The 65,332-nt window shown below is 65.7% G+C and overlaps 5 protein-coding genes and 1 non-coding gene across 12 annotated transcripts in view; 5 read left to right on the plus strand and 1 right to left on the minus strand.

The window, feature by feature from the left end:
- Positions 1–1,118: 1,118 nt before the first annotated feature.
- WDR18 (WD repeat domain 18) lies at positions 1,119–10,786 on the plus strand. Of its 5 annotated transcripts, none has more exons than XM_042927741.1 (11): positions 1,123–2,131; positions 3,177–3,287; positions 4,737–4,870; positions 5,027–5,168; positions 5,622–5,765; positions 5,910–5,974; positions 6,069–6,193; positions 6,448–6,614; positions 7,494–7,562; positions 7,654–7,781; positions 9,871–10,786. In XM_042927741.1, exons 1-11 carry the CDS (start codon positions 1,922–1,924, stop codon positions 9,932–9,934), a joined length of 1,359 nt encoding a protein of 452 aa, XP_042783675.1. In that variant the 5' UTR covers positions 1,123–1,921; the 3' UTR covers positions 9,935–10,786. The 5 variants fall into 5 exon arrangements, with proteins under 5 accessions (XP_042783676.1, XP_042783675.1, XP_042783678.1 ...); XM_042927744.1 differs by lacking the exon at positions 1,123–2,131 and adding an exon at positions 2,340–2,597 and having other exon boundaries at positions 9,871–10,785; XM_042927743.1 differs by lacking the exon at positions 1,123–2,131 and adding an exon at positions 2,635–2,963 and having other exon boundaries at positions 9,871–10,785.
- A 1,736-nt stretch (positions 10,787–12,522) lies between these two features.
- On the plus strand, positions 12,523–20,390 carry GRIN3B (glutamate ionotropic receptor NMDA type subunit 3B). The gene is made up of 9 exons (XM_042927746.1): positions 12,523–12,960; positions 14,504–15,096; positions 15,434–16,466; positions 18,180–18,325; positions 18,707–18,822; positions 18,913–19,064; positions 19,295–19,459; positions 19,551–19,609; positions 19,797–20,390. Exons 1-9 carry the CDS (start codon positions 12,523–12,525, stop codon positions 20,296–20,298), a joined length of 3,204 nt encoding a protein of 1,067 aa, XP_042783680.1. The 3' UTR covers positions 20,299–20,390.
- On the minus strand, positions 20,321–28,441 carry TMEM259 (transmembrane protein 259). Of its 2 annotated transcripts, none has more exons than XM_042927749.1 (11): positions 28,077–28,441; positions 24,307–24,582; positions 23,521–23,620; positions 22,951–23,061; positions 22,632–22,754; positions 22,443–22,543; positions 22,295–22,310; positions 22,089–22,172; positions 21,836–21,968; positions 21,667–21,766; positions 20,321–21,574 (listed from the first exon to the last, which is right to left on the minus strand). In XM_042927749.1, the coding sequence occupies exons 1-11, from the start codon at positions 28,296–28,298 to the stop codon at positions 21,029–21,031; spliced, it is 1,812 nt and encodes a 603-aa protein (XP_042783683.1). In that variant the 5' UTR covers positions 28,299–28,441; the 3' UTR covers positions 20,321–21,028. The 2 variants fall into 2 exon arrangements, with proteins under 2 accessions (XP_042783683.1, XP_042783682.1); XM_042927748.1 differs by having other exon boundaries at positions 22,295–22,352.
- A 391-nt stretch (positions 28,442–28,832) lies between these two features.
- Positions 28,833–28,939, plus strand: LOC122214612. The gene has a single exon (XR_006199993.1). It is a non-coding gene; the product is annotated as a U6 spliceosomal RNA (small nuclear RNA).
- A 4,978-nt stretch (positions 28,940–33,917) lies between these two features.
- CNN2 (calponin 2) lies at positions 33,918–41,685 on the plus strand. Its single transcript, XM_042927750.1, has 7 exons — positions 33,918–34,029; positions 38,166–38,287; positions 38,760–38,826; positions 38,931–39,068; positions 39,745–39,861; positions 40,016–40,162; positions 40,674–41,685. Exons 1-7 carry the CDS (start codon positions 33,967–33,969, stop codon positions 40,941–40,943), a joined length of 924 nt encoding a protein of 307 aa, XP_042783684.1. The 5' UTR covers positions 33,918–33,966; the 3' UTR covers positions 40,944–41,685.
- Positions 41,686–59,732: 18,047 nt separating this feature from the next.
- ARHGAP45 (Rho GTPase activating protein 45) overlaps positions 59,733–65,332 on the plus strand; it is an 11,849-nt gene continuing 6,249 nt past the window's right edge. Inside the window, exons 1-8 of one of the 2 annotated variants that reach the window (XM_042927752.1) lie at positions 59,733–60,164; positions 61,058–61,385; positions 64,141–64,284; positions 64,497–64,581; positions 64,685–64,757; positions 64,860–64,923; positions 65,014–65,151; positions 65,230–65,294. In XM_042927752.1, coding sequence (XP_042783686.1) covers positions 60,075–60,164; positions 61,058–61,385; positions 64,141–64,284; positions 64,497–64,581; positions 64,685–64,757; positions 64,860–64,923; positions 65,014–65,151; positions 65,230–65,294 — 987 coding nt within the window. In that variant the 5' untranslated portion in view covers positions 59,733–60,074. Of the gene's footprint in view, positions 60,165–60,213; positions 60,371–61,057; positions 61,386–64,140; positions 64,285–64,496; positions 64,582–64,684; positions 64,758–64,859; positions 64,924–65,013; positions 65,152–65,229; positions 65,295–65,332 lie in introns of those variants that run through there. The other variant, XM_042927751.1, reaches the window with a different exon arrangement.

Genomic DNA, 65,332 nt, shown 5'->3' on the forward strand with positions numbered 1-65,332 from the left:
AGGCCACCAGGGTCCACTCGTGGGAGCCACACAGTGGCATTCTCAAACACATTCTCAAACCAGATTCCACGGAGCGCCAGGGACTCGGGATTCAAAGATTTGATTTTGGGAAACCAATGTCTGAAAAGCGTAAATTAGCATTCCAGGCATTTTGTTTTTCTTATTCACACTTTTTTTTTTTTAAATGTTTATTTATTTTTGAGAGAGACAGTGTGAGCGGGGGAGGGGCAGAGAGAGAGGGAGACACAGAGCCCGACGCAGGGCTTGAACTCATGAACCGGAGATCATGACCTGAACAGAAGACAGACGCTTAACCGACTGAGCCACCCAGTGTTTAAAATAATATCTGAGGGGGCGCGTGGGTGGCTCAGCTGAGCACCGACATCAGCTCAGGTCATGATCTCTCAGTTTGCAAGTTCGAGCCCTGCATCGGCTCTCCTGTCAGCGCAGAGTCTGCTTCTGATCCTGTGTCACCCTTTCTCTCTGCCCTTCTCCCGCTTGCACAAGCTCTCTCTCAAAAATAAACATTAAAATTTTTTCTTAAATTAAAAAAAAAAACATTTGAGGAACCTAGGAGCATCAACTCGTTGTGAGGGTGGAAATCAAGGAGACCTGGTTCCACTTGCAACCTGTCTGAACTAGGAGGTCCCTGCACACTCAGCTCTCCTCACGTCAATTTACAAGAGTCCTTAAGTTCCCAATGGATCCTCGCCCTCCAGGATAAAGTAAAATCCAGGCTACCCACTGGCTGAAAGGCCCTGCACTGCCCAGCTCTATCCTCCATGGTCAGCCTCGGGGCCTTTGCACGTTCCTCTGCCCACCTTTCCCTCCAAGTTGTTAATTCCCTGCTCAAGTGACACCTGCTCTCGGAAGCCCCTCTTCCAGACCCCCAAACTAGGCAGGTCCCCCGTGGCAGCCCTATCCCCGTAACTGCTTCTTGCTGTGGCCCCAGAGCTGGGAGCAGCCGCCGTGGGCAAAAGCCCTTTCCGGGTCCGGCCTCCCGGTCCGAGGCTCGCGCCTGCCACCTGGCGGTCGGGGCTGGAGCCGCGGATACCCCACGCCCCGAGCTCCCGTTCCTCGCTCAGGCGGTTCCCTCCCTCCGTCCACCCATCGCCTCCTGGATATGAAGCGGGGTTGGGGGCGCACGGTCTCCGCCCTGCTCTAGGACACCTGCTCCCATAACGCCCTCGGCAGCTTGGGGCGGGCGCTTCCGGCACTGTTGCAGACCCCGGGCATCCGGCACCCTCCAGTGTCGCTGGGAATAGACGCCAAGGCCTCACCGGCTAAGTGGATTGACTTCACAGGTTTCCAACTAATTCCACGTTTTTGAAAGGCGCTGTTTGGAGACCCGGCCTGGGGCCGGCAGCTGTAGTGGAGGGTAGGCGCCCCTCAGACTGAGATCGCGACTTGTTTGGCCTGCACCACGTTCCTGAAATGTACAGGTGCACTTCGTGGCCCCAGAGAAGAGGGGTCTGGGGGCAGCGGACGGTGGACCCGGGGGCGTTCAGCTAGACAGGTTAGGTACGCAGTGCGCGTTTTTCGTGCAAATGATTATCGAGGCCTGCGAGCTCGGGACTTTACTATTCGCACATTAAAAAAAAGAAAAGGAACCCGAGAGACCGCGTCACTTGGTCAAAGGAGCCCAGCGGAGACGGCCAGGAGACCTCCGGGCTCTGAAGTTCTCTGCAGGAGACCCTGCGCCCCGACTTCCCCACCTATCTGGGGGCGAGGTCCCCTCCCACGGTCACCAACTCCACGGCACGCGCCCCCACCGCCGCGGGGCGGGGATCTAGCCCCCTCTGGAGCACGTGGTCACGCGCCAGCCCGGGCGAGGAGACGTGGGCGCCGCTCTAGCCGCCGCGGCGCAGGTGCCGGAGTCTCGCTGGCGTGACGTACTTCCGGGGCGGTGGGGGGAGGCAAGATGGCGGCTCCCATGGAAGTGGCCGTGTGTACGGACTCGGCGGCCCAGCTGTGGAGCTGCATCGTGTGGGAGCTGCATTCGGGCGCCAATTTGCTCACGTACCGCGGCGGCCAGGCCGGACCCCGCGGCCTGGCGCTGCTCAATGGCGAGTACCTGCTGGCGGCGCAGCTGGGCAAGAACTACATCAGCGCCTGGGAGCTGCAGCGGAAGGTGCGGCGGCGCGCGCCCCGGCCCGGGCTTCGTCGGAGAGTGCGCGGGGTGCCCCAGAGTGGGGTCGGGGGAAGGGTCGGTGGGGCCCGCGGGGTCCCTGAACCGGGGCGGGGGTGGTCTCGGTTAGGGTGCGCTGCGCATGCGCGGGTCTGGGGGCGGTTGGCGAGGAGGGAGGCTCGCTCTGGGTTGGGTGGGATCGTTGGCGCTGGGCTGAGGGTGGGCCACTGGGGACAGTGAGGAGCGTCTGTGCGGCAGGCACCCTTGATGGGGTGGGGAAGTAGGAGGGAGCTTGGGGAGCGAAGTTTAAGTAAAGGACTTTCAGAGTGTTCGCTCGTGAATGCTCCCTTTCTGTAAAGAGAGCTTTCTGATCTTAACACCCTAATAAACTTGTTTGCTGCTCATTTAAGGAGAAGGGGGGAAAAAAGGATTTTCTGTGGGGGTTCCACGGGTCTGTTGTTCTTGGAAGGTGAATATCAGAGGCCCAGGAGAGTCATGCATTTATTCCCCCCCCCCCCCCAAAGAGATACTACCCTTCATCCCAAGGGCCCATTGGACTTTTCTTATAAACACCCAACGTGCAGCCACTGAAGTTTCCTTTTGTCCGGCTCTGACAGCTGAAGTTTCTCGGGACAAGCTCTGTGTTCTGGCTTTACCTGGTGTGGTCCGCTCATACTCAGGAAGTTTTCCCTTTAAAGAGATGAGAAAACTGACCGTCAGGATCACAGGCTGGATGTTAGGGAAGGCGGGGTTGTGGCACAAGCCGCCTGGCCATTGGGCTCTCCAACTCCTTCCTGGACCTTCTGTGGCTTGCCCACCCCTACCCCCACCCAGAGTGAGCACCGTTCTGCTTTGATCCAGCAATCTGCAGGCCTCCCCCTCCAGCCTGCAAAGCCTGGGCTGGATCGGGTGCCTTCTTGATGACCCTTGATTAGTTCAAATCACCCCTGTTCCTGCCCTTCTTTCTAGCTCTCTCGGACTTTTCTCCCCACTGTCTCCTAGCTTCCGAGTTCCACGCGAAGCTCAGAGGCTTCTTATGTCTCTCTAGGACCAGCTCCAGCAGAAGATCATGTGTCCTGGACCTGTCACCTGTCTGACCACATCGCCCAATGGCCTGTATGTCCTGGCAGGGATTGCAGAGAGCATATACCTGTGGGAGGTAAGAGCAGGCGTAAAACCAAGGTAGTGGGATTTGGTCTCAGGGCGCTGGGTTAATTAGACCGTGTTGTCACCAACAGTTGCTTATGTTTGGGCGGGGGACACCCGCGTCACCTCCTGCACAGACAGCACAGGGTTTGGAGCCAGAAGATGGACACATAATCACGCTCTGCCTTTCTTGACCTTGTCCACACCTGTAAAACGGCCTTTGTACTTCCCCCAGAGGTCTGAGGGCCACAGAGATACGAGGGGGCTTAGTTATTTCACCCCAGAGGCTTTTAATGATTTTAACGATTTTTAATGATTCTAAAACGAGGAAGCGGTTGCTCTGGTGCAGGGAGGGAAACTGGGGCGGGGGGGGGGGTTCTTCAAAGGTTGCCCATCATGGTAGAAATCCTTGCCCTGGTGCAGGGAACGTGGGCAGAAATCCATGTCCCCTTTCCCTCTCTAATGAGGGACGTCTTGAGTCTTGGCTGGTGGGCTCTGTGGTCTGACCCTGGCTCCCTCACCCTCCGGGAGAATTCTTGACCGGTGCGGGCCATGGACACAAGGGGGCGCCCCCCACAGCCAACCCAAGGCAGCAACTCCGCCTGAGGACCTGACTCCGGTTATCTGCCACTGTCCACCTTTCCCCCCCTCCGTCTGTGTGGATGAGGGGGAAGGAAAGCTGGAAATGCTCAGAGCAGGGGCCTCAGGGGGAGGCTGTGTGTTTCTCCGGCTTTTCCTTATGTAAGGACACCAATGGTTAGATTCAGGGCCACTCTCTGGTGTGTGGTTAGACTTGTAAAGACCCCGTGTTCAAGGAAGGCCTCAGGTCTCGGGAGTTAGAACGGGAATCTGGGTATTAGGGGAACACCGGTCAACTCGCAACACAGTCTTGGCCCCCCAGCCCACCCCACCTTCCCAGGCTCACCTGTCCGTGCCGCCAGGGGCCTCCCCCTTGCCCCCGGCCACCGGCCCATCCCCCTGTGGTGGCGTCTGAAGACGGGCACTTCCCGCTCCTGGGTCCCAGGTCTGGCTGGTTCTGGAGGGAAGGGCCCACGGCCTCACCAGCCTCTTCTGTGGCCTTGTCACTCTCCTCCATGGAGACAAGCCCCTGCCCTCCCCGGACGCCATGGTTACGTGACGGCCTTGTCCCGCACTGGACAGGGGTCCTCGGGCCAGCTGACGCACAGGGCTCAGAGGTCAGGGTGACTGTGGACGAGGGGGTGGGAGCTCCAACAAGATCATCATCCATTTGGGGATGTCCTAGGCAGGACAGCCGGGAAGAGGCATGGCCTCCCACCAGGCCTCAGTATTCCTCCCAGACACCCTGGCCGTGAACCCCTGACCCGAGCGCTGGGACAGTCAGTGTGGACAGGCTCTCCCCCCAGCGCCCCCGTGTGACCTGGCAGCCGGGGGGCGGGGGCAGCGCCCGTTTCCTGCCCTGACCTGTGTGCACCCTCCACAGGTCTCCACGGGGAACCTTCTGGTCATCCTGAGCCGCCACTATCAGGATGTGTCGTGCTTGCGGTTCACTGGGGACAGCAGCCACTTCCTCTCGGGGGGCAAAGACTGCCTGGTGCTGGTGTGGAGCCTGTGCAGGTGGGGCCTTGGGCCCTCTCGGGTCGGGTCTGGCCCCAGCGCACGTGGAAAGAGCCGTGCCGGGGCCCCAGGGTGGGAGGGGGCTGAGAGCCAGGCGGGGGCATCAGGGGGTGGGCCCCCGCCCCCCCCTCGCCGAGGTCTGTTTCTTGCACACAGCGTGCTGCAGGTGGACCCCTCCAGGACCCCAGCCCCCCGGCATGTCTGGTCTCGTCACACCCTCCCCATCACAGACCTGCACTGTGGCTTTGGGGGGCCCCTGGCCCGGGTGGCCACCTCTTCGCTGGACCAGACGGTGAAGGTAGGGACCCCCCTCCCCCAAGTGGATCTGTGAGTCATGTCCTGGCAGCTGGCAGGCTCTTGGCCAGCGTGAGCCAGTGAGTCGCCTCCTTTCCCCAGGCTGGCAGCTCCAGACAGCTCCTAATCCCCCTGATGCCTCCCGCCTCAAGGACGGCCAGAGGGTGGACGGTCCAGGCCTGCGTCGGCTTGGAAATTCCCAGTTGGCTGCCTGTGCCTGGCGGCTCCCTGGCCAGACCTCAGGGGATTTGAGGGCACGCTGGCCCTTCGGGCTTTGCGGTGGGCGGGGGCCAGCGGCGGCTAAAGCAGGTGGGGGGAGGGGTCATGGGCCTGAGAGGCGAGTTTTGCCCCCGGGGAGGCTGGGTCTCTCCGCACCCCCGCCCCCCGGGCCACGGCTGCGGCCCCGGTTCCCGGGGGTCCAGAGCGGCCAGAGCTCCTATCGCACCCACACCCCCAGCTGTGGGAAGTCTCGTCGGGCGAGCTCCTGCTCTCTGTGCTGTTCGACGTGGCCATCGTGGCCGTGACCATGGACCTGGCCGAGCACCACCTGTTCTGTGGCGGCAGCGACGGTTCCATTTTCCAGGTCGACCTTTGCACCTGGGTGAGTGGACAGGTGGGGGAAGGGGGTGCCTGGGCCCGGGCCGGGGTGCTCGGTGGGCCGTGGGACCCCAGGTTCCCCCCCACCGCCCCGCTGCCTGGGGCCCCCGGGCTGAGGTGCGGCCCCGGGCCCTCTCGGCCTCCACAGCCTGGGCAGAGAGAGAAGACCTTCCAGCCGGAGCAGGACAGCGGGAAGGCGTTCAGAGGGCACAGGTGCGGGGCGGGGCCAGGAGCGGGAGGGGCCCCGTGCTCGGGCTCTCGGCTTGGGGTCACCTGTGCCGCCCTCTGTGGGGCTCGTCGTCCCCAGGAACCAGGTGACCTGCCTGTCCGTGTCTACTGACGGCAGCGTGCTGCTCTCCGGCTCCCACGATGAGACCGTGCGCCTGTGGGACGTCCAGAGCAAGCAGTGCATCAGGACGGTGACCCTCAAAGGTGAGGCGCCCTGGGTGCGGGGGCACGGGGCAGCCAGCTCCTCCGGGGGCTCTCGAAGGCGCGCGGCTTCGCCGGTTTGTCCACACCGCGGTTTTTCCCCGGCGAGTTGGCCGCCCCGGGGCCTGTGCTGTGAGGAGAGGCCCGGGGTCCGGGCGGTGCCGCTCCTGGACAGCTGGGGGGGTGAGGACTGGGGGCCCGTGGGAGCCGCCTGCGTGGCCCGGGGCGGCTTCGGACCGCGGCCTGCCCTGCCACAGGCCCTGTGACCAACGCCTCCATCATGCTGGCGCCGCTCAGCATGCTGAGCTCGGACTTCAGGCCGGGCCTGCCCCTGCCCCACTTCAACAAGCACCTGCTGGGCGCCGAGCACGGGGATGAGCCCCACCGAGGGGGCTTCACGCTGCGCCTGGGCCTCCACCAGCAGGTACGTCCCCGTCCCCACACAGGCGTCCCCTCCCTGGGCCTCGGGAGGACCTTCCTCTGCCCAGCTCTGCACGTTCCGTCGGGTTCAGGGTGGTGACCTGCCTCGGGCACCGGCGCTCCCGGTGAGGGGGCATCTCTGACCTGGCGACTGAGCCCAGGCGGGGGTTTGGCAGGTGAGCTCAGGAAACCCAGGGCGTTCGGAACGAGGGCGCGTTGCGGAGCAGAGCTTGGCCTGAAAGTACCGTGTGTCCGGCCGCTTCTCCACGGGGGGGCCGCGGGGGTGGGGAGGGGAGCCCCCAGGGATGGCCCGTCTGCCGCCCCAGGCCCGGGGGCACCCGCCTGCTCTGCAGGTCCTTGCCTGGCACGCTCGGGCCGTGCTCCGCCCACCGTTCTGTGCCGTGAACGGCAAAAGCCCCTTGGGGTGTCCGGAGCCCTCCTGCAGACAGCTGGCCTCTGGCTGTGCCGACGAGGGCCGCGTGCCCGGACGCTGTCCAGCAGGAGACAGATGGCCTCCCCGCAGCAGTCGCGGCGTCCAGCCCACGGTGTGCCGGGGCTGGAGGCCTCGGCTGACGGGCCGGCCCGTCTCCTGGGCCTCCTTGACCTTGGTCTCTGCACGACCGTCAGGGCCCAGCGCTGTGCCCACGGCGTGGCCTCGGGTGTCCCTGCCCCCCGGGCCGCGTTGGGAGTACATTACACGCGTCCAGCCGGGGGGTTGGAGCCCGTGACCTCAGTAGAGACGTCGCGCGCCCCGGCCCGGCGTCTGGCGCTCCTTTCCGCAAGCCTCAGCGTCCCCTCGGCCAGCGGGTGTCAGGAAGGCACCTCCCCGGCAGGGCCGCTGCCCCTGCTGACTGGGCGCCACGCGGCCCCTTCTGTGTTGCAGGGCTCGGAGCCCAGCCACCTGGAGCGGGCAGACCAGCTGCACGCGGTGATGAGCGGCACGATGGAGAAGGTGGGCCGGGTCACGGGGCGGGCAGGGGACGCCCCCGAGCCCCCTCCCCGCCCGGGACCCGCAGGCGACCCGGCTCCCTGTCCTCCCCCAGAGCGTCCTGGGCGGCCAGGACCAGCTGCGGATCCGCGTGGCCGAGCTGGAGGACGAGGTGCGGAACCTGCGGAAGGTCAACCGCGACCTGTTCGACTTCTCCACGCGCATCATCACGCGGCCAGCCAAGTGAGCGCCCCGCCCGCCGGGCGGCCCCTGGACGCGTTGCCCCCTCGAGGAGCCTTGTGTACCACGTGTTGGCCACCGGTGCCTCCGTGTGGCTTCTGGTGCCGCTCCGTCTTTAACGAAAGGACTAAAAGCCTCTTCTCTTCAACCCTCTGTGTGCCCTGGCGGTGGCGGGGGGTGGCCCCAGGTCCCGCGGGGTGGCCCCGGGACTCCTAGCGGGACCTGTTTCAGCAGAGCCCCCTGAGTCCGGTTTTTAAAACTCCGTGTCAAGAAGTCACGGTTCTTTTCAGAGACTGGTCGGCTGCCCCAGGGCTTTCGCTCGACCGTGAGGACCAGGCCACACTCGGTGGGAGGGTGTGCTGGGGCAGGGGTGGCTTCTGAGGTGCGGGTGGGGGTTACCCGGGGCAGGAACGGTTCAGAGAGCGCAGTGTGGTCCCGCTGGTCCCGTCCCTTTGATGGCCTCCCAGCAAGGGTGCCCCCAGCCTGGCTCACGTGGTGGCGGTTCTGGGCCAGAGTCCTCCAGAAGGACGTGTGCCCACACGGCCCGATGAGAACGTCCCTTGGCCTAAAAGGGCCCGAGAGAGGCCAGGGACACCTGCCCTGGGGATGTGGCCAGTGGTCAGCCGGCACCCGGGGCCCGGCTCAGACACGTGGGCCCCATAGCCTCGGAACTTCCCGGAAGGCTGCCCACCTCTGACAGCTCAGCTTCGTGACCTAGAAAATCCACGTGATTGAGCGGGTGCTGGAGAACCTGGAGCCGGAACCAGCAGTCCCGGCTCGGATCCCGCTCCTGGGCTCAGGGATGGCCCCTTGCTCTGGCTGTGCGCCCTGGCCACGGGTCTCGCCACACGGCGGCTGATAGGGCATGAGATGGGGTCCTGCTGGCCAACTGGGGACACCACGTTGTGAGCCCCCCACCCCCACAGCTTTCAGTTGGGCTCCGTCAGCCCCTTGAGGCCAGAATGGGGTTACAGCAGGCCTTGGGCCTCTGGGGTTCCCATCGGCAGCGGAGGGCAGGGAGGGGCTTGGCCAGGGTCCCAAGGGTGCCAGCCCCCTCCCCAGAGTGCCGGGGTCTCTGTTTTCCCATCTGTAGGCTGGGCCCAGGCTGTCCTCACCCTCGGGTCTCCAGAAAGTCTGGAAGATCTGGTTTGACTGAGGCTCTGGTGCCCAGACCCAAGCGAGGGTCACTCGGAGCCCCTGGTGCCTGTGCCCTTGTGCCTCCATGCCCTTGGCTGCCTGTACGTGTTCCAGGAGTAAATGTTTCAGAAGGAGATGTGTTGCTGGTTCTGGGGGCCGGGTGCTGGGAAGGGAGCTGGCAGGTGGCCACGAGATGGGCTGAGCGTTTCGACCTTCATCTGGAGGCCGCCCTTCCTGGCTCTGGATTCTTGCCTCGGGGGTGCTGTTCCCCCTGCCCTGACCTCCCAAGGATTCACAGGGTCAGAGGCCCCCCCCGCCCGCCCCCCCGCCCAGCACCACTCTGGACCCTCAGCTGCTGACTCCGTGGGTCCTGGGGTTTCCTCCTGCCGTTTCACTCCTCCCGCCCTCTGGCCCGGGGCAGAGGCAGCTGACCTTCCTGGTTCCTGCAGGGCTGAGGGGTGGGGGGGGGGCTGTGATGTGACTCAGGCCCGAGAGCATCAGGGGACACTTGGTCCCCGCTGGCCTCTCCATCTGGTCACTGCAGCCTCGGAGAAGCTGCACTCGGGCCCAGACTCAGTTTCCATATCCGTAAAGCGGGACATGGCCCTTCTGGGTCCGCAGGGAGGCCTCAGAGCTTGTGCACAGCTGGCGTGCGGCAGGTGCCTGGCACGGGGCGAAGCATCAGGCCCGGGCTGAGGTTCACATGCACGTTCTGTAGCACAAGCTGACCCCAAATCCTGCGCAGTCACTGCCGAGGGGAAGAGGCCGGCGACACCCGGTGCCTGCCGGCAGTGTTCCAGGAGGGAACCGCGGGTGCACTGGTGGGGACGTGGGGCGGGTGCTGGCGTAGCAAACGGTCTGGAGGGTCCTTGGAAATCGGGCCTCCCCGTGCTCCGGCAGGCCTGTGTCCCGGCTCTCACCACACTCCCGTGTCCGGGCCCCCTCTCACCCGCAGGAGATGCACGTCGGGGCGCAAAGAGGTACCTGCACACCCACGTTCACAGCAGCACGGTCCTTAGTCGCCAGACACCCCCGGTGCCCGTCCGCGCGCGAAGGGTAGACACTCCGTGGTCCGTCCACACGCCCGAATGTGATCCAGCCTTAGAAAGTGCCACCTGCCACCACAGGGATGGACCCCGAGGACGCTGCGCGGTGACAGAAGCCAGACACAGAAGGACACGTCCTGCGTGACCCCACGCACGGGGGGGTCCCCTGAGGAGTCGCGTCCACAGAGCCAGGGAGCAGACTGGGGGAGCCAGGGGTGGGCAGGGGGTGGGGAGTCCGTGCTGCTCGGGGACAGAGTCTCAGTCTGGGGAGATGGAAAGTTCTGGAGACGGGTGGTGGGGGCGGCTGCACGACAGCGTGAGTGCGCCTGATGTCCCTGAGCTGTGCACTTGAAAGTGGTCGCGACGAGGGGCGCCTGGGTGGCTCGGTCGGTTAAACGTGGACTTGATTTTTGGCTTAGGTCGCGATCTCGTGGTTCCCGGGGTCCAGCCCCGCGTCAGGCTCCATGGAGCGTGCTTGAGGTTCTCACTCCTCTCTGCCCTTCCCAGTTTGTCTTCTGTCTCTCAAAAAACAAAACAAAACCAAAAAAAAATGGTTAAAGTGTTAAATTTTATTACGCGTTTTACCACAATTGGGAAAAACACCTCCCGTGTGTTCACTTGTTGAATCTGCACGGCAGCCGGGAGGTGGGAACTAGTATCGCCTTGTAAGTATGGGGAAACTGAGGCACGGTGGTCAGGGAGCTGATGCTGGGTCACACAGGTGGGACGTGGCAGTTCTAGATTCCCACGGAGTCTGGGCTCTTTGTCCCGGCCCCTGACCGGGGGGACGTGATGCAGAAAAGGCAGAAGCGTAGTGGACACGGGCAGCTTCAGAGGGCGCCCGTGTGTGTGAGCCCTCAGAGGGCCAGGGGCGGCCGGCTGGCATCCGCTGAGCTGGCTTGGGGTGAGGGACCGTCCCCTACCCAGGACGGGCCCCTCGTCCTGAGGAGTCGTGCTGTCAGAGGGACCTCACCACAGGGTGGGCAGAGCCCGGGCGGTCCCTGCGGGCTCTTCACCTCCTGGTGCCTCAGCCAGGACCAGGGCAGGTGGGTGGGCTCCCCGGCGCCAGGGGCCCCTGGCAGGACAGCGGTGACTCAGGTCAGGGCGCGAGCCTGCAACCTGGGACCTTCCCTGTCCTCGGGTGGCTGGCCAAGTGGCTGGACACGGTGGCCTTGTCGGCCGGAACCCAGGCACGCAGCTCTGGACGCTCATCTCCAAATTGGATCCACACTGTTGGCTGCCGTTTGGCATTTTTATTTATCTGATGGAGTTTTATTCCTGCCTCTGTAACACTGGCTCCAAAAGGAGATGGTTTTGTGTGTGAAGAATCAGCCAAGTATAGATTCGCTCATTAGCACGGGAATGTTCTGTGCCCTGAGGGGTGTTGGGACACTTCCCCCCCCCCCCCGCCCCCCCACCTTGGGGAGGACGGGCTGGGAGGATTCCGTGCAGGGCGCTGGTGGGCCTGGGTCAGCCAGTGTTTATTGAGCACCTGCTGCTTGCCAGGGTCACGGGAAGAACCTGGTCAGCACGGGAGAAGGCTGGGGGGATGGTAGAGGGCAGGGAGCTATGGAAGCTTCTGGAGCAGTGGAGGGTGAGGTAACTGTCCCGTCTGAGCTCAAGCATCAATTATAGAGTGCCCACTGTGTGCGAGCATCAGAGACCACATTAGCAAGCCAGACCCACTCTTGCCCTCCCACTGCTGAGCAGGGAAGGTGGCCACTAAATAAAGCAGATAAACCAACAAAAGTCTGACGGCATATGATCACGTAGACGCGGGGGGGGGGGGGGGGCTTCACTGGGGGTGGGGAGGAAGTTCTGTATCTTTCTGGGTGACCAGCAAGAAATGTTTTTCAGAACAGGGGCGTTTGGTACTGGGTCTTGAAGGGTGAGGAGTTTTCTGCTCCAAGTTACCTGCCTGCCCACAACTGGAAGGCAGGAGATCTACCCTGCAGGTTCCTATCAGACGTGATCTGCCTCAGTTTCCCCAGGGTGCACACAACGTCAGAGCGCACTCGAATGGGCTGCTCTAGGTAGAGCTGGAGGTGGGCAGTATTGCTGTGTGACCCCTCCTGGGCCTCAGCTCCCCTGACATCAACGGGCAGCGTTCCCAGGCTGGGGCATGAGCGATTCTGCGGTGGAACGGGGATGAGTGTGGGGACAGATTTGGACACAAATGCCCTTCCCGGTGCCAAGCCTCGGTTTCCTCGTCTGTAGAATGGGGAAATAACTCACCTGGCACGGAGCTGGGAAGAGCGGTGGTTGGGGACCACACCCCACCCCCACCCCCACCCCCGCGCGGCGTGGCCATCTGAGCCTCAGTTTCCCGCCCTGGGTCGTGGGTCCCGCTCCTCCCTAGAGGCTTGCCGACCCTGGGGCGCCGGACGGAGCGAGGGCGGGCGCAGGTCGGCCGGCGGCGTGGGGGGCGGGGGCGCGCGGGGGAGGGATGCCCCTGCCCCGCGGGGGGCGGGGCAGCGAGCGGCGGGGGCCGGGCCCCAGACCCCGCCTCCTGCGCGGTGGCCCCGGCGGCTCAGCCCCGCGGCGCGGCCGGCAACTTTGGGATGGAGTTTGTGCGGACGCTGTGGCTCGGCCTGGCGCTGGCGCTGGCGCTGGGGCCGGGGCCGGGGCCCGCGGGGGGCCACCCGCAGCCGTGCGGCGTCCTGGAGCGCCTGGGGGGCTCGGTGCGCCTGGGCGCCCTCCTGCCCCGCGCGCCCGCCGCCCGCGCCCGCGTCCGCGCCGCCCTGGCCCGGGCCGCCCGGGCGCCGCGGCTGCCGCACAACCTGAGCCTGGAGCTGGTGGCCGCCGCGCCCCCTGCCCGCGACCCCGCCTCACTGGCCCGCGGCCTGTGCCAGGCGCTGGCGGCGCCGGGCGTGCGGGCCGTGCTCGCATTCCCGGGGGCGCGGCCCGAGCTGCGGCAGCTGCACTTCCTGGCGGCCGCCGCCGAGACCCCCGTGCTCAGCGTGCTGCGGCGGGAGGCGCGCGCGCCCCTCGGAGACCCGGTACGCGGGGACGCCCGGGGGCCGGACGAGGGAGGCCCCGGGACGCCCTGGGGGGCGGGGGCCGGGGGTCCGACGCCAGAGGCGCCGGGGGGCGCTGGCACAGGAGCCCCCGGGGCTCGCGGGACGTGGACTCCTGACCCCGGATGCCCCCTAGGGCGCGGGGACCCAGAAACGGCGGCCGACCCGGTGCGATGCTTCTGGACCCAGGATGGCCAAAGCCACTCGAGGCCCGCCTGGAGGGGGGCGGTGGGGCGCGGTGGGGCGCGGTGGGGCGCGGCGGGGCCGCAACTCCTGCGCAGACCCCCTTCCTGGGCCTTGGTGATGGGGTCTCCCCACCGTGGCTGCTGCCCTTGTGGGCCCCAGAAGCCCTCCCCGGTCCGAGGGCGCCCCCCAGCCCCACCGAGCAGGGCCCCGGGCTGGGAGGGGAAGCGGGTCTTTCTGCCCGTTTCTGGGGTGCAGTTCCGGGGTCTGCTGGTCTCCCCAGCCTCCTCCCCGCGACGGGCCACCCTCCCTGTCAGTCAGACCCCTCCCTCCGCATCTCTGGAGTTTATTCTCTCCTTGATTCCGCCTCTGGGCCTGGATCTGGGCCCGAAGAAGCAGAAAGCGGGATACGGATGAGGGGTGACTGAGAGGGCTCTGGGGACCCCCGTGGTGCCTCTGGGAAAGGCCCCCTTACAAGGACAGCAGGGAGGGGCCCAACCTAGAGATATGGGGACTGGTAGGGGCCTCCCGCCTTCCGAACGCAGCTTGAAGCCCCTCCAGGCCGTCCTTCTCCTCGGGGAGGGGAGACCTCGACTGTAGAGGAAGCCTGGGGTCTCCTCAACCCCGCTGTCCCTGCCTCGAGGCGGTCCCCCTGCGCCGACCTTGTGGGAAAGATACAGAACTCAAAGCCAGGCCTGTGGCGCCCTCTGCTGCCGCCTCCAGGACCGGAGCCCCTGCTATTTACGTCGGTCTTTTGGGAGGACTCGCTTGGACCCCCAGGGACTGAACAGCAGCCTCAGCCCTGGGCATCCTGTCCTCACCCGGGCAACACCCTGCTCGCCTTAGGTGTCTGGCATTGCCCTCTCTCTCATCCTTCACAGGCTAAGAGCAAGTCCCGGAGAACTTTCTGGGTGCCACAGGGCATAGAGGAGTCCCTCGGCCCCTGGCTCGCCAGGGAAGTCTGAATAGGGGATGGGTGATGGACCTGGGTTTTGAAGGATGTGTAGGAGTTGGGTGCCGGGGAGAGAGAGAGAGAGAGAGAGAGAGAGAGAGAAGAGGTGTTCCAGCTGGGAAATGCGAAAAGCCCCAAAGTGGGGTGCGACCAGGGTAGCCAGAGCCAAGCGAGTAGGCCCTGAGTGTCAGGCCAAGGAGGCTGGGCTTTGTGCTGATGGTAGTGGGGAGACAGAGAGGGTTTAGAGCAGGGGTGGGCTGGCGGAGGCAGGCATGCCATGCCGCCCGGCCTTAAAGAGGACGTCTATTTATCGAGCACCTACCCGTGGGGCTGGGGAGGGTGCGGTGGGTCACAGGTCGCCAGCCCTAACTGTGCCCACCCCCTTTCCAGAATCCGTTCCACCTGCAGCTGGACTGGGCCAGCCCCCTGGAGACGCTGCTCGACGTGCTGGTGTCTGTGCTGCGGGCCCATGCCTGGGAGGACGTCGGCCTGGTGCTCTGCCGCGTGCGGGACCCTGCTGGGCTGGTGGCCCTCTGGACCGCCCGGGCCGGCGGGGCCCCAAAGCTTGTGCTGGACCTGGGTCGGCCGGAGCCGGGTGCCGCGGGGCTGCAGGCACGCCTGGCCCCCCTGGGGGCCCCGACGGGGGGCTCGGCCCCAGTGCCCGTGGCTGCACTCCTTGGCTGTGACGCGGCCCGCGCCCTCCGGGTGCTGCAGGCCGCGCCCCCGGGGCCCCGCTGGCTGCTGGGCACACCACTGTCCCCTGAGGTACTGCCCACGGACGGCCTGCCCCTCGGGCTGCTGGCGCTGGGCGAGGTGGCCCGGCCCCCGCTGGAGGCCGCCATTCATGACGCCGTGGAGCTGGTGGCTCGCGCCCTGGGTAGCGCGGCCCGCGCGGAACCGGAGCGCGCCCTGCCCCCCGCCACGGTCGACTGCCACGACCCACGCCCGCCCGGGTCCCTGTCCTCGGGCCGCTTGCTGGCACGGTGAGTGAGGGGTGTGCGGGTCCCGTCTGTGAGTCTGCAAAGACACCATTGTTGGGTCCGTGCTGTATACCGGCCATCGTATCCTCCCGAGAAAGCGGGTGTTGACCCTAAGGTGGAAGCAGGGCAGGGGGAGGGGCAGGCGGGGGCTTGGGGCGCTCTGGGGGCCGCGTGCAGGGCAGGGGAAGTGAACCAGCCAGGCGGCCTCGCCGGGCCTGAGAAGCGGGGAAGTCGTCGCTTTCGGGCCGGGGCACCGTCCCCGCCCCCGTGGCGCGCGGGTGCCACGCTGGCAAGGGGTCCGGCCCCCGCTGCCTGACGGTGCCCCCCCCCCCCCCGCCAGGTTCCTGGCCAACACGTCCTTCCAGGGCCGCACGGGGCCCGTGTGGGTGACCGGCTCCTCCCAGGTGCACGTGTCGCGGCACTTCCGAGTGTGGAGCCTGCGCCAGGACCCGCGGGGCGCCCCGGCCTGGGCCACGGTGGGCGGCTGGCGGGCCGGGCGGCTGGAGTCGGAGCCGGGCGGCGCGGCCGCGCGGCCCCCGCCGGCGCCGGGAGCCGGAGGCCGGCCCCGGCTGCGCGTGGTGACGCTGGTGGAGCACCCGTTCGTGTTCGCCCGCGAGCCGGACGAGGACGGGCAGTGCCCCGCGGGGCGGCTGTGTCTGGCCCCCGGCACCAACGGCTCGGCCGCGCTGGACGCGCTGTTCGCCGCCCTGGCCAACGGCTCGGCGCCGCGGGCGCTGCGCAAGTGTTGCTACGGCTACTGCATCGACCTGCTGGAGCGCCTGGCGGGGGACGCGCCCTTCGACTTCGAGCTGTACATCGTGGCCGACGGCAAGTACGGCGCCCCGCGGGACGGCCGCTGGACCGGCCTGGTGGGCGACCTGCTGGCCGGCAGGGCGCACATGGCCGTCACCAGCTTCAGCATCAACTCGGCGCGCTCCCAGGTGCTGGACTTCAGCAGCCCCTTCTTCTCCACCAGCCTGGGCATCATGGTGCGCGCCCGGGACACGGCCTCGCCCATCGGCGCCTTCACGTGGCCGCTGCACTGGTCCATGTGGCTGGGCGTCTTCGCGGCCCTGCACCTCACCGCGCTCTTCCTCACGCTGTACGAGTGGCGCAGCCCCTACGGCCTCACGCCCCGCGGCCGCAACCGGGCCACCGTGTTCTCCTACTCCTCGGCGCTCAACCTCTGCTACGCCATCCTGTTCGGACGCACGGTCTCCAGCAAGACGCCCAAGTGCCCCACGGGCCGCTTCCTCATGAACCTGTGGGCCATCTTCTGCCTGCTCGTGCTGTCCAGCTACACGGCCAACCTGGCCGCCGTCATGGTCGGGGACAAGACTTTCGAGGAGCTGTCGGGGATCCATGACCCCAAGGTGGGCAGCCGTGGGGCCGGGAGGTGTCCCTCTCCCCCCGGTTCCCGCCCCGAGACCCAGCCGCCGGCGGCCACCTGCTCCCGAAAACATGCGTCGAGCGCTCGGTGTGTGCGCCAGGCGTCGGGGACCCGGCCGGGACCAAACAGGCGAAGGTCTCCGTGCCCCAGGGAGAGGTGTCGCGGTCAAGAGAAGCACGCCGGATTGGTGTGTGAGATGGCTATGAAGTGTCAGGAAGGAAAATGAGGCAGAGTGGGAACACAGGGAGTCCCGGGAGGGGCGTTTTCTGAAACGAGGGTGACGAAATAACTCTGGGAGGGGGTGCCATTCGAGAGACTTTTATGTAGAGATCAGGGAGGAATGATGGGAGAGAAGGCAGAGCAGGTGCAAAGGCCCCGGGGCAGGTCCTGCAGGGTGTCTAAAGCAGTTCTTTCTGAGACAGAACTTTCTCTCGGAGCCCTGGCGGCTTGCGGGCAGGGCAGAGGTGTGCCCCGGTCTACATATTTCTCTGTTTTTAATGAAAAACAGGGAGCAGTGAGCAGCACAGATGAACCCATTGTCCAGCTCCTAAGTCAACTCCCAGCCACCCAGGCCAGTCCCAGCCACTGGACTGTCATTTCACCAGTTTTCTGGAAGCTTTCACACACCTCGGGGTCCCCTTTTCCCAGTTGTCTTTTCTCCCCCCCTGGCTTGTTTGAATCTGGTCCTAAACACGCAGGCACTGTGGGTACATTTCCTCTCCACTTATTTCTTGTCCAAAAATGTGTTTGCTGGAGAAATTGTTTTTGTCCCGTGGCAGCTCCCACTGTTCGGATGCGGCTGTGTCCTGAGGGGTGCCGCACCCTAAGCCCCGTATCTTTGTAAATTGGTACGACAGCCTAGGCCCAGCGCTGTGTGATGTGCTAGCCGCTCACACGCGGCCACGTTCAACATCTAATTAACTGTAAGCGCCCAACAGCCACCGAGAACAGCACAGGTACAGGGTCTCCTCGTCGGAAGGTTCCAGACAGGACTGCTCTAGACGCTCCACAGGACAAGGGTCCGGCTTTTCCGGAGGGCTGTGGCCACATCAGGACGCGCGGGTCAGTGTCACCACTCGCTCATCCCTTAGGAGTTTGCAGACTGTGGGCGGCGCTGGGGAGCCAGGACAGGGAGGAGCGGCCAGCGGGGCTGCGGGGTCCCGGGTGGTTCTGAAAGTGGAGCCACGGGATTTGCAGACCCACGTGGCGTGGAGACCAGAGAAACAGGGCGAGAAGAGGCAGTACAGGGCCGACTGGGGCGGGAAGGGCCGGGAGGACAGGTGTGGGGGGCCTGATCCCAAGGGATTCCCGCGGCCCCCCCCCCCCCCAGGGCAGCCACGGAGGAGGTGGTGAGAAGAGGAGGAGGAGGAGGAGGTCTGGGGTTGGGGCTCGGGCTCGGGGCCAGGTCTGCGTGGAGATGGACAGTGGGCACTGAGGAGAGCGGCCCTCACCCTGGCGATCCTGCCCCCCAGGGACAGAGAGAGGGCCATGTCGCGGAACAGCACGACTGGGGAGCTCCTGGCACCGAGTGGGTGGGGCAGGGGTGCCGCTGACCCCCTCTCGGCGCCCAGAGGGGCCCCAGTCGGGGCGGCGGCGGCGGCGGCGGCGGCGGGAGGAGCTGGGCGAGAGCCCTGGGGACGCGGGGCAGCCGGAGGCCGGGGCGACAGCGGCCCGGGCTGACGAGCTGCCCCCGCAGCTGCACCACCCGTCCCAGGGCTTCCGCGTGGGCACCGTGTGGGAGAGCAGCGCCGAGGCCTACATCAAAAAGAGCTTCCCCGACATGTACGCGCACATGCGGCGCCACAGCGCGCCCACCACGCCCCACGGCGTCTCCATGCTCACGTGAGGCCGCGGGGGGGCGGGCCCGACCCTGCAGGGGCGGGGCATGCGGGGGTTGGGTCGAGCCGAGGGGGCGGGACCTGACGGGGCGAGGCGGAGCACCGGGGACCGTGAGGGGGGCGGGCGCGAGGCGGGGGCGACGGGGCAGGACGGTGGTGGGGGGGGGGGCCCGGAGCGGGACTCCGGGGTGGGCGGGGCCCGAGGGGCGAGGCGGAGCACCGGGGGCGGGGCCGGCGACTACGGGGACGAACCATCGGGGTGGGGCGGGCGCGAGCCGTGACCCCGGGGTGGGCGGGGCCTGCGGGGGGGGGGGAACGGAGCAGGACCGGGGTGGGCGGAGCCCGCGGGGGCGGGGCCTCTCACCCCACTGCCCCCACCCCGCAGGAGCGACCCCCCCAAGCTCAACGCCTTCATCATGGACAAGTCGCTCCTGGACTACGAGGTCTCCATCGACGCCGACTGCAAACTACTGACCGTGGGCAAGCCTTTCGCCATGGAGGGTGAGGGGCCGCGGGGAACGGTGGCCCCAGGGACGGCTCCTCTGGGGCTGCGTCCAGCCTGGCCCGAACCCCACCCCTGGCCTCCCCTAGGCTACGGCATCGGACTCCCTCAGAACTCGCCGCTCACTTCCAACCTGTCCGAGTTCATCAGCCGCTACAAGTCCTCCGGCTTCATCGACTTGCTGCACGATAAGTGGTACAAGATGGTGCCTTGTGGGAAGCGCGTCTTCGCCGTTACCGAGGTGCGGCAGGGCCCGGGGACACGGGGTGGGGGCAGGCGGGGGCGCACCCTGAGCCTGCACGGCCCCCGCCCCGGTGGTTGCCAAGGGGTGTGCGCTCCTACGTGTCCTACCAAAGCCCAGCTCCGGTGTCCTCTCCACGAACGTGGAAGCCTCGGCCAGGGCTCCCCTTCCGGCCTCGCCCGCGAGGGTTTGTGCCTGTGTCGTCCCCCCGCCCCCCCCCCCCCCCCCAGACGCTGCAGGTGGGCATCTACCACTTCTCGGGACTGTTCGTGCTGTTCTGCCTGGGCCTCGGCAGCGCCCTGCTCAGCTCTCTGGGGGAGCACGTCTTCTACCACCTGGTGCTCCCGCGCATGCGAAGAGGCAACAGGCTGCAGTACTGGCTGCACACCAGCCAGGTGAGGGGCGGGTTGCGCGGACGCGCGGGCTGCGCGGGCGGGCGACGGCGGCCTCCCGTGACCCCGACAAAGCGCCTGTCCGGACTTGCAGAGAATCCACCGCGCGCTCAACACAGAGCCTCCGGAAGGTCACGAGGAGCCAGAGCCAAGGTAAGGGGCCCCGAAGCCCCCCGCCCCCCGCCCCCCGGCCAGCTCTGACCCCCACCCTCAAGCTGACCGCTTCTCGCCTCGGCCCTCCCCGGAAGGACAAGGAAGCCCCACACCGACGGGGACCCTGACCCCAGGGGCAGAGCGCCAGGACACTGGCGCAGCCCACCCCCCCCCCCCATGTCCCCAGGGCTCCCGAGCAGCAGCGGGACACGCCCACGGCCTCTGCAGGTAAGGGGGGCTGGACGCACGTGCGCCGGGCCGCGGCGGGGGAGCGTCGTGTGCGCTTCCTGCTGGAGCCCGGTGTGGCCGCCGCAGCGCCGGACTCGGAGGCCGGGCCCCCGGAGGGCCCCGTCTGGCTCTGCTCCGACGGCCGCCGGTCCTCGGGCGCCCCAGGCCCCGGTGAGCTGGAGCAGCTGGAGCAGCGCATCAGGAGCGCGCAGAAGCGGCTCCAGCAGGCCCTGGCGCGGCGCCGAGCGCTCCTGGCCCAGCTCGGGGATGGCCCCGGCGACCGGCCTCTGCACCTGCCCGAAGCCTGCCCCGAGGCAGCCGAAGCACCTGAAGCCACGGGTGACCCATCCCGGGGAACGCCCCCCCCACCCCTGCCGGCCTGGACGGGGCGGCCCCCGCTCCGGAGCCTGCACACAAGCCGTCCTAGCGCGACGGGAGGAAGCACGGAGGCCCCTCCCTGACCGCGCACACAGACGCCGCCAGGCCGCCGCCAACAGTTTATTCTATATACAAACACGATTTTGTACACTGCAATTAAATAGGATGGAACGAGCGCCTTTGTGCATTCCTCACCGAGGGACTCAGTTTGGCCACCAGCCCTGTCCCACTCCCACCCAAGCAGGGCTGGACGCCTGTGCCCGGCCGCTGCCTTCCAGGTGGGCGCCCGTGTCTGCGTCCCCAACCCCAAGGTGCCAACTCTGCCCTCCTGGGACCCCAGCCCTGGTACGCACACCCGGGGTCAGGTGCCGTGGAGAAGGCACTGAGCATGATGCAGCACCAGCCAAGCGGGCCGGGACAGCGAGGGTGGCCCCCGCCGGCATTCACCTGATCGGAGACTTGCCCAGCTCTGCTACTGAGGGACAGCTCACTCCACACGTTTCACCAGCCCCTTCCAGAACCTTCCACGGAGCCCCCACCCCACTCTCATCGGCCTGCCTCCATCTGCCGGCTGAGGGGGCCCACCACTAACGTAGCAGGGACAGGCCTCCGGCAGGCCCCACCCTGGGGAAGAGACGGCCACCTCTGGGCGAACCCAATGGACCCTGACACCACCCCGAGGCAGGCTGGGCAGTCCCAAGAACCACCGGGACATCCTCCCCGACACCCGAGGGCTCCGGCCAGGTCATGCCCAGTGGGCCTGCATGGCCAGGGACGGGAGGGGGGGGGGGGGTGCGGTCAGCTGCCCAAGGCTCAGGAGCCGACCTCCGGGGGCGGGTCCACTGGGGCTGTGGGTGCAGGGCTGGGCCCACTCACCCCGACGGCCGGGGGCGCCTCGTCACGCGCCAGGGAGTTGCTGGAGGGGGCACTGTCCTGGGGGACTCGGGGGGGCCCTCCACCAGGGCTCAGTGGGCCAGCGGGCCGTCGCTCCAGGAGGGAGGCACTCAGGCCAGACAAGAAGGAGGCGTCTGTGATCATGGCGGCCGTCTCTGCCATCCAGCCCAGGTCACCGCTGGCCGCCGCCGCCACCGAGGCCGCCGCGGCCACCAGGGAGCTGGGCGCCTCAGGCACGGGCCCGGGACCCCCACTGGCACCCGGCGAGCCAGGGCCCAGGGCAGGGGCCGGGCCGGCAGGGTCAGGCGCGGCGGCCGGGGCACCTCCGTTGTTGTTGAGGTCGTCCGGAAGGGCCGTGGGGGCGCCGGGGCCCAGGGGCGGGGTCTGCAGCAGCATTTCCTGGATGCGAATCTGCTGCAGGATGGCGGGCAGCTCGTAGTGGTGGAAGAAGTAGATCATGGAATGCTGGAGGGCGGAGGGCGGGCTCGGAGTCAGGCGGGCCCCCCCGCGGGAGCCAGGGCCCCGCAGAGGCCGGCGCCTCGGACGCGAGTCCTCACCTGGATGAAGAGCCAGGACGTGACCAGGGCCAGGCTGCTGTACTGGCCGTTGAAGCGGTAGTGGTAGGCGTAGAAGGCGAAGTGGTACAGGTAGAAGAACCTGGAGGGAGGAGAGTGAGGCGCCGCCCGCCGAGCCCACCCCGGACCCCCACCGACCCGCCGTGCTCACCGCAGCCAGTGTCTCTTGCTGGTGTTGGTGTGGCAGCAGATGGCGTCGTACTGGTCGGCCAGCCAGACGATGAGGATGATGTAGAAGGCCGTGGTGGTGTCGTTGAAGAACTCGGACATGATGGCTTCCATCCCTGCGGGAAGGCCCGGCGGCTGGGCTGGGGGCGGGGCGCCGGGGGCGGGGCACCCCGGGAGTGGGGGGCGGGGCGGGGCGGGGCGGGGCGGGGGCGGGGCCGGGAGGGCGGAGTCCTCACCTACGAGGGCCAGGATGACGGTCAGCAGGGGCGCGGCGGGGAAGGCGATGGCCATATTCATCTCCAGCATCTGCAGCAGGTCCACTGCGGGCAGAGAGCGGCGGGCGGGCAGACCGGGTGAGGTGCCCGGGGGCGGGGAGGGTGGGCAGGGGGCCACGGGGCTGAGCCCACCCCTCCCGCCCGGCTGGCCCAGCAGGGAGACTCACCAATGAAGACAAAAATCTGGTGGTGGGAGTATCGGAGCAGCATGGAGACGCTGAGGGTCTGCAAGCGAGGGCCACGCGATGCCTCAGGGGGGGGCGGCCCGCACGCCCGCCCCGCCCCCACCCCGCCCGCCGCCCCCGAGGCACTCACGAAGATGACCATGATGACGAAGGCGGCCAGGTAGGACGTGCGAGCCATCCACATGCTCACGAAACGGTAGTGCTCACCGGACACCACGTTCCGCAGGAAGCCTGCGTGGAGGGGGGGGGGCGGGGAGCCGTGAGCGCGCACCCGCCCACCGCCCCGCACCCGGCCCCCACCTGCTGCCGCCCGCCGCACCCTTGTTCTCCTCGTTCTCGGCCAGGCCTTTGACGCTGGACATGAGGATGTCGTCGTAGCCCAGGAACTCGGCCAACAGCAGGCGGCTGAAGCGGTCCCCGAAGCACTGGTCTCGCGAGGGGTCTGCGGGCGGGCACAGGGCGGGGCGCGCGTCTGGCCAGGGCCCCGCCCCAGGCAGCACCGTGACCCTCCCGCCCCAGGATGCCGTGGAGGAAGGAGACTTCTTGTTGCCAGAGGGTGGAGACAGCCCCCCCGACCCGGGTCCCAAGGGCTTCGGGCTGCCCCAAATCCCCTCTGCCTCACCCTGGGGGACACTCACCCAGAGTGACCACCATGACAGGGATGCTGAGTCGCTGTCGTGTGGCCTGGGACAGCCGGAGGAAGCCATACTCCAGCGAGTACTCCACGACATATTCATCCTGTGGCCATGCTGCCGGGGCAAGCTCAGTGAGCCTCCGGGGGGGCGCCCCTGGAGGGCTGGGGGGGTGGGGCAAGGGGGAGGGGCAGGCCAGCCTCCAGGGAGGAGGTCGCCGGTAGAGCTGCTTTGCACCACACCCCCCACGGGTCCTTCGGGGCCCCCAGAGAAGGAGTCCCACACGCTGCCGACAGAGGGAGAAACTGAGGCACAGAGTGGCCATTCTCCAGTACCCATCTGGCTGCTCAGACCCCCAGCCCCTCTGCGCAGGGGTGCAGCCCTAGACGGTGACCTGCTGTCCTGAGGCGCCAAGCACACCTCGGCAGCCCACGCGGGGTGTACTTTTTTGTACTTTTTTTAAGGTTTTATTTCTTAAGTCATCTCTACACCCAACGTGGGGCCGGAACTCACAACCCTGAGATGGAGAGAGATGCGCTCTCGGGACTGAGCCGGCCGGGCGCCCCGGGCATGTACCTTTAGAGGGCGTCTCTGGGAAGGGGGACTCCTGGCTGTCATTCAGGAGCTCGGCACCACCCGGTGGCTTCAACACTTTGGGCTCAATGTCCAACTCGAACTGTGGAGCGCCAAGACAGGGGTCAGCGGCCCGGCCCAGAGGCCCCTTTCCCCTGCTGACTGAAAGACGGAGACTCCACCCCGGCTGCCGTGACCGCCAGCCTCTGCCCTGTAACCCACCAAAGACCCCCAACACCGAGCCCCCCCCCCCCCCCCCCCCCCGAGCGGCCACCTCGGGTGAGGGTCTGCACTCTGAAGCCGGGGACAGGGGCAGGATCGGCGGGATGGGGCCGCCTGGCAAGGTTGGCACCCACGCCCCACGGGCGCCAGCCCCTCAACTGTGGGACTCTGGCCTCGAACTTGCTTGAGCGTGTCCTTCCTTCCAGGCTGTGGGCCCCACACATCCACCCCACCCCCGCAGGTGCCGGGGGCCCCTGCACGTCTCCAGTGACGGTGCTCACCACCCCACAGACGGCCACTCCACCTAGGACAGCCGGGACCGGCTTTGAGCACTGGGCCCAGCGTTTCCAGGGGGCTCCTTGTCAGCTGTGTCTGTCTGCCCTTGGTGCCCCCAGAATCAGACCAATCCTTTCCAAGTAAGGGCTGGGAAACGGCCCAGGGCCCCGAACCTCCCAGCACAGTCCCTGCCCCGAAGGCCGCACCTACAGGAGCGCACCAGGTCAAGCGCTGGGCCTGCCACCAGACGAATCACTGGTTCGCCGTGCAGGCCCCTCCCGGCCAGCTCACCTTGACGGAGGTGTTCCCAAACATCTCCACGGCCAGCTCCTCCTCCTCCTCCTCCAGCTCCAAGCTGCCCGGCTCCACGGCCAGGCCAGGGAAGCTGCCGCGGCGGCCACCATCACAAAACTGCAGGAAGACGGGTGCGCGGCTCGAGTTGTGCTGGACCTCCACGCGCAAGATGCCCTCCCGAGGCCACTTGTCCCGCACGTGCTCCAGGCAGTTGATGGGCGAGCGGGAGAAGACGATGTGGATGTAGGCCAGGACAAAGAGCACAAACAGGGCCTGTGGGAGGGAGGGCGGTCAGTGCGGGAGCCCCCGGCACTCGGGGGCCCCTCCCGGGCAGGGGCTGTGCTGAGCTGGCTCCAGGGGAAGAAGAAGTCCCAGGGACGTGGGCAAGTCCCGTGACGGCCCAGGGAAGCAGGGATGCCCTCTCAGACACTGCAGGACCCTCCCCCGGGGACAGGGCACACTGGGCCTGGGCCCACCTGACAGAGGACCCCGCAGAGCACATGGTGACACCGGTGACCGCCCCCGCCTGGAGGCCCGCAGGGCAGCCCCGCGCTCTGCCTTGTCCTCAGGGCACCCCTGACCTCACCGGCCGCGCCCTCCGCACCGCTCCTGGGCTGGCAGGGCCAGCTCGTGGGGACGGTGCAGCCTCTCCCAGGGCGATCTTGCCCGCGGAGAACACTGGGCAGCGTCTGGGACTGGCTAAGGTGGGCACTCCTGGCATGGCCGGGTGGGGAAAGGGGGCTGCTCCACCCCCACAGCACCCAGAACGGCCTCCACCACAGAAAACGACCTGCCCCTTGCCGCCAGGGTGAGAGGGGACTCTGCCCCACGGCACCTCACCAGCAGCACCTTTTACCCAGCTTAGAGGAGCGTCAAGAGGGCCGCCCCCCTCCCCGAGAGCCCATCTCACTGTCTGACGGCCGAGTTTCTCAGGGGCCTTTGGCCACGGGTCACCCCCAGACTGGGCGCTGCGTCTGGGGCTTCACTCCCGTGTATCACCCACTGCCCCCGCCCCCAGAGAAAGGGTCCAGCTGGCCCGATGGGACGCCCAGCGCTGTTCCGGAAAAAGAGGCCGTCCAGGAGCCGGCGAGCCCAGGGGCCGCTCGGCCAAAGACAAGGTGTTTCCTCGGAGGAGCCGGTGCGCACTTTACACGCCCGCTACCCGTGGCTACAGGGCCACGGGCAGGGCCACCAGGACCTCGTCCCTCCCACGCTCTCCGCGAGCCCCGCACACGCTGCCAGTGCCAGCCACGGACCGCCTGACCTCCCCGCCGGAGCCAGCCCTGCGGATGGGCAGAGGGGCACACACTCCCATCCCCGCCGGGCCACGGGGGCCGTGACCTGAGGGCGCGCAGAGCCAGGGGATGGGAGGAGCCCAGCGTCCGAGCGTGCTGCTGCGACCCGGGCCCAGGTACGCGTGAAGCCGGGAGCCCGCCCAGACCCCTCAGACGTGTTATCCGCGCCACCCCTGTTGGGCCAACGCGGACCGTGCCTCCTTGGCCTGCAGTGCCCCTGGGAGACGGTGACGCGGGCGGCGTTGACACGGATGCAGAGCCCCCGTGTCCAGGTCACCGCAGACAGACGTGGAAGCTACGAGCGGAGCCGGGGCCTCTGCCGGGGGCAGCAGGCCTGAGTCTGCCTAACGCCACACAGACCCTGCTGGGCCACCGCTGCACCCCATGTCCTGGTCTCCCCCTCCCTCCCGCTCCGCCCTCTTCGTTGCTGGGTCCCCGAACCAGGCAGGAGGCGGCACAGAGGCGTGTTCAGGGACTCCCATTCACAGCAAGGACCCCGGCGGCACTCCACACTATCGCACGTCACAACGACCCCGGAGGTCACCTCCGTTTTTCAGAGGGAAAGACCGGCAGAAACACCGAATGCCAGAGCCCTGCCTACCCTGCCAGCATCGCTCGGTGGCTGCACGGTCAGGCTGCCCCAGGTTCAGAGACAGGCTGGGGCACCTAGTGCCCACCGCTCCAGGACTCGGAGGTCCCAGTCTGGCCTCGATGCCAGGAAAACCGGCAGAGGTGGGAGCCAAGGCTGCCGGAACGCGGGCCCGGCCACTGCCTCTCATCCCCCAAAGGCTGGCCCGGTGGGGAATCAGGTGGTCTGGGCTGGCTCCTGGCTGTGAGCCACAGAAAGACGCAGCTCTGAGGAAGTCACTAAGGGACCTCCGTATCTGCAGCCAGAGTGCCGGAAGCTGGGCAGGCAGGAAGTAAAGGCACGGAGCTTTCTGGAACTTGCAGCAGCCGCACAAACCAGCCAGTCCCAGCCCTCACTGAGCAGATGAGGGAAACAAAAGGAACCAGGGGTCGGGCAGATTCGAGAGGTCCGTGGGGCCTCCAGGCTTTGGCCCAGAGATCTCTCGGCCCAGCAGCACGACCCAGAGAGGAGAACTCAGGAGTCAGAACCCCCCGGGACACCTGACCACCTACTCCAGGGACACCTGTATGCCGGGCTGTCCTGCTCCCGTGTCAGGAAGTGGCGGGACAGAACTGACGCGACCAGGACCTGCTCCGGGAAGGCTGAGCTCCGACTGACCACCTGGGGCAAGCAGCACTTCCTCCCCGCAGGGAAATCACACCCACACACACTCAGGAGCCCAATAAAGGAACCCCGATTCAGGAATCCTCCACAGGGGACCCGTGATGTTCTGGGGGGGCTCTGGGGAGAGAGGAGGAGGAAGACCGCCTCCTCGCGCCATCAGGCACTCCCAAAGACAAGGGACAGGGGGACTCTGGTGGGGGGGGGGGGGGACTCCCCGGAGACACTGGCAGGCCAGAACCAGCACCCGGGTCTGTTGGGCAGCTATGACTGCACTCCTCCCACCAAACCCCAAAGTGCTGTCAGCTCCTGACCCACCTGGTCTGGTCTGCACCCCAAGAGCCTCGAATGCTAGCACCAGCCCCCTCTCTGCAGACAAGGAGCCCAGAGCTCACTTGGGGATGCTACACACCCCGCCCCAGTGGGCAGCATGCTGATGGGAAACGAAATGGCCATCTGCCCAACCGGGACCACCACGCTGCGCAGGAACCCGGAACCTTCTCTGAAGGGCTGCCAGCTGTCATCGGAGATCCTGTCGTAGAAGGACCTAGGCCAGTGCCAGTCCCCACTGAGCTGTGCCCATGGCTGAAACCTCTGTGCCACCCGAGGGAGGAGGGGAAGGGGGTTCGCGCATGGCCCCTTCCTAAGTCATAACTTTGCCACTAACCCCGGGGACATGTCCTGGGCTATGTCCTGGGCTAGGTCACATTCCCCGGAGAGGCTCAGAGGGAGATGGAAATGGGGTGTGGCTTCCAGTGCAGGAAGATGGGCATGGGCTGTGTCCTGTCCTGGGAGAGGGAGGCCCGGAACCTCCCGGTTTGGGGAAGCCCAAGACTGGGGGTTTGGTCAGGGCCAGGACAGGTCTGGAAGCCTCCTCCAGAGCGGAGGAGGCCAGGCAGCACGGTCAGGGTCACAGGGCTGGGCTCCCGGGCTCCTGCCTCCCGAGGTGAGGGTCCTGGGAAAGGGAAGGGCCAGGGGTGGGGGGCAGTCTGGACAGAGCTGGCAGTGAGTTTCCGGAGTCGGGATCAGGGGCCGCTAACGGGGCGAGTGAGACTCGGGCCTCCCGGGTAGAAGTCGCACGGGCACGGGGGCTGGGATCGCAAGATTAAGAGGCCCGGAGGCAGGGGGTTCGCCGCCCCGCTGGGGTCGCGGTCAGAGGTCGCAGACCTGGGTGGAGGGTCCGGCCGCTAGGGTCAAGGGTCAGGGGTCGGGACCTCGGTCACCTTGAGCAGCACGAAGAACTCGAAGAGTCGTCGGAAGGCGGGCGGGAAGAGCCGCGAGTAGGTGACAGCCATCTTGAAGAAGAGCGCGTGGAAAAGCCGGTCGCGCACGTTGATGAGAGGGTTGGGGTTGAGGTTGGGGGTGCGAGGCCCGCGCGCGGGGACCGGGCCGCCGCCGCCGTTGGGCCCGGGCCCCGGGGCCCCGGGCGCCGCGTGCTCCGACATGCCGCCCAGCGTCGCGCCCTAACGGCCCGCGGGTCCCCGAGGGCGTCTCCCGGCCGCCATCGGCCGTCCTCACCGCGGCCGCGCTGCTCACCGACGCCCGGCCGCCGCCGCCGCCGCCATCTTCCGCCTCCGCGGCCTGCTGACGCCAGCGAGTCGCCGCGCCGGCAAGAGCGGCTTCCCTGCGCTCGCGGAGAACGCTGGGATGCCGGCGGCCCGCCCACTGCAGCCCCGCCCTCCCTCCCTCCTGGTCGCCGGGCCCGGAGCGCCAGGGCGGGGTGGTGTCTGGCCCAGGTGTTTTGCATATTATCCCCCACAAGCCTCAGCGGCTGCGAGGCGGAATTTGGACTATTAAATTCGTCAACATCTGAGGGTTTTAGCGTGATAACAGACACTCAAGGCGAGCATGATGGTAGGAGATATTCATTTGCATGGCGCTCTAGAAAACTTGTTCAATGCGGCTATCTCAGTTTAGCCTAACTGTAAAATGATTTTGATTTTGGTCTTTAAATAGCCCTGCTGGGGCCCCCGTTAGTCGTGCTCGCTTCGGCAGCACATATACTAAAATTGGAACGATACAGAGAAGATTAGCATGGCCCCTGCGCAAGGATGACACGCAAATTCGTGAAGCGTTCCATATTTTGGTACCAAGCCCAGCTCCCCGAGGAGGCGGGCGACCGCTCGGATTTCCCCCTGATCCTGGGCCGCCCCTCCCCGCTCCTGTCCCCCAGGACGCGCTCAGGCTGAGCCCCGTTCCAGCCCCTGACAGCTGTGCCCCTAACAGCAAATACTATTTCTTCCTCCTGGGAACCGGGTGTCTCGGGGCGGTCACCTCGCGCCGCCCAGACACCTGGCAGGCAGGTGCGCACCACACCCAGGAGATGGACGGACGGACGGGTGGCGTTCTACCCCTCCGTGCCCAGGAGACTGAAATCCTTCGCTTCCTGTTTCGTCGGGTGCCCTGCACAGGGCCTGGCTAACGGCTCAAGAAATGCACACTCTTGAGATTATTGGGTTCACCCTCAAATCACCTGTTACTTGCAAAGGAGGGAAAAAAAATTTTCCCAGCGGAGAGGCAGGCAGATGTCCCTTTGACCTGGAGAGTAAATCCAGCCTGGCTGTGGGGAGGCTCTGTGAGTTTCTCACGTGTCCAGCAGAGGTCCCAGCCCACTGGGCTCCTGAGCATGTGAAATGTAGCAACTTGTTTTTATTAGTGTAATTTACATTGAAAAGGTCGCGTACAGTCTAGAGTTTACTGCCCTGTTCTAGAAACTCACCAAAGCCAGTGCAATTTCACCCAGCGTCCACACTGTATGGCTAGCCGCTGGACAGCCACCAGCATCCCTGGAAAGCCACGGTCATGAAAATAAAAAGAAAGAAAAGGAAGGAAGGAAGGAAAGAAGGAAGGAAGAAAAAGAAAGAAGAAATGGCCAAGGAAAGTTCTAGGTCTAAACCCAAGGAGATAAGAGAAGGACCAAACACCACACCCATGCTTCTGGGCACAGCCGGGAAATTAGCAGACGGGCTGGATCTCCCAGGGTGCTGTGGGCATCACCGCTGCTCGTCTGGGTGTGCTGGTGGCATCGGGCAGGAGGCTGGGCTGGGGCAGGTTGGGAGTTAAATGGGGCCGCAGGGAGGAGGCTCCTGAGGAGCTGACCCTCAAGTAGGGGAGGGCAGTGAACGAGCCAGGTGACCAGAGCATCAGCAGAGAGCACAGCCAGGGCAAAGGCCCTGAGACAGGCCTGGGGCTGAACACGTGGGGGCACAGAGAGGGCATGCCTGGTGGAGAGTTCACCCGGCAGGGGGTGGGGTCCTGGAGGACATCTTGGCTGAGGGGGCAGTGGGGAGCCACGGCAGATTTTGAGCAAGGGAGGCTCCTGACCTGAGTTAACAGGTCCCCCCACTCCCTGCTTTGAGATGCTGTTGTTACTGTTACTGTTTGGTCACAGTACGTTCTGTCTGCATCCCGCCGGCCAGGACCGACACAGGCAACAAGACTGAAGTGATTGTTTGCCGAGAGCAAGGGGAACCCACCCAGAAGGCGCCCACCGACCCCACAGAGGGGCCCGACCCGGGGTCCTGCCCTGACGCCCCGGGGTCCCACTCAGAGAGCTCAGGCACTGAGGGGATGGGGTGGCCCAAGAGGTGGCTGTGGGGAAAGGGCCCGGGGCCCCTGCCGCACCTGCAGCCCCCATGCCCGGCCACCGACACCCCAGGGCCCGAGCCCTCAGCCCAGAACCTGAAGGGGCCCCTGCAGCCCCAGGTCCTCCAGCTGTGGTCCCCGTCCCACCGGCATCACCGAGGTCCCACCCCAGGGTACCTGGAGCTGCCCTGCCCTGTGAGCCCTTCATCATTACTCATCCCCTGCATTCTCCCCAGGGGTGGGTCCTGGAAAACGAGTGAGTGCCAGGGAGCCAAGGGCAGAGGACAGCTGCAGGGGCCCCAGACCTCTTTGCCAGGTTCCTGATGGACGCCAACATTCCTAAGATACTGACTCGTGTTCACTCAACTACCCTTATGTCAGGCTGCTCCCTGTGGCTGCTCAGAGGCACGTACATGTTAACCTGTTGCACGCTGACAGCGAACCTGAGGGCAGTGAGGAGCTTTCCAGACGGGGACACGGACGCATGGAGAGGCCAGCTGTGATTGCCGCATAAAATCACGTGGCCAAGCGGGGAGTCGGGATTTGAACCCAGGCTCCAAGTGGGGGCGCCGAGGCCAAGGAATTATTCCATAAACCTGAAGTGTTGAATTTTGGGGTGTCTGAGTCTGGATGTCTTGGGTTCCGGGAGGTTGAGTGCCTAGCACCCAGGTCAGCAAACTACCTTCTGTGAAGGGCCAGAAGCCAATGTTCTCAGCCTCGCGGCGGACAGAGCCCTTAGCTCACCGTGTGACACAACGGCAGTTGGAGACGAGTGGGCACAGCTGAGTGCCAATAAAACTTTTGTGCGACACACATTTTAAAATTATATGATTCCCACGTGTTGCAGAGTACTATTCCTTTCACCCACTTAAAAATGTTGGAGGGGCACCTGGGGGGCTCAGTCGGTTAAGCATCCGACTTCAGCTCAGGTCGTGATCTCGCGGTCCGTGAGTTCGAGCCCCGCGTCGGGCTCTGGGCTGCCGGCTCGGAGGCCAGAGCCTGCTTCAGATTCTGTGTCTCCCTCTCTCTCTGCCCCTCCCCTGCTCACACTCTGTCTCTCTCCCTCTCAAAGATAAATAAACATTTAAAAAAAATGATGGTTAAGAATGTGAGAAAACATCGTTATCTCAAGGGCCAGACCAAAAAAATGAATACACAAATCTGGGATCTGGATGTGGCCCCGGGTCCAGAACAGTGCTGGCCGATAGAAATTTATAAGACCAACCGGACCCATGGTTTTAAATTCGAAGCCACATTAAAAGAACTAAAACAGAACGGTGTTAGTAATACGTTTCACATAACTCGTTATCTTGAAAATATTACCATTTCAACATGCAACGTATGTGAAAAATTCCCGAGGTGTTAATTTACACCCTTTTCCAAATCCGGGCTGGGCTTCCCATGCCCAGCACGCCTCACCTCCCACGCTGACATAGCGTGGAAACACTCACGCGTAGCTGGGGTGTGCAAAACTTACACCTAACAGGAAAGCACGTATGTTCCCGGGTTGTTTCAAATCTCCTCAGATGTTTTCCCCAAATGGAATTTACTTTTAAGTCAGGATGAATTAAAATCTAGGACGAAGCCTCTGCTCCCTGGTTGCCAGGGGGTGGGGGGCCCTGCCTCGAGCGCTCACTCGCCCCGAGAACTTGCCCGAGCGGGCACGGTGTGGACGTTAGGGCTGCACACACAGGCAAGCGTCCGGTCCATCTTGTCCGTCTCAGAGCCTCCCAGGGCAGGGTGGGGTCCCCAGAGTCACTGGCGGCTCCTGGACAAGCACCGGGGGGCTGGGCACGTTGCTGGCAGCCGCTGACCACCGCAGCCCGGGGCAGGGGCCCAGGGGAGCGGCTTGAGCCGCCTTCCCGCCGCCAGCCGCACAGGGCCCTGGGTCCCACGGATTCCCATGCCCCAGCAGGACCTGCAGGGGGGCCATCTGGCTGCCCCCGCAGGGCCCTGCCGCCCTCACAGCACCCCACCTCGATACCAACAATCCACATTACTCCCACACTCAGAGCTGCACCTTCCCGTTGTTGGCTCCCCGCCATGCACTGGTCCCCCCTTTCACAGATGGGGAAGCTGAGACCCAAAAGGGAAGGGACTCACCCGAGACCACCGGCTAGGACTTGAACCCTGAAGAAAGGACCTTCGGATGGAAGGAATCGGAAGGGTTGACAGATATCCAGGAAGTGGGGGCCAGGGAGGTGCGCTCCTCAGGGAAGGGGTAGGGGTGAGTCACCTCTGAGCCCTCTCAGAGCCCAACCAGCTGCTTGTCACATGTGCCAAACTCCTACTCATGCTTTTAAACCCCGTCTCCCATGTCCCCTTTTACATGCAGCTTTCCTTGACACCTCTCCTGGTGCCTTCGCTTCTCTCCAGTTTCCTTCATCCCTCTTTCAGGCTTGTCTTTCTGTCCTGTACCTGCTCACAGGGGCAGGGGTGGGGTCTGGGCCTGCCCACAGGGGCAGGGGTGGGGTCTGGGCCTGGCTCAGTCGTTCTAGGGACGGGCTGGACCAGAGCTAAGGTCTCCTGTGAGCCAGCATCTCCTAGCAAGGGACTGGCCCAGAAGCCAGGCTGGGGAGCATTTGAGGAGTGGATGAATGAGGGAGAGTGAGCTGCTGAGTAAGTGAATTCATTCATTCCGTCACCTATTTGTGAATTTATTGATCTATCGGTACAAGCGCACACGGCCTGTCGAGAACCACGTGCGTGCCCGGCCTGGAAAACTTGGCAGCCTCAGCCCTACCCCAGGACATGCCGACCTCTCGTCTCTGTCCCACTGTCTCCCCACTCCCTGTCATCCCTCGGTGGGACATTCGAGGCCCCTTGTCATTGCTCGCCTTCCCCGGCCCATCGGGTTGATCCCCACGTGCTTTCAAGCACTGACGGTCTCTGCAGGGCTTGGCACCTTTGGTTCTGCCGGGAACGCTATCCCTTTTGGGCTGGCAAACTCCTACTCATCCATCAAAGCCCCAGCCGCAGCGGCCCCTCCTTGGAGGAGCCTGCCCTAGTTCCCTTGTCCACCACCCAGCTGTGGGAGTCCCAGGACCCGGGTGGACCGGGAGGCGCCTCAGTGTGACAGAGAGGGGTCCTCGTCCGTGCTCCAAGGTGCCAGAGTCCCACCCAACAGTGCCCCCCTTCGCGTCCTCGCGCAGAGGGGCAAACTTAGACGCAGGGAGGCTGCCGGCGCCGCCTGGGGTCTTCCAGCAGGGAGAGGGCAGGGGGGCCTCGTCTGGGCCGCCCGGAGCCCCTGCCCCTCCCCGCGTCCGCTTCCCGGCGGCTCGGACGGGACGAGGGGGCCCCTCCAGCCCTGGGGACGGGGCGCCCCGCCGGGGCGGGGGCGGGGCGGGGGTCGGGGCGGCGAGGGGCTCAGGAAGTCGGGCCGCAGGAATCCGACGCGGCCCGGCCTTATAAGGACAAGTGCGCGGGGGCCAATCAGCGGCGGGGGCGTGGCGCCGGGCCCCGCGCGTCCCCCGCCGCCCCGCGGGCTCGTCCCGTCCCGTCCCGGCCCGGCCCGTCCCGCCGCCAGCCATGAGCTCCACGCAGTTCAACAAGGGGCCCTCGTACGGGCTCTCGGCCGAGGTCAAAAACCGGGTGAGTGAGGGCGCGCCCTCCGCGCCCGCCGGGCTCCCCAACGTGGGGCGGGCAGCGAGCGCCCAGACCCGGGAGGAGGGTGGCCCTCCGACCCCCTACCGCCCGGGGTCCCCGGGGGCACCCTCCCGAGCCCCCCTCCCGGCCCCAATGTGGGGGAGCGGTCTGGCATCCCCCCGCATCTAGGAGTGCTTGGGTCTAACCCCTTCCCCTAGCGCTCCCCCACCTGAACCCCTCCCTCACTCTCAGCCCCACGGCCCTTCCCGCGTTTCCAGGCCCGAGAATGCCCCGAGGGGACCCCAGCAGCCCCCTCCTCATTCCCCGGCCACGCGGGCTTCAGGCGGGGAAGGGGAAGGGAACGGGGCCAGTCCCCCGTTGTTTTCCAAGGGTGTGGCCCCCCCTCAGGAATTTCCCCACCTCTAACACCTGGGGTGGGGGGGCAGGACCAAGGGGGAAGTTGGACCTGGTGGGGGGGGGGGGGTGCCCCTGCTCAGCTGCTTCTTGCTGACTTCCCTTTGTCCCCATCTGGCAAAGTTAAGGTGGTGGCAAAGGCGTGTTCAGGATGCTGGGGGTCCCGAGACCCGGGATGGGGCCTGGGGGAGACACTGTTTGAGAAAGCACTTGTTGGCTGGCTCAGAGAGCAGCAGACACTTCTGGAGGGTCACACAGCGGGGTCCAGCCTACGGAACGGAGAGCAGCGGGTGATCCCTGACCCAGGGAGATGGCCCTGGCCCGGGCCAGTCACTCTGGGCCCTTCCAGCAGGAGGGGAGCTTGTCCCTCCCACCGGGCACCTGGGAATGTGGCCCCACAGCCAGCAGCCCCCGGGAGCCTGCCTGGGCATGTGGAAGGCATAGCCTTGCCAGCCAGGGACCGGCACCTGTCCCACTGGCAGCCCGGGGATCGCGGACAGGAGGGGGACCGCGTGGGCCTCCTGAGCTCCGAGGAGCTGGCCTCAGCCCCTCGGACAGAGGGAGGCTGAGCCTTGGGGAACTAAGGCGCAGTGAGCAGGCTAAACCGCGTTCTTCACTCCAGCAATCGCTGGATGGGGTGACCGGTTACACCGCCCGTGCTGGTGCTGGTGAGTGGCCCACTCAACCCCAAGGGAGGTTAAGAGCCGGGTCTGTGTGTGGGGCTCCCAAGAGATGTCACACGAGCTGCCCAGAACCACACACGGCTGCGAGCGGCAGAGTCAGGGCTGGAACCCAGACCTGCTGCACCCGCCGCCTGATGGCCACCCCCCTGCGTCTCCCGGGGCGGCAGGAAGTGGGTGAGGGCGTGGCACCCGGCCCGTGCGCAGGCAGTTTCCTCAGACGGAAGGGGCAGGTCGAGACCTGCAGTGTCTGGGATGAGGTCAGAAGGCGCCCGGTGACCAGCCCTCAGCTTGCAGGTCTGGAGAATGGGCAGGGCAGTGACTAGCTCGCCAGGGTCACTGGGGCCGCACCAGAATGGGAAACCAGCTTCCTGGGGCTTCCGATCCACGCCGCGTCCACTTTACCAGCTACTTAAGAGGAGGTTAAGACCTCTGGACACCTCTGCCTGGCCCCCCGTGCCTCAGTTTACCCCTGGCTGGATGGCATGAAGGCAGGCTGATGTCCAGCGTCCCTCTGAGCAGTCACTCAATTTCCGGCCGGCTGGGGGGGGTCTAGACCTCTGGGAACAGCTGGTCCCGATTTAGCAGGGAGGCAGCGGCTGCATTCCTGGCAGTTTGTGGTGAGGAGGAATGTGCTGAAGGCCGCTGTCCAGTGGGGGGAGGGGGGAGGCGGCGGCCGCGGGTGGGGCTGGCCGGGCGCCTCTGCCCAGGACCGCGGCCCCCAGGAGCCATCAGGGGCCAGCCCCACAGGCACGCGCGGTGTCCAGACCAGCTGGCCTGTCTCACGCTCAGCTTCTCCTTCTCAGGGCAGGGCCGCGGGGCTGTGGGAGCCAGGAGATGGGGGGTGGGCCAGGAGGATCGGGTTAGCGGGCCAGCCTCCCCGCCTTTGTCTCTGCTGTGCTCTGGTCAGCTCAGCCCTGATCCCATGTCGTGAGGTTTCTATGCAGGAGCCAAGAAGTGGGGCCCAGTTCAGGAGGCCCTGATGCAAACAATTCTGCACAGCTGGGGAAACTGAGGCACAGGGTGAGAACTGTGTCCATGCTCGTAAGGGAGTTGGGAGCAGAGGTGAGAGTAGAAGTTGGGTCTGCAGAGCGTGGCTCTGGGGTCCTGGTCCCCTGGTAGGGGTGGAAGGACAGGAAGGGAGAGCGTCCAGGGCAGGGATCTGTGTGGGCAAATGTGTGCGGGCATCTCAGCAGCCGCCCTGGGGCTGTCCGTGTCTGCCCACACACTGGCTTGGGTCCCCCTGACTTGCTGTGGCTTCTCTGGGCCCCAGCTATCCTGGCTTTCTTGGCCTTGGGTGCCCCGAGGGAAACATGGTGTGTGTGTGTGTGTGTGTGTGTGTGTGTGTGTGTGTGTGTGTGTGTGAGAGAGAGAGAGAGAGAGAGAGAGAGAGAGCTGGTGGGTAATGGGTGTGCACTGATGGGAGACCGTGAACATTTTTGTCCATTTACCCAGGGACTGTGGAGACAGCACTGAGCTGGGCAGCAGAGTTTGAGGGATAGATCATAAGCAAGGAGGTATATCGTATAAAGGTAAAAGCTAGAAGGAAAATAAGGCAGAGTGGGGGAAAGAAGGGCACGAGGAGGGCTTTCCTAGCCAGGGTACTCAGGGAAACCCTCTCCAAGGAGGTAACCTTTAAGCTGGATCGGTGACTAGATTGAAGGGAGGAACCCAGCCATGCAAACATCTGAGCCAAAAGTGATAGCTTGTGCAAGGGTCCTGAGGCATTAAGTGGTATGGTCAGTGTAAGGAGCAGAGAAAGTTTTAGTGGTTCCTCAGTAAGTTTAACATAGGGTTACCATGTGACCCAGCAATTTCACTCCTAGAGACACATCCAAAAGGATCGTATGTGAATATTCATGGCAGTGTCCTTCACTGTAGTCAAAGGTGGAAGCAACCCAAATGTCCATCCATGGATGAATGGGTAAATACAACGGGTCCATCCACACACTGAAACGTTACTCAGCCGTAAACAGGAGTGAGGCGCCCACACCCACCGCCCTGCGGGCGGACCCTGAACACACGACGCTCAGGGAGGGAACCCGACACGAGAGGCCACACGGGCTGTGAGTCCACGTGTGTGAAATGTCCAGAACAGGCTCGTCCAGGGGCAGGAAGGGGCTCGTGGGGGCCAGGGGGTGGGGGGTGACTGCTCTTGGGGACAGGGTTTCTTTTGGAGACATGGAATGTTCTGGAATTAGACTATGGCGGTCGTTGCACAATATTGCATGTTAAAAACTACTGATGGTTTACTGTTTTTTTTCGAGAGCATGCTCACGAGCCAGGGAGAAAGAGGGACGATGTTAAGCAGGCTCCACACTCAGCGCAGAGGCTAATTCAGGGCTTGATCTCACGACCCCGGGATCATGACCTGAGCTGAAATCAAGAGTCGGATGCTCAACCGAGCCACCCAGGCGTCCCTGAGCTGTTCACTTAAACATGGTTAAAATGATAAATGTTATGTTATTGTTCTCTCACCACAATTTAAAAACCGCAACAGAGGGGCGTCTGGCCGGCTCAGTCAGAGCATGTGACTCTTGACCTTGGGGTCGTGAGTTCCAGCCCCACGTTGGGTGTAGAGATTACTTGCAAAAAAGGTTTTTTTTAATAAATAAAATAGGGGCGCCTGGGTGGCTCAGTCAGGTAAGCGTCGGACTTCGGCTCAGGTGATGATCTCATGGTCTGTGGGTTCGAGCCCCGCGTTGGGCTCTGTGCTGACAGCTCGGAGCCTGGAGCTGCTTCGGATTCTGTGTGTGTGTGTGTGTGTGTGTCTCTCTCTCTCTCTCTCTCTCAAAAATAACCATTAAAACAATAAATAGACAGACAACAGACAAGAGCGGGGTTCTCCAGTGCGGGGAGAGCAGGGCGCCGCCAGGGCGTGGGGGCGGGACCGGAAGAAGCCGAGAGCAGGTGTTTCGGGACCGGAAGGAGCCGAGAGCAGGTGTTTGTCGCCAGAGGTGGGGGCGTGTCTGAGCCTGCGAAGGGGGAGCGGCCCCGCCCTCCCGGAGCTCCCCAGCTGACCGCACCCCGTGTCCTCTGCCCATCCAGCTCCTGTCCAAATATGACCCCCAGAAGGAGGCCGAGCTCCGTAGCTGGATCGAGGGACTCACCGGCCTCTCGATTGGGCCCGACTTCCAGAAGGGTCTCAAGGACGGCGTTGTCTTGTGCACGTGAGTGCGGGTGGGCAGGTGCCGGTGGCCCTGACGGTGTGCGCTTCGAGGTCACACGGTCCCATGGCCCCAGGGCTGGCTTTCCCCGCGGCGGGTCTCGGGTCTCGGGTCCTGCTTGTCTTTCGCCTTCTCGCGTGGCCGCTTGGGGGCGGCTCTCTGGCAGCCAACGTTCTCACCTCACACCCGCCCTCGGGTGGGAGCCTCCGCGTTCCTGGGCCCTTCCTCCCTGCGTCCTGCTTGGGTGGCTTCAGACATCCCTGGGCGTGCAAGTCCGCAGACTCGCCCCCCACGACAGTGGTCGCCACACTCGGGCCCTCTGCTCCCTTGCGGGTGAAGATTACATCCCAGGCGGGGAAACTGAGGCCTGGAGTGAGGTTGCTTGGGAAGGCATGAGTGTGGCAAGAGTACAGTTCGTTTCTCGGGTCTCTGAGGCTCCCCTGCGCTAACGGAGGGTCCTGTCCCCCCTCCCCAGACTCATGAATAAGCTTCAGCCGGGCTCTGTGCCCAAGATCAACCGCTCCATGCAGAACTGGCACCAGGTGAGGCGCCCGCGGGCGGCAGGAGGGGGCAGCTGACCCACCACGTGTGGCGGGCGGGTGGGCGGGCCGGGTGGCCTCACGCTCCTTCTCCCGCCTTCTCCCAGCTGGAAAACCTCTCGAACTTCATCAAGGCCATGGTCAGCTACGGCATGAACCCCGTGGACCTGTTCGAGGCCAACGACCTGTTCGAGAGCGGGAACATGACCCAGGTGCAGGTGTCCCTTCTGGCCCTGGCCGGGAAGGTGAGGCCCAGAGACGGCACCAGCCACCTCGGACTGCGTGCTGGACAAGGCAGGCACGGTCCGCCCAGTCGCGGACTCACGGTCTCAAGGGAGGAGACGAGGAACAGATCTTTTACTTAAAAAATAAAAAACCAACTTTATATTTGAGAGCAGTTTTAGGTTCGCAGCAAAGTTGAGAGGAAGGTGCCGAGATTTGCCGCGTGCCTCCTGGCCCCGCGCGCACGGCCGCCCCATGGGGTGGCACTGTGTCCCTCAGGGGACATTTGTCACAATCCGTGAAGCTCCGTGGACACGCCATTGTCAGCCAGAGTTCATCCCCGAGTCACCCTGGATAGATTAGAAATACGTCACATGTTGTGGGAAACACCCTGAGCACAGGAGGATCCGGCCAGTGTGTGGGGTCTAGTGACCAGGGAGGAGCGAGGGGCAGGTGTCCCTGCCCGGCGAGCTGCTGGCGGGTCGGGTAGGAGGGGTGGGCAGTGAGGATGCCCCCCGCCCCCCGAGTCCTTGTCCTGAGCTGTCAGACCGCTGGTGGCTGAGGCGCTGGGTGGCTGGTGGGTGGGGGCGGGTGGGAGCCCGTCCCCGTGCCTCCCCCAGAGTTGCACAGTCTGGGCCCGGTGCAAGGGGCTCCGCTGCCCCCCACCCCTTTGATGCTCCCAACACCCCTCCCCTCCAGGCCAAGACGAAGGGGCTGCAGAGCGGCGTGGACATTGGCGTCAAATACTCAGAGAAACAGGAGCGCAACTTTGATGATGCCACCATGAAGGCGGGCCAGTGCGTCATCGGGCTCCAGGTGGGCTCCCGGTGCCTCCGACCCTGGCCCGCCCCGGTGGGGTGGGGGCTTCTAATGTGACCGGGGCCCGATGAGCCCCGTGTCCCCTCAAGTTCAGGGCGGGGTCTAGAGGCCTGGCGGGGGCACCTGACCTCTCCTGCCCGCCTCCCTGCAGATGGGCACAAACAAGTGTGCCAGCCAGTCGGGCATGACAGCTTATGGGACGAGAAGGCATCTGTATGACCCGAAGAACCACATCCTGCCACCCATGGACCACTCAACCATCAGCCTCCAGATGGGCACAAACAAGTGTGCCAGCCAGGTGGGGCTCCCCGGGCCCCCCGGGCCCCACCTCCCTGCGTGCTCTTATCCTTGTCCCCACGCGTGCCTGTCACTGAGAGTCCCGCTCTGGAGTTCCCTCCGACCTCTCTGCCAGCTTGCTGTGTGTCCCGGGCAAGTTACTAGCCGGCCCTGTGCCTCACCCGCCCCTCCCTCCCCAGGATTGCCCAGGGGCTCCGTGCAACCCTGGTATCTTCGGATCTGCTGATTCTCACTTTCCTGCCACCTGGCATGTGCCAGTACGATGGTCTTGGAAGTCTTGGGTTCTTGGGACGCCTCGGCCCTCACCTGGGGAGCTCCCTGGCTGGCAGGGAGAGCCGGGCCCATACAGTCGGCACAGAGGGCGAGAGAGGGCGTCCAGGCAGGGCTGGGGGGGACCCACGGGAGCCTGCGCTACGTTCAGACCCAGACGGAGTTGGTGCGGGGGGCAGGGGTGGGTGTGGCCTCCGTTGGCCCTCCTCCGCCGCCCTCACGCTGTCTCTCCTCCTGTGCAGGTGGGCATGACGGCCCCCGGGACCCGGCGGCACATCTACGACACCAAGCTGGGGACCGACAAGTGTGACAACTCGTCCCTGTCCCTGCAGATGGGCTACACTCAGGGCGCCAACCAGAGCGGCCAGGTGTTCGGCCTGGGCCGGCAGATCTATGACGCCAAGTACTGCCCGCAGGGCCCGGCGGCCGATGGGGGTGCGGTGGCTGCAGGCGACGGCCCAGCGGAGGCCCCGGAATACGCCCCCTACCGCCAGGAGGAGGCGGGCCACTGAGCCGCCGGAGCGGGGCGCCTCCCCACCTCACCCTGTCTGCTTCTCGCGTTTTTCTGTTTTCGTCTTGTGTTTCTGCTTGTCTGTGGGGAAGGGGTGGAGGTAGATCGGTGGGCGGGGTGTCCGCCAGAGCACCTCCCGCCAGCGAGTTTCCCAGCAGGCTTTGGGCTGGCCTGGGGGGTGGAGGTGTCGGGGGAAGAAACCTGGGCAGGGAGGGGCCCTGCCCCGAATGGTTTCCGGTCGCCTTTCCCTCTCTTCCCTTTTCTCTGCCGATCAGTTTGTGGTTTCTGTGCCCACAGAAGCTTCGGGCAGTTTTAATGAAAGAAAAATAATATTTTTTGCAGGGGAGTCGGGGGCGGGGTTTGGAGATGGTGGAAGGGGATGCCGCCGAGAAGGAAGCAGGTCCCCTGGGAGAGGGCAGGGCCACAGTCCCCAAGTATTTTAGGTCTTGTGAGGACCTAGCAGTCTCAGACAGTCACCCGTAGCCCACCCCCCTCCCCCAGGGCCTAGCAGAGAAACTGAGGCCCAGGCAGGACAACAGAGTTCTGCCTGGTTGACACAAAGCCAGGCCCGCCCCCCACCCTTCCCCTACTTGTCCCCATTCCTCTGCCAAGTACTGCACAGGGATCCCCACCCGGAGGTCCTCCCTGGGGACTGGCCCCCATCCAGGAGCCCTGGGACCAAGAGATAATGTGAAATGTCAACTGTGGACCAAAGGCAATAAAAACCTCTTTTTAGGAAGAAACTACTGGGAGAGTTGGGAGTCTGCGGCAACCTGGGGGTGGGGGTGTGGCGGGGGGCCCTGGGGGTGGGCACTGGACCAGCATCTAAGGAGGTCCTCAGGGCTGCGCAGCGGAGCTAAGAGCGGAGGCCCAGGGCGCTGGTGAGTGTGGGTTGAAAAAGTGCTTTGCGGGTCAGGACCTGCGTGGCGGAAAGAGGCGGGCCTGCCTGCTGGCTAGAAAGGTGAGCCCCGCAACCCATGTCCCAGCCCACAGACAGCTCCACCTGCAGCCCCCAGGGGTTGCTCGGGCTGTTCACTAGGCCCGCAGTTCCGGAAGCGGCAAACTCCTACACATCCTCAAAGCCCCAACGCCAAGCCCACCTCCCTTTTCTCAGGGATCCTCCCAGTATATCTGCTTGCTCCCCGGTGGGTGCCTTCAGAGCTGTGGGTCCATACACGTGCTTCGTCTTCACCATGGTCTTGGGAAATCTACCCAGTCTTCTAGAAAGGGATTCGGAGGTATTTCTCAAAATGCAGTGACCGTTATGACCCAGGACTCTAATCTTGGAATGCTGGGCCCCCCCTTCCCCCTTCCACCATGGCCGGGCCCACTGTAGGGACCAAAGGAATGTTTGTGGGATTGACAAATGATGACCAATGGAACCCCCACCTTGTGGATGGACAAGTGGAGTCCCAGGGTCACGAAGGGAGTCTGCCTAGGCCGGGGTCCCCCAGAATAGAGTGGGGAGAAAGGGACCTCGTAAGACAGGGAGCTGCTGCACTGCCGGCGGGTACGCAATGTGGGGAGACAGCCCGGCCGGCCTGTCGGGGGGTCGGCCAGCGCGGGGTGAGCCGGCGACCCAGCGCCCCAAGGTGACGCAGCAAGAGGAGAGCGGCCCCTTTAAGAAACCCGGCTCTGCGCGGCCTCCTTCCACGGCGCGCGTGGATCGGGCGGGCCCGGCCTGTGAGTGGCAGGGATGGCAGCCAATAGTAGGGGGCGGGGGCGGGGCCGGGCGCGGCCCCGGGCTTCCCAGGCCCAGGAGGTGAACTGCTGGGGTTTAGGGCTCGCTGCGGGAGACGCCTCTTAAAGGGGCCGCGACCCCGGGCTCTTGGGCGCAGGGAAGGCGGCCAGAGATGCGGGCTGGAAAGGTGAGAGGGTCCCGGGGTGCGGATGGGTGGGAGGAAGGCAGGTTCCCTGGGAATTAGGGGGTGGGGGCGGGGTCCACACCTCCCCACCTCCCCGCCCCCGGTGGGTGTGAGCGGCGAGGGGCGGCAGAACCCGGCACTAATTCTGCAGGGCATTGGACTCACCTGACGGGTATTTGCCGACAGACACCTGCAGCGCCTCTCCGCGTTAGAACTCCGACAAGCCCTCTGCCCCACTGGAAAAACGGAGGCTTCCCCCACCCCAGCTCCCACCCGATGTAGAGTCCTCCAGTGGGGGGTCGGGGGTCCCGGGTCCTAGTTCCAGCCTCGACCGGGGCCTGTGGCAACGCCCTGCCCCCGGCAGCACAATAATGAAGTAGGCCAGAGCTGGACAGGTGTAACCAAAGCGGGGATCAGGAATTGCTGGTTCCAGGAGCCGCAGCGCTGCCTCTCCGCCTAACTCTTTCTCTGCGTCTTGTGGTTCTTAACGATAAATGATACACGAGGGGTGGGTGGAGCTGGGGCCCTGCTCCCGCGGGGTGGCTCTGCCTGTCTCTGGGAGCCTGGTGTGTAAAATGTTCAGCACGGTGAACACTTTGCTGTTATCATTGGGTTAGAGCTGGGGCTGGGGGGCGGGGATCTTTCCCAGGACGCGGGATGAGGCTGGGGGCCAGGACCTGGCAGCCCCCAAAGGGGCTCAAAGTGGAGTCGTGACGAGTCAAGCCGAGGCTCCTCCCCCTCAGGAATTAGTTGGTAGCCTTTTGGACCCCAGCCCTGCAGCGAGCGACAGCCCAGGCAACCAATCAGGTGCGGGGACGGCTTCGGGCAGGGCTCCCATTGGCCCGCTCCGCCCCTCCGGGGACAGAAGGGACCCTTAAATAAGTGCCTGCTGTTCGGCTCCAAGCAGAGCTTCCAGGAACCCTGCACCACGAGCTAGAGGAACGAGGTTCAGGGAGGGCCGGGGGTTGCCCGCAGCCACACAGTGCGTCTCAGCCGGACCCTCCATCGTGTGCTCTGTGCATTCCCACCATGGCCTTCTGGACACAGCTAATGCTGCTGCTTTGGAAAAATGTCCCGTATGGCAGGAGACAGCCGGTAATGCCAGGACAGATGGGCCAGGGCGGGGCGGCCCCGGTGTCCCCCACGGTCCCCCCCCACGGTCCCCCCCCTCCCCCGCCTCTTCTGCCCCTCTCCCAGATGCAGCTCTTGGTGGAGTTGCTGGGGCCTCTGTTTCTCTTCTTCATCCTGGTGGCTGTATGCCACTCCCACCCCCGACTGGAGCAACACGAGTGTAAGCCCCCCCCCCCCCACCCCGGGACCAGGCCCTTTGCGGGGAAGAGGGGAGGCACTGGGTCACCCTATCCACAGGGTCCCGTGAGCGGCAGAGAGCGCGAGTCTGAGTGAGCACTCTGTCTGAGAGGGTGCAGACACGATGGGGGTGCAGGCGAAGCTCCCCACGCCCAACGTCCCCACAGGCCACTTCCCCAACAAGCCGCTGCCCTCGGCCGGCACCCTACCCGGCTCCAGGCTCTCATCTGCAGCATGAACGACACCTGCTTCCCGCAATCGGCGCCCGCTGAGCAGCCAGGTGTCCTCAGCAACTTCAAGGACACCCTTGAGCGAGCGGGGGTGGGTGCGGCAGCCACAGGCACGAGGGTGTCTGCTGAGCCTCCACCTGGTGCTCTCTCTGCCCCCAGCGTCCTCTGGCTCCTGGCAGATGCCCACACCCTCCTCGGGGTGGGGGACAAGAGCCCACAGGATGCTGGCCAGCCTGGGAAAGCTAATGCCGATGCTGAGAGCGGCAGGCGGAGCAGGTGAGGAGGCCAGGGCCCTTTGGCCGGCAGGGATGCTCTCTGAGCCTCCACCTGCCCGGCTGGGTCATGGGCACAGGGCGGGAGCTGTCTCGGGCCAAGCTTCGCCTAAACTCGTGCTTCTGTGTGTTCCTCTCCCAGCCCGGCCTCAGCCAAGCGACCGGCTGCGGGACCGCCTGCCCCTGACCACTGAGCTACTGGGGACACTGCTTCGAGAGACGAGATGGGGTGGGGCGAGACCAGGTGACTCTGGGATGCTGCCCTCAGGGTCCTCAGCCTGACCTTCTGTCACGTGCTCTGCTCAGCTCCCACCGTGGCCTTCTGGGCTTCCCCATCCTGGCCAGGGGCCTCTGGTTCCAGCTTCCAGGCCTTTTCCTGGGCTGTCCCTGGCTCCTGGAGGGACGAGGGACGGGTGCCCAGATGGGCTGTGTCCAGCATGGTGGTGAAGTGTCCGGCCCGTGAGGCCTTGCATGAGTCCACGTGCCTCTCGGAGGCTCCGTTTCCCTATTTGTAAAACGGGATCTTCGGGAGCTTGGCAAACTGCTACACCCCCGGTGAGAATGCCATCGAGGTCATCATCGCCCTTGTGGGCTTTCTCCCCAGCGATCCCTGGGGTCCGGGCTGGCCCAAACCCGGGAGCCCGTGAGGAGCTTCCTGGAGGCAGCAGAGAACGTGGCCCAGGAGGTAAGCGGCCCACTCACCCTCCACCCCAGCCGGGAGGCCGAGAGGGGAAGCTGCCGGGATGGGGAGGTCCTGGGAGGGCTTGGGCAGAAGGGGCGAGGGAGAAGGTGCTCCTGGCAGGGTCCTTCCCCGGTCGAGGCTGGGTGGCATCCTTGGTGACCTCCCCAGCTCCTGGCACTGCCCGGCCTGGTAGAGCTGTGGGCGCTGCTGCGGAGACCTCAAGGGACTAGCCGGCCCACGGAGGCCGTGTCGGAAGTCCTCTGCGGTGCCAAGGGCCCTGGCATCCCAGGGGGGGCCTCCCTCGACTGGTATGAGGCCACCCACCTGAAGGAGTTGGTGGGGCAGGAGCCCGCCCCGGGGCCTGCCCGACAGCAGCCTGAGTGAGTGACTGACCTCTAGTCTGGGAAGTGGGGCAGTGGGAACGGGGGCAGGGCCTCACGGTGCCCCCATGCCAGGCCCTGCCTGCGCTGAGCTGATGGGGTCGCTGGAAACCCACCCACTGTCCCTCCTGCTCTGGAGGCGCCTGAAGCTGCTAGTCCTGGGGGAAGTGGCTTCACCAGGCGGCTCACGGCCCAGGTAAGGGCAGGAGTGGTCCTGGGTCCCTCCCTTAACCCAGGGAGGCTGTGCCAGGCCAGAGGGGGGGCCCTGACCCCGGAGGCTTCCTGAGATGGGTGGTGGACTCAAGGTGAAGTTAGAGTTTCCCAGATTGCGGGCAGAGGAACAGAATGCACCAGTGCTCAGAGCCACGGGCTGGAGCAAAACGGGAGAGGTGGGCAGGGGTCCTCAGAGCAGGGGAGGGTCGAGAAAGGGCTGGCCTGGCATTTATCTTGGTGCCCACCTGCCATGGGGGAACCGGACCTTCTAGAAGCTGGCTCTACTGAAGGGCCTCCAGGAGGCGTGGGGTGTGCTGGGACCCCAGCTCTTCAACTACTTGAACGACAGTACAAACGTGGCCATGTGGCAGGTTAGGCCAGGCCGGAGGACAGCAGGTTCATCCAGGGCCTCCCTGGGCCCATCATCCCTGCCCAGGATGTGGGGGCGAGTGTGCAGGCGGCTTGTGGAATCCAGGGGAGCTCAGGGAGGGGGACCCAACTTGGAGCAGTGCCCCATTCCAAGGAAAGCCTGAGGAGGGCCACAGCTTGGCCCTGCAGAAATCTGATGGCCGAGCTGGGCCGCGCCCTGGGGTCCCCGAGGAAGAAGCGCCGCCTGGCCCTGAGGTTCCCGGGAGGATCCGGGCACCCAGGACCCACACCCAGGCCCTTCCTCGGTGTGTGACCCTGGACAAGCTGGAGGCGGCACCCTCAGAGGCAGCCCTGATGGCGCGGGCCCTGGAGTTGCTCGCGGAGCACCACTTCTGGGCCGGCATCGTCTTCTGGGGCCCGAGGGACCTTTGGACCCCGCACCGCTCGCAGGCCCTGGTCACCTGCGCATGAAGATCCGCGTGGACATCGACGCCTTCGCGAGAACCAATAAGATCAGGAACAGGTGGGGGTGGACCCGAGCGTGGTGGGCGGGGCCATCCCCGCCTACAGGAGCCTGGGATGGGTGGAGCCCAGGACTCCTTGGGCCAATTGGGGTCTACTGTGTGTGGGGTCTCCGTGGGGCGTGGCCCAGGGCTTCCGGGGCGGGGGCAGCACCTCGCGCTCCCGGACGAGATGCAGGCGGGCACAGACATGTGTGCTCGAGAGTTAAGGTGGTGATGGGCGGGGCCGTGGGGATCCCCGGCCTCTCCCCGCAGCCCACCACCGTGCCCCATGCAGGTTCTGGGACCCGGCCCGGCTGCTGACCCCTTGACAGACCTGCGCTATGTGTGGTGTGGCTCAGCGGCACCGAGGACCGTGCAGGCCTCTACCCGCAGCAGACACCCTCCCCGTGCTACGCGGATGACGCGTGAGCGCCGCCTCCCTGCTCATCCACCCCCCTGCTCATCCACCCCCCTGCTCATCCACCCCCCTTCCGCCGCCAGATCTCGGCTCGGGCTCCGTTTGGAACATTCATGCGGTCGAGGCTGCGAGCCACTGGTTTGGAAGGACCACTCCCTGTGACCTGTAGCGGGAGGAACCGGGATCCCGGAGGGGCTGGGGTCCCGGGGGGGGGGGGGGGGCGGGGGAGGGCGGGGGGGGGGGCAGGGAGAACGCGGCCTGTGAGGACAGCTGGGATCCTAAGGCTGGAACAGGGGTCAGGGGACATCCGGGGCCCAGCTGCGCCTTTGGATCTCCAGTGCCCGTGGGGGCTGCGCGGGGTCTCCGGCCTCCACCGCAGCCGCGCCCCTGCCTCAGGGTCCTGCGTGTACAGAGCCGGTCGCTGCCGCTTTTCCTGACGCCTGGATCCACTCCGTGGCGCCGGTGGGGAAGGCCGTGGTGCGAGGGAAGGAAAGGAGGCTGCGCCACACGATGCAGGCCCTGGGGCTCTGCAGCGCGGTGCTGTGGCTCGGCTGGTTCCTCAGCTGCCACTCGCCCTTCCTCGGCAGCACGGCGCTGCTCGTGCTGGTGCCCAAGGTGCGCACGCCTCGGCCTTCCCGGCTGCGGGGTGGGTGCGCGCGCGCGGGCCCCTGGGCAAATCCCGGAGCCTGAGGAGCCGTATTCGCCCTTCGCAGCTCGGGGACATCCTCCCCCATAGCCACCCGGCCGTGGTCTTCTTGTTCTTGGCGGCTTTCGCCGTGGCCACCGTGGTCCAGAGCTTCTTTCTGAGCGCCCGCTTCCCCCGCGCCAACCTGGCGGCCGCGTGCGGAGGCCTGGCCTACTTCGTGCTCTGTCCGCCCTACGTGCTGTGCGTGGCCTGGCGAGACCGGCTGCCTGCGGGTGGTCTCTGGCTGTGGTGAGACCCGGGGTGGCCGGGTGCGGGGGGGGGGGCTGGGCCCTGGGCCCTGGGCCCTGGGCCCTGAGCTGCGTTTGCTCGCTGACGCCCCTGTCCCCACCACAGTCTTCTGTCGCCTGTGGCCTCGGGGTTCGGCTGCGAGAGCCTGGCGCTGCTGAAGGAGCAGGGTGAAGGCGCCCAGTGGCACAGGGCGGGCACCGGGCCCGCCCCTGGCGTCTTCAGCCCTGCCCAGGTCTCTGGCATCCTGCTGCTCGACGCTGTGCTCTATGGGCTCGCCACTTGGTACCTAGAGGCCGTCTCCCCGGTTGGGTGGGGATGGAGGGTGGGGTAGGGACACAGGGCAGGGGCGTACCTGCAGAAGGGCGGCCGGGCTGAGGGCCTTGGCGAGCCGGGGCAGGGCTGAGGGGCCGCTTGGTGCCTGGAGGCAGTCCTGGGCGGCTCTTCCTGGCAACTAGGCCCAGGGGGCTGCGTTCGAGGGACGGCCTGAGGCAGGCCGATGGGGTCCTGGCCGGGCCCTCCCACCTGGATGCCCTGATCCTGGGCGCGTGGTCAGAAGCTGGCACACCCCAGGGTGATGAGCTCAAGAGTAACAGAGCACCGCTCCTCCCAGGCCAGTATGGGATCCCCAAACCGTGGAACTTTCCCTTTCGGAGAAGCTATTGGTTTGGACCTTGTTCTCCCAAGGGCTCCACCCCGCCTCCCACCCCGAAGGACCCAGAGGGTGAGCCACGAGGAGACCTGACGGCCGCTTCCCTGTCTGTATGCCCCATGTCCCCCAAAGACCCAGGTTCCTACAGGGCCCGGTCCTCTGCACACCTCCACCCCCCCCCCAGGCTCCGTGAGGCTCCCCTAATGCCCATAGGCCCCAGCCCTGATGGGCCCCTGACTCCACGGGCCAGCATTTGTGGCCTCCCAGGTCCCGCAGAGCACCCCCTACAAAGGGCTCCCGTGGTCGAGCCTGCCCTCCTCCCGCAGTGCCGACAGAAGAGGTCCCGCCCGGCTGGATTCCGGGGGTCTCCGTACGGGGCCTGGAGAAACGCTTTCCTGGCACCCCCCAGCCAGCCCTGCGTGGGCTCAGCCTGGACTTCTGCCAGGGCCAGATCACCGCCTTGCTGGGCCACAACGGAGACGGCAAGGCCACCGTGCTGTGGGCGGTTGCCAGTGTCCTAATTTCCCCCCGGCCTCAGCTGGCACATCTGCTCAATGGGAGAGGTGTCTGGGGTCTCCACAGGGGAAGTCGGGACCCCCAATCCACTTGGGGTACACGGCGGATAGACAACCGTGTTCTCTGAGCCTCAGTTTTCCTCCTTTATAGAACGGGGACATAACACACCTCGAGTCTGGGCACACAGTAGGTGCCTTTTAAGTGCTTTTGCTCCTTCTCTGGGGGTCTCCGTTTCCTCCTCTGAAGGGGCAGCTGCTCTGAGACCCCTTCACCCCCAGGTCCCTACCGAGTGGCCTCTTTCCACCCACTGGTGGCTCTGCCCGCATCCTGGGCCACGATGGCCAGTCCAGAATGGAAGCCGTCCGGCCCCACCTGGGCGCCTGCCCGCAACACAACGTGCTGTCTGACGTGCGTCTCGGCGGGCCCGGGGGTGCAGCGTCAGGGGTGGCGGGGCTGGGTGTTCTTGGGGCTCTGCCTGCCACGGGGCCGTTGTTCCAGCGCGTGGCTGCAGGCTGACCTTGGAGGAGCACATCTGGGCGGCCGAAGGGCCTGAGTGCAGGAGCTGTGAGCCCCGAGGAGGCCCGTCTACTGCAGGACGTGGGGCTTGTCCCCACGCGGTGTGCGCAGACCCGTCGCCTCTCTGGTGAGCCCAGCCGGGGAGGAGCATCCGGGTCGGTGGAAATGGTGCTGGGAAGGGGGTTGGGACTTTACCCCAAGGGCCGTGCGAAGCCCAAGGAGACACCAGATCCGGGAGGCCCAGAGGGGCTAGGCACGGAGATCCAGGGGGTGGGGAAAGGGGGCACGGGGAAGGGACGCAGCCCTGCCCGAGACCGAGGGGACGGTGCTGGGACCCCCGCACCTGCCTCTGCCCAGGTGGGACGCAGCAGAAGCTTTCAGTGGCCATCACCTTTGTGGGCGGCTCCCAGGTTGTCATTCTGGATGAACCCACGGCTGGTGTCGACCCTGCTTCCCGCTGCAGCATCTGGGAGCTGCTGCTCAAATCCCGAGAAGGTAGGAGTTGGGGGAGGCACGAGGATCCCCTAGATTCTGATTCAGCGGCCAGAAAATGTTTCTGACGAAGAAGTGCTTGGAGTGGGGTTTTGAGGGATGAATAGGAGTTGGATGCCAAACAGGGCAGCGCGGCTGGTGGGAACGGGCTGGGACAGCCTGAGGGAAGGGCCAGTGGGGGGCTTGACTCCGGGCAACAGGCTCCGTAACTCCAGCCTGGACCCGTGACCCCATGTGGACTGCGGGCCCGATCTCCGGTCACCTCTTGCCCTCAGGTGCTTAACCCTAACCTCCTCTGCCTGCAGAGACAGGCTCCCGTGGGTCACTCCAGCCCCTTCCCCGAGGACAGCCGGCTGCGTCCCTAGTTGACGCGCCCCCGTCCACCCAGGTCGCCCAGCTGCTGTCGCTCGTGCGGTGCCTGGTGCCCGGGGCACGGCTGGTGAAGGAGCTGCCCTACGGGTCTCCCCCAGCAGCACACCCCGGGGAGGAGGCAGGGCGCACGCAGAGGGCCCCACAGCGTCTTGGGCGCGGGCGACTCCTGTGGGGTCCCGGGCTGAGCCCCCGCCGCTCTGTCTCCCCAGGTCTTCCCGAAGGTGGTAGAGGCTTGTGCTGCGGACGTGGACCCAGAGGACGCGGCCACAGGTCCCTGTCCTTGACCCCGCGTCTTGGTTCAGAGTTAGACTTGACTTTACGGCGAGGCCCCAGCCTTGGTTGCGTCTCAAGGCGCAGCCTCGACCTCCACCCCTGATTCCCGACCCCCTCTGTCAGCGACCCAGGACCTTGACTCAGACCCTCGGCTGAACGGCGACCCTCAAACCTGAACGCACCCCTGATGGCCCCACAGATCACCAGCCACAAGCGGCAGCTGGGCTCAGGCCTCGGTCCCCCAGACGTGACCTCACGGCTCAAGGTTCTGCCGGAAGAGTCGGCCCTGGAGAACGGGGAGCTAGGTGAGTTGTCCCGCCTCGAGCCTGCGGTCCCTCCCTGTCCCCCGGAGCCTGCGCACTGACCCTCCCATCCCCCACAGCGACGGCTGCCCCGGAAACACAGGTCCTGCAGGGCTTCGGGCCAGACCCCGCGGGCCGGAGACAGGGCTGGGCGCTGACCCGCCACCAGCTCCGGGCCCTGCTTCTCAAGCGCTTTCTGCTTGCCTGCCGCGGCCGCCGTGGCCCGTTTACGCAGGTGAGGGGGAGCGGGCGCCAGAGGAGGGTGTGCGGGCAGCCCTGGGTGCCTGTTTTCTACTCCCGTCACCCACTCAGCGGTGAACCCGAGAAGTCTCCCCCAGTCTGAGCACCTTTACTGAGAGCACCAGGGAGGCACGGATGGTTGTAGAGCAGGAGCAGGAAGGGTCCCGGGCAACCCAGGGGGTGCGCAGGGAGGGCAGCTGCTGGGCCCGTCCTGCAGATGGTGCTGCCTGTCCTCTTTGTGGGCCTGGTGCCGGTGCTCTGTCTCCTCACGCCTCCTGATGGGCCGGAACCTGTCCCGACTTCCTGGTCAAGACCCACCCCCGCCTGGTGCGCCAGGGGTCAGCCGCCACCTGCACGCGTTCAGTTTGCCCAGAGGAGGGGGCCGGCGCTCCGGACGGCTCTCTGTGCCCCCCCACCCTCCGCCCCTGCATCTCCCGCAGCCTGAACACCAAGAAGTGGGTGAACGAGGTCAGGTGAGGAGGGCCGTTCCCGCGCCCCCTGCCCACCCGCTAGGAGGCTTTCCTGGCCCGCCCTCCCTGAGCCCACTGCCCCGCAGGTATGGGGGCTTCTCCCTGGGGGGCCGAGACCCAGGCCTGCCCTCAGGGCAAGAGGTGAGCCACTCGGTGTGGGGGCTGCCGGTGCTGCTGAACCCCCGACCCGGCGGGGCCCCCTCGACTGTGTCCTGAGCAACCCCACAGCTTGGCCTCACGGCGCGGACACCGAGGACAGCCTCAAGGTGGGCGCTCGGGTGAGGGGGCGGGCAGGTGGCTGGTAGGGCAGGTCTCACCGCGGCGCTCTGACCCCTCAGCCCCGACCCCACCCCCACCCCCACCCCCACCCCCACCCCAGATCTGGTTCAACAACAAGGGCGGCTCGCAGTGGTGGCCTTCATCAACAGGGCCGACAACGCGCTCCTACGCGCCCACCTGCCCCCAGGACCTGCCCGCCACGCCCACAGCATCACCACGCTCAGCCACCCCCTGAACCTCACCAAGGAGCCGCTGTCCGAGGCTGCGCTGGGTCCCCGTGTCCCGTGGTGCGTGCCCCGCCCCCCACCTCGGCCTTTCTGCCACGCCCCTGCTGAGTACGCGCACAGTGGCTGCGGCTCTCTGCTCGCCAGGCCTGGACAGCGGGACGTTGTCGGGCTCCCCCGGCAGCCCACGCATCCTCACCGCGTCCGCTGGGACCCCACCGCGCGGTCTGCGCGTCTGCCCGGCCGGCAGCCCAGCCCCCACCGGCCCCACACGGCCCCGCTCGTCTCCCCGCCCGGTGACCAGCGTGTGGATCCTTGTCCCCTCGGCGTGGGCAGAGGTGTCCTCTGAGGCGCACGTGCGCCCTTGCCCGCAGGACGGCCGCCTCGGTGGACGTGCCCGTCTCCATCTGCGCGGTCTTCGCCGTGTCTTTCGTCCCAGCCAGCGTCACCCTTGTTCTCATCGAGGAGCCGGGCCTCTGCAGTTTATGGGGGGCCCGCCTCCCACTCTTCACTGGCTCAGCAACTTTCTCTGGGACGTGGTGCGGGGAGTGCTGGTGGGGGGCAGGTCCGGCCACCTGAAACGCGGGGGGTTGGGATGGGGCCCCGGGGACCTGCAAGCTGATGGGCGTAACTCCGCCTCCGACGCAGTGGAACTACCTGGTGCCAGCGTGCGTGGCGGCGCTCACCTTTCTGGCTTTCCAGCAGAGGGCGTACGTGGCTCCGCCAACCTGCCTGCCCTCCTGCTGCTGTTACTGCTCTACGGGTGAGGCCTCCGCCCCCCTCGGAGCCCGTTCTTGCCGCCCTACCCCGACGCCTGATGCCATCGAGGGAGCCAGGGCTCTGTCCCAGCTCCCGAGGACAGAAGAGATCTGAGGTGCTCCCAAGTGGAATCTAATTTAAGGACAGGCTGAGGTGGCCTTAAAAGCTCATCTTGTCCTGGGGCACCTGGCTGGCTCAAGGGGTAGTGTGTGCGACTCTTGACCTTGGGGTCGCGAGTTCAAGCCCTACGTTGAGGGTAGAGTTTACTTTAAATTTTTTTTAATGTTTATTCATTTTCGAGAGAGCACAAGCAGGGGAGGAGCGCACACACACACACACACACACACGCACACAATCCGAAGCAGGCTCCAGGCTCCGAGCTGTCAGCACAGAACCCGACGCGGGGCTCGAACCCACGAACTGCGAGATCGTGACCCGAGCCGAAGCCGGACGCTCAACTGACTGAGCCACCCAGGTGTCCCAAGGGTAGAGTTGACTTTATTTTTTTTTTTTTTAATTTTTTTTTCAACGTTTTTTATTTATTTTTGGGACAGAGAGAGACAGAGCATGAACGGGGGAGGGGCAGAGAGAGAGGGAGACACAGAATCGGAAACAGGCTCCAGGCTCCGAGCCATCAGCCCAGAGCCTGACGCGGGGCTCGAACTCACGGACCGCGAGATCGTGACCTGGCTGAAGTCGGACGCTTAACCGACTGCGCCACCCAGGCGCCCCTAGAGTTGACTTTAAAACAAACAAAACAACTCTTTTGTCTTTTGTTTCTAATTTTTAAAAGTGTTTTTTAAGAATTTTATTTTAGAGCGAGAGAGCGCAAGCAGGGGAGAGGGGCAGAGGGAGAGAATCTCCGGCTCCGCAGCCAGCGCGGAGCCCCATGTGACCCCGGGGTCGTGATCTGAGCCCAAAACAAGAATTAGACCCTTAACCGACTGGATACAGAGGACTCCCTCTTAGGGCTACTCAGCCTGCTGTCTGGGTGGTTACCCGGTGACCCCTGTTGCCCCCTCAGCTGGTCGATCACGCCAGTCGTGTGCCCGGCACGGCCTGTGTGGTGCTCACCTGTGTCAACCTCTTCGCCGGCATCAACGGCGGCACGGCCACCCTCGTGCTCCAACACTTCTCTGGTCGGGTGGCTCTCTGCAAGTCTGGGCCTCAGCTCCGGACGCACGTCCCTCTTCCTGTCCCTGAGCAGAAGCTGCAGGAAATGAGCCGCATCCGGAAAAAGGGTCTTCCTGGTGTTCCCCCGCTTCTGCCTGGGCCGGGGGCGCGTTGACATGGCGTGAGACCAGGCCGTGGCTGACGCCTTCGAGCGCTTAGGTGAGAACTTCCCTCGAGGTGGGGGAGTGCCAGCCAAGTCGATAATGCAGGGTAGGGACAAACAGCAGCTCCCAGGAAGAGAACTAGAGGTGTTAGGTGGCCCCAAGTTTGGGCCAAGTTAGAGATACGGCAGAGTAGTCGTAAAAGCTGCTTATGTCCTGGGTCATGTCACAAGAGGTCCTAACAAAGGAGATGGCAATACCACTGTGGCTGTACCAGTTAGACCTAGGTTGAGTGGCCCATTCAGTTCTTGGTCTTTTCCCTTAAAAGCCCGAGGTGACCTGGGTGGGGATGGGCCCAGAAACCAAGCACCTCCCCCTGTGACCCAGTTCCTCCTTCCTGTCAACACAGGAGACTGGCAGTTCCAGTCCCCCCAGCGCTGGGAGGAGGTTGGTAAGAACCTCTTGGCCGTGGTGGTACAGGGGCCCCTCCTCCTCATGCTCTTGGCGACCGCCTGCTGCCACGGTCAGTGGGGGCTGGGTAAGGGTGGGAGGGGCCGGGGCTGGCTCTGGGCCCGCTGACCTCTCTGTCCTCAGACCCCAGCTGAGGTCGCTGCCCCCCCCCCGCCCCCGCCCCCGCCCCCGGCCCTGGGGCAGGAGGATGAGGATGTGGCCCGTGTCGGGAGCGGGTGGCCCAAGGGGCCGCCGAGGGGGACGTGCTGGTGTCGAGAGACCTGACCAAGGTGGGCGCAGTGCTGGGTTGGGGGCTCCCGTTGGCCCACCCACCCTCTCAGGGACCTGAACACCTCCCAGGCGTGCCGTGGGCAGAGGGACGCCAGCTGTCGATCCCCCCTGGTGGGGTGAGAGTCCAGGGTGAAGGTCCTGAGGCAGGGGCAGTGAGGGGCTGCCCTACTGTGCGCCCGCTGCCCTTTGCTGAACAACTGAGCACAGGTGCCTGCGCGCTGAGCAACCACTGACTGCCAACGCTTGAGCCCCTGTTTCGGGCCAGCAAACGCTCGTTAAGCTCCTACTGCATGCTTTCACTTACCGAGTCCTACTGTGTGTAGTAAGGTCTTGGGCCCTACGGAGACCAAGCAGATGATTATCGAGCACCTATGGGGTGGGGTGCCCACACAGTGGCCGCAACGTTAACCGAACACGTACTACGTTTGAGAACGAGTGGCACTGCTGAGTCTGAGGTGTGTGTGTGTGTGTGTGACCCGAGTAGTGCTCACAGCCGGCATTTATCGAGCATGCGCTTTGCACCAGTTCACATCCACGCAGCTGCTTGTGCAAGCCCACGTGCTGAGTGCTAGTATCGGTCACGCGCGGGGGACCGACGCGGCTGGAAGCCAGCGTGGAGCGTCGGTGTCGGTCGCAGTCATTCCGCACTCGCTGGGTGTCTGTCCGTCGGGAGCCGTTCCGCTATTTACGGAGCGCTTGACAGGGTACCTGCCGCCGCCGGAATTGTTTAAACTCATCCCGCGTGCCACCAGCCGTGTTCACCTGCTCGGCCTCGGGATCTGCCCCCGGGGAGCCCCCTTGCCACGGCCGTCCTGCAGAAACTTGGAACCCCACCCCGGGATTAGGGACAGCGGGGCAGGGAGCTGAGACCTTGCCGAGTGCCGTCGGCGGGGCACCCGCGGTGTTTCGGGCCGGTGGGAGTGAAGGGAGCAGGGAAGACGTCCACGTTTCGCATGCTGGCGGGGGACGCGCTGCCCGGTGGTGGCGAGGCTGTGCCGGCTGGCTACAGGTGAGCGGGCTCGGGCCCCCAAGCCTGTGTGCGTCCCCACGCGGCGCTCTCCCAGGCACGACCGCCCACACCCCCGCATGTGGACCGGGCCCTGAGACGCCCCCCACCCGTCTCTTACCATGGTGCTCCAGGATGGGGGAGCCTTGAGGCCCCTGTTTGCCCCCCCTCCCCCGAGCGGCCAGGGCCTAGCCAAGTCCCTGAGCCCCCCGGCCCCTGTCCCCCATCCCCCATCCCCCATCCCCCATTGCCAGCATGGCCGGGAACCTTCGCTGCGCACCGCCACAGGGGCTAGTGCCCTCAGTCGGACGCTGTCTTCGAGCTGCTGGCCGGCCACCAGCACCTGGAAGTCTTCGCCCGAAGCTCAGGTTCCCCAGGTGACCTCCCCCTCCCTCCTTCCAGGATCACAGCCCTACCCTGGCTCCCTTGGCCCTGCACCGAGTCAGGGTCCGCCTCTCCCCACTAGCCGCCCCCCAGCTCCTGCTCTGTACCTGCCCCCTTCCTACCGCACCTGACTTTCCCCGGCCGTGACCCCACCTCCCACTGAGGGCTTCCCCAACTTGTGGCCAGGTCACATCCCCCTCTTTCACCCTGGCTCCACCCTCTTTATTTACCTTCCCCCGTTTTTTACCCTAGTCCCCGTCCCGTGTACTGTCCCCCCCAACCCGCATCTGGTCCCTCCCCCTCCCGTGTACTGCCCCCCCATCTGGTCCGTCCCCCTCGCTCACTGTGCCCCCTATCTGGTCCCCCCCCCCCCGCTCCCGTGTACTGCCCCCCCTCCCCCCCGCCCCGCCCCGCCCCGCCCCGCCCCACAGACAGCGAGCTTGGGCCCGGCGCGCCTGGGACTCCCGCAGTTTGCGGACCCACCTGCGGGCACCTACAGCGGAGGCAACAAGAGGAAGCTGGCGACAGCCGTGGCGCTGGTGGGGGACCCGGCTGTGGTCTTTCTGGTGCGTGGGGGCGGGCCTGGGGGAGAGGGCTCGGGCTCGGCTGGTGAGGGCATCCCCCCCTGAACCCCCCGAGGACGAGTCCACCAGGGGCACGGACCCCGCTCCCGGCGCTTTCTCTGGAGTAGCCTCCCTCCCGGCCGTGGTGCGGGAGGGCCGCTCCGTGGTGCTTACCGCACACAGGTGGGTCCCCAGCGCCCGGGGCCCAGGGTCAAGGTGGGTCAGGCCCCAGCAGGAGGCCGCCAGAGCTGGAGGGCCCCGACCTTTGGGAGGAGGGCACGCCGGGGACGGTGATACCCGGTCCCGAGGGCCCGAGCGGGCTGGGCTCGGGGGGGGGGGGGGGTGGGCAGGGGGGGCAGGGGGGGTCGGGCCCAGGTGGCCCCAGCCTGGCGGGAGCTGACGGCGCCGGGCCCCGGGCTGCAAGGGAGAGTGTGTGGCGCTCTGCACGCGCCCGGCCATCACGGTGACGGGCGGGTCCGCTGTCCGGGCGGCGCGCAGCCCCTCGAGAGCAGGTGAGCGGGGCCACAGGAGCGCGGACACGGCCACGCGACGCCCACCTGGCTCTACCCTGAGCGGAGGCGAGGCTCGAGGGCTGGCGGCGGGGCCGAACGGAACCGGGACGGGTCCCGGGGCTGCCGGACGAGCAGCAGGTGGGTCCGGGGAAGGGGCGGGCCCGGGAGGGAAGAGGGCGGGGCCTGGAGCGGGCGCGGCCCGAGGGGGCGGGGCTAGGGAAGGGATGGGCCTACAGGCGGGCGAGGCCCGGCAGGAGGAGGGGGGCGTCCGGGGGGGCCAGGTCTCGGGGGGCAGGGCCAGAGTGAGCCGGAGGGTGGTGTGGGCGGGCCTCGGGCGTGTCCAGCAGCCCCCGGCCCCGCCCACCCGGGTTTGGCGCCGGCCACACGCTGACCCTGCGGGGCCCGCAGCGCGGTCCGAGTTGGCGGAGGCCTTCGAGGCGGCCGCGTTCCCGGGGGCCGCCCGCGCTTCCAGGTGCCGCCGGGAGGGCGCTGCGCCCTGGCTCGCGTCTTCGGAGAGCTGGCGCGGCGCGGGGAGGGGCGCGGCGTGCACTTCTCAGGGAGCCAGACCACGTTGGCGCGGGCGCCCGCCGCGCCTGGACGGGGCTGAGGATAAGGTGGGGCTGGGGGCCGGGCCGGGGGCTGACCGCCCCTCCGGCCGCCCTCCCCCGGGTGCTCCTGTACTTCTCCAAGGACCAGGGGGAAGAGGGGGGGGACGGGTAGGAGGCGGGAGTGGGGGCAGGCCTCGTGCCACGCCCACAGCACCCCGACTCCTCACTGGGCTCCTCGAGGACCCCAGCACCTCCTGTGTGGGGTTGCTGGGAGACTCCGGCAGCCCAGTCGCAGGCTCTCAGAGGATCCATCGCCCTGGAGGAAATAGAGAATTCATGGGGTGAAACCGTGTGTGTGTGTGTGTGTGTGTGTGTGTGTGTGTGTGTGTGTGTGCGCGCGCCCGCACGTACCCGCGCGCGCACAGGCTGCAGGTCAGTCCAAACGCGGCTTTCCATATGCGTCTGGACACTGGCCCCTGTTCCCCGAGTGTCCCGCACGTGTCCCCCGACACTGATGCAATTTTGTAGGGTACATGTGAGAGTCTGGCTGTGGCCGACTGGACCCCCAGCTCTGGGGGCCTCTGGTGGACTGGGGACTGGGGGTCTCACGTGCAAGGGTGGCCTTCCATAGAGCCTGGACACTGGTCACTGGCCCTCACGTGCCCATGTGGGCCTGGCGGCTGAGGGCAGTACCTAGGAGAGCCTGGTGGGGAGGAGGAGGTCAAGGCTGGGGAATGTTCCAGAAGACTTGGAAAAGCCCATTGGGGGTCGCCCAGACCTCAGGTGTCCTGACCAGGCCAGAAGTCTGCCAGCCAGCCCTCACCCCTGAAACTAGGCCCCAGAGCAATGGGTGCTAGGATCCTCAAGGGGCTTCCCAGCTGGGTTTGTGGATGGGCCCGGGCCTGGAGAGGCGGGTTTGGCACCAGAGGCTGTGGTCTACGGGCCCTGTGCCCTGTAGACCTGCCCCTCCCACCAGAGGTCAGTGGGGTCAGTGTTGGGGAGGGAAAAGGGGTTGTTGGGGTTTGGGGATGGGGTGGGACTCCAGAAGTGAGAAGAATGGGGGAGGGGAGAAGCCTCTGACTGGTGAGGGGTCTTCAAGAGAAGAGGTGGTTGGAGGAGGGGAGCGGGGGTCCCTACACGTGGCTGGTCTCGTGGCTGGGTAGCCTCAGGCTTGTTTCCAAAGACGCCTCGTCAGTGCTGCTGCTTGGCAAGTGTGATGGTCTGTGTGTGTCCCTGGACTGTGGGAATAGGGCTGGGGACAGTGGCCTGCTGTGCCCTGTGCTGCCCGGTGGCCAGAGGAGGGAGGACGGGGGGCCTGGATAGCGTGTGTCCAAGCTCAGGGTCTGAGAGGGAAGCCCTGGCTTGTCCATTCCACGTGCGGGCTTCATGACGTCCGAGCACGTGTCCTTGTGCACGCGTGTGTGCGTACTCCTGGCCGCGCCTGGGCGTCTGCGTGTGCCCTCGCCACACACCGGGGCATCAGTGCAGGGCGCAGGCACCCTGGCCAGCACATGCGCAGAGCTCCCGAAAGCGGAAGCTGGGGGTGGGACCCGGGACCCCACCTTCAAGCCCACTGTGAGGAGGGCCAGGCTGAGGCCAGGGAGGGTGGGGGGCAGGTCTGCGTCTCTGTCACTCACCGCCTCCGGAGGCCTTTTCCTGTCGGGGGGAGGGCCCGCCAATGAGGGCTGGGCCTGTCACGTGGGCCTGACAGCTGGGGAGGGGGTGGCCGGCGGCAATGTGGCCCCGAGGCAGCCAGGAGGGAGAGCTGCAGCGTTGAGACCCCCCAGCCTGCGTGACCCCAGCCCGCCTGTCTTGGGCCACTGGGCCCAGGTCCCACCATGTTCTCCAGGAAGAAGCGGGAGCTTATGAAAACCCCTTCCATCTCCAAAAAGAACCGGGCGGGAAGCCCCAGCCCACAGCCCTTGGGGGTGAGTGAGCCTCTGTGGGGAGCGCAGAGCGGGCGGGGGCCTTGGAGTAACACCCAGGCGGCAGGGGCCCAGGGGCGCGTGCCTTGTGCTGGGGGCCCAGCAGCTCCATGCTGGGCAGGCGGGGGACTCACGCCAGCTACAGCCCCCACCGGGCTGGACTGCATGGGCCACGCAGGAAAGGCCGGGACCCTGGCGTTCAGCTCACGGTAGGAGCGCGTTGGGTTGACCCCCACATCCCTCTGCTTGGACCAGGGCCGGCCGTGGGGCCCGGGGAGTAGGTGGGAGGGTGCCCGGGTCGGGGCGGCATTGGGCCTGGGGCTCCGCAGGGCGGTGGTCAGGGAACCTGGGGGCAGTGGTGCCGTCGGTGTTTGAGAGCCATAGCACAACCACTGCGCCCAAGGGTTAGAGGTGCAGAGCACAAAACAGGGCCGGGGGGTGCCTCCCTCGGGTCTGGAGAGCCATGAAGTTTGGGGACACTCTACAAGGCCTGGGCGTGTCCGTGGGGCTTGGGGGTCTACAGGAATCGACAGAGGTGTCTCCACCAGGGAGGAGGTGTGTGTGCAGCAGCCAGAGGGGGCTGCAGGGGCTGAGGACCCCCTCCCGGCCCTCCCTGCCCCACCAGGAAGTGGGGTGCCCCTCCCCCACGCCCTCACAGGCCCCACCCCTGGCTGTGGTTTGGGCAAAGACGGTTGTTTGTGAAAGAGCTGGGGAAGAGGATGTTGGGTAACAGGTGTGGGCGGGGCAGGGCACCAAATCTCAGCCCTCTGACCTCTGGCCTCTGATCCCCGAGGGGTCAGGCCGAAGACCCTCCGGAGCCCCGCTGTACTTCTGGGGAAACTGAGGCGGTGCCTGGGCCGGAGCACCTGCGTCACCCTCCTCCCCCGCCCTCCCAGGAGCTGCCCAGGAAAGACGGGGCTGATGTGTCCCTCGGACCCAGCCTGGAGCCACCAGGCGCAGCCTCAAATGCCAAGGCCACGGGTACACTCAAGCGGCCCACCAGCCTGAGCCGCCACGCCAGCGCTGCTGGCTTCCCGCTGTCCGGATCCAGCACCTGGACGCTAGGCCGGGGCCACCGCAGCCCTCTGACCACCACCAGCCCTGCCGAGCTGCCCCCCGAGGGGCCGTGCCCCGACACCGTGGAGGACATCTCCCACCTGCTGGCCGACGTGGGCCGCTTTGCCGAAGGCTTGGAGAAGCTCAAGGAGTGCGTTCTGCATGACGGTGAGAAGCGGCAGGGGCCCCGGGGGCCTGGGTGGGGGGTCAGCGAGGCTCAGAAGGCGATGCCACCGCAGCTAGGGCTCCGAGGGGTGTGTAGGAGTTGGGTGGCCACCAGGAGAGAATGGCACCGGGGCAGAGGGAACGTCACGTGTGCAAGCTCAGACCCAAGATGGAGATGTGCTTAGGGGAACAGGTTTCGGGGCGTGTGAAGCGTGTGGTGAAGGACCCCAGACGTGATCCTGCGGGCAATGGGGGACCACAGGAAATGTCAGAGCCAGGGCTGGACAAGGTCCGCCCTGCAGGTTGGAACCCGCGTGGACTGGAGGTGGGCTGAGGTCTGGCCGGGGACAGATTCGGGGGGACGAGGGGGAGCCAGTGGCCTGCGGGATGGCAGTTCCGTTTTCTCCTGCGTGCGGCGCTGACGGCCCAGCTTCCTGCCGAGTTATTTTCATCCGCTTCCTGTTTGTCCCTGGCACCTCGTGCGCAGCCCGTGGCCCTGCCCGCTCCTCCCAGAAACCGCAGTGCCGGGACCGTGCCAAGTGCTCTGACCCGCTCCCCCAGGCGCCTGCTTTACAGATGAGGAAACAGAGGCCCCTCGTCGGGCCCTGACCCCCCGGGCTCTTCCAGCCAAGGAGGGGCGGGAGCTGGGATCCGACCTTCCCGGCAGCGGAGGCCTGGCCCTGCTGGTCGGGAGGTGGGAGCCCCCCAGGGTTATCTGGTCCAGGCGGGGGCCGGAGCTGTTTCCTGGGGAAACTCTCTAATCTCAGTTCCTGGTTCCTCTCGATCGGATCCCTGTGCTTCCTTGGAGGCCGGGCCTGGGCGGGGCCGAGCCAGGCTGCGTCCTGAGGGAGGTTGGGCCCGGGGCAGGGCGCCCTTCTACCCGCTTTGGGCACCTGCGAGAGAGGATGTGGGTTGAGTCTGGGCCCTTCCCCTGCTGGGCCTCCTCCTCTGAGCTCAGGTGTCTCTTCTGTGAAATGGGGCCACGACGGGGCCTGCGGGGTAGCCGGCGGGGGTCAGATGTCCTCGGCATGCTGTGATGGTTGTGAGGACAGTAAGACCCACTCTGGGTGGAGCCCCAAGTGAGGGGACAGTGCAGGGTCCCCTGGTCCGGCTGGCAGCACGTCCGGGGCACCTGGGCTTTGCGGGGCCGGGGCAGGTGCAGGTGTGGGGAAGGACCTTCTCGGGAAGGGGTGTGCCTGTGACCCCCGCCCCCCATGGCTGGCTTCCCTGGCTTCCTGAAGCTCCCCCCCCCCCCAAGTCATCTTAGGCAGCGAGCGTGTGCTTGGGCGTGAGGTGCTGGGGTCTCCCCAGAGGTGGCTTTCAGTGGGGTCCTCAGTGCCCACGAGGCTCTACCTGGTGTCTTGAACGTCGTCTGCCAGGCTCGGAGTCGGGGCGCGGGGGCCACAGGAGGTGAGGCTGCCTCCGTGTCTCGTGTCTGCAGTCGGCCCTTCTCCTTCCACTGACTCCTGTGGTTTTAATGGCGTGTGTTTTGCACACAGTGTCGTCTGCACACACGGTAACGAAGACTGTGGGGGAGCGCCTGGCTGGCTCCGTCCGTAGACATGTGGCTTTTTTGTATTTTTTTTTTTTTATGTTTATTTTTAAGAGAGACAGAGTGAGCAGGGCAGGGTTAGAGAGAGAGGGAGACACAGAATCCAATGTAGGCTCCAGGCAGACAGAGCCTGATGTGGGGCTTGAACCCACGAACCACGAGATCATATCCTGAGCTGAAGTCGGACACTCCGGCGACCGAGCCACCCAAGCGCCCCGTGACTTTTTTTTTTTAGTGATTTTTTTAAAAAAACATTTAAAAAATTATTTTTATTTTTGAGAGTGTGTGCGCACGAGCAAGGGAGGGGCAGAGAGAAAGGGGGACAGAGGACCCCGAACAGGCTCTGTGCTGACAGCAGGGAGCCCCACCTAGGGCTTGAACCCACGAACCACGAGATCGTGACCTGAGCCAAAACTGGATGCTTAACCGACTGAGCCACCCAGGTGCCCAGAGTGTGTGCCTCTTGATCTTGGGGTTGTGAGTTCAAGCTCCAGGTTGGGTACAGAGATAACTTAAAACTGAAATCTTAAAAAAATAAAACAAAACCGTTCATGGAGGGCACTTAAAGGCACGTTCCAAAACACAGATCTGATCTTGCCCTGCTTTGCTCTAGCACCTTCTATGGCTCCCCATTGCCCTGGAGATAAGGCCACCTGGGGTCCTCCTGTCTGGAGTTCTCATACCTGCAGAGCTAGTGAACACAGAAAAGCTCCATCATCCTTGAGAACGCCCTGCCCCTCTCTGTGCCTCAGCTTCCTCATCTACAGAATGGGGATGATGACCGCACCTGCCTCACGGGGTGGTTGGCAGGGGAGAGCAGATCGTGGCAGGAGGCAGGGCGGGTCCAGAGCTGGGACAGCAACTTGAGCAGCCCTGTGAGCTTGTGGCAGGAAAGGGGCCTGGTGGGCTGCACGGAGGAGGGGGCACCAGGCCTGCAGCTTGAAGGACGAGCAGGAGTTTGGTCTCTTGAAGGACATGAAGAGAAAGTTCTGAGAAGGGACTGCCTGAGCCGTGGTCTGGCCTTTGTGGCCCTGGCCCGCAGCCCAGAGGGGCTGTGCCTCACCTGAGGCCCCACAGTGAGCTCTGCCCTCCCCACCTCTGCCTCAGTCTCCCCATCCTGGGACAGGAGCCCTGAGGAGGGGGCAGGCCCCTGGCTCTCCTGGGGCCAGGCGCCTCCTCCCTGCTCACACCCACCGTGCCCCACAGACCTGCTGGAGGCCCGCCGGCCCCTGGCCCACGAGTGCCTGGGGGAGGCCCTTCGTGTGATGCGACAGATCATCTCCAGGTTCCCGCTGCTCAACACCGTGGAGACGCTCACTGCCGCGGGCACCCTCATTGCCAAGATCAGAGGTCAGCCAGCCGGGGCAGGGTGGCGAGGGCTCCGGGGAGGGCTGCCCGGGGGAGGGGGCGTTCGAAGCGGGTTGTGAAGGGCGCATGGCAGTTTGACAGGCACGGCCGCCCTCCTGCTCCCCTGGTCTGGGAGCTCCCTTCAGGTGGCCGCAGGCAGGGGCGGTCACCTCCAGAGGTGGGTCAGCCGCCTCGTCCTTGTCTCTGCCCGCCAGCCTTCCATTACGAGTGCAACAATGAGTCTGACAAGCGGGAGTTTGAGAAGGCCCTGGAGACCATCGCAGTCTCCTTCAGTAGCACGTGAGTGCCGTGGGGCTGCTGGGGCGAGGCTGGGGAGCCCGGGGCCGCATGTGTCTCGGCCCTCACCCTGCCCTGCCCTGCCCTGCCCTGCCCTGCCCTGCAGCGTGTCCGAGTTCCTCATGGGGGAAGTGGACAGCAGCACCCTCCTGTCGGTGCCCCCTGGGGACCCCAGCCAGGTGAGCAGGGTGGGGTGAGTCACTCCCGTGTCCTCTGGGGGCCGTCCCTCTCTGCCGGGGGGTGGGAGGGGGGCGACTCACCCGCGTCCCCCGCCCACACAGACCATGGAGAGCCTGTACTCGCAGGGGAGCGAGGGCTCCACCCCCAGCACCGAGGACTGTGACGGTGAGACACGACGGGCGGGCGGGCGCTGGCCCGGCGGGCGGGGAGGGAGGGAGGGGGGGCGTCGGGCCGGGCTAAGCGGGCGCCCCGCAGGCTGCCTGCCCCCCGAGGAGGTGGACATGTTGCTGCAGCGCTGCGAAGGCGGTGTGGATGCTGCGCTGCTGTATGCCAAGAACATGGCCAAGTACATGAAGGACCTCATCGGCTACCTGGAGAAGCGGACGATGCTGGGTAAGAGCGGCCCGGGGTTCGGGGCCGGGGGAAGGCGCCGCCCCCGCAGCCCCGCACTCACGCCGCCCCCGCCCGCAGAGATGGACTTCGCCAAAGGCCTGCAGAAAATCGTGCATAACTGCAGACAGAGCGTCATGCAGGAGGTGGGGTCCCTGGGGCCTGGCTGTGAGTCTCCACACCC

The sequence above is a fragment of the Panthera leo genome, chromosome A2, assembly GCF_018350215.1.
Source record: "Panthera leo isolate Ple1 chromosome A2, P.leo_Ple1_pat1.1, whole genome shotgun sequence".
Lineage (NCBI taxonomy): Eukaryota > Metazoa > Chordata > Mammalia > Carnivora > Felidae > Panthera > Panthera leo.

Excerpts from the sequence above, each read along its gene's own strand:
- WDR18 (XM_042927741.1), top strand. The coding sequence starts at position 1,922 with ATGGCGGCTCCCATGGAAGTGGCCGTGTGTACGGACTCGGCGGCCCAG. Across the intron at positions 7,563-7,653 it reads TGAGCGGCACGATGGAGAAG|AGCGTCCTGGGCGGCCAGGA; the intron begins GTGGGCCGGGTC and ends GTCCTCCCCCAG. Across the intron at positions 7,782-9,870 it reads ATCATCACGCGGCCAGCCAA|GAGATGCACGTCGGGGCGCA; the intron begins GTGAGCGCCCCG and ends TCTCACCCGCAG.
- GRIN3B (XM_042927746.1), top strand. The coding sequence starts at position 12,523 with ATGGAGTTTGTGCGGACGCTGTGGCTCGGCCTGGCGCTGGCGCTGGCG. Across the intron at positions 18,326-18,706 it reads CACGGCGTCTCCATGCTCAC|GAGCGACCCCCCCAAGCTCA; the intron begins GTGAGGCCGCGG and ends CCCACCCCGCAG. Across the intron at positions 18,823-18,912 it reads CAAGCCTTTCGCCATGGAGG|GCTACGGCATCGGACTCCCT; the intron begins GTGAGGGGCCGC and ends GGCCTCCCCTAG.
- TMEM259 (XM_042927748.1), bottom strand. The coding sequence starts at position 28,298 with ATGTCGGAGCACGCGGCGCCCGGGGCCCCGGGGCCCGGGCCCAACGGC. Across the intron at positions 22,544-22,631 it reads CGAGAACGAGGAGAACAAGG|GCTTCCTGCGGAACGTGGTG; the intron begins GTGCGGCGGGCG and ends CCCTCCACGCAG. Across the intron at positions 21,969-22,088 it reads CGTCATCCTGGCCCTCGTAG|GGATGGAAGCCATCATGTCC; the intron begins GTGAGGACTCCG and ends GCCTTCCCGCAG.
- CNN2 (XM_042927750.1), top strand. The coding sequence starts at position 33,967 with ATGAGCTCCACGCAGTTCAACAAGGGGCCCTCGTACGGGCTCTCGGCC. Across the intron at positions 34,030-38,165 it reads CGGCCGAGGTCAAAAACCGG|CTCCTGTCCAAATATGACCC; the intron begins GTGAGTGAGGGC and ends CTGCCCATCCAG. Across the intron at positions 38,827-38,930 it reads CCATGCAGAACTGGCACCAG|CTGGAAAACCTCTCGAACTT; the intron begins GTGAGGCGCCCG and ends GCCTTCTCCCAG.